At 41.4% G+C, this 72,089-nt stretch overlaps 3 protein-coding genes across 4 annotated transcripts in view; 1 reads left to right on the forward strand and 2 right to left on the reverse strand.

Annotated features, from left to right (window-relative positions):
* Positions 1 to 5,128, forward strand: part of cdc42ep4b (CDC42 effector protein (Rho GTPase binding) 4b) — a 26,550-nt gene extending 21,422 nt beyond the window's left edge. Inside the window, exon 2 of the mRNA XM_029765052.1 lies at positions 390 to 5,128. Coding sequence (XP_029620912.1) covers positions 622 to 1,638 — 1,017 coding nt within the window. The 5' untranslated portion in view covers positions 390 to 621 and the 3' untranslated portion in view covers positions 1,639 to 5,128. The remainder of the gene's footprint in view (positions 1 to 389) is intronic.
* Positions 5,129 to 25,743: 20,615 nt separating this feature from the next.
* Positions 25,744 to 47,477, reverse strand: LOC115201435 (zinc finger BED domain-containing protein 4). Its single transcript, XM_029765053.1, has 4 exons — positions 47,082 to 47,477; positions 46,886 to 46,932; positions 34,826 to 34,927; positions 25,744 to 28,072 (listed from the first exon to the last, which is right to left on the reverse strand). Exons 1-4 carry the CDS (start codon positions 47,270 to 47,272, stop codon positions 26,628 to 26,630), a joined length of 1,785 nt encoding a protein of 594 aa, XP_029620913.1. The 5' UTR covers positions 47,273 to 47,477; the 3' UTR covers positions 25,744 to 26,627.
* A 23,120-nt stretch (positions 47,478 to 70,597) lies between these two features.
* Positions 70,598 to 72,089, reverse strand: part of pmp22b (peripheral myelin protein 22b) — a 9,320-nt gene continuing 7,828 nt past the window's right edge. For both annotated transcript variants that reach the window (XM_029765055.1, XM_029765054.1), the window contains exon 5: positions 70,598 to 72,089. This exon is cut by the window's right edge and continues 858 nt beyond it. The gene's annotated coding sequence lies outside the window, so the exon portion shown is untranslated.

Here is a 72,089-nt window from a genome sequence, read left to right on the forward strand (position 1 = left end):
TCAATGACTTGTGTGTTTCCCCTTTTTTTTAAACTTGGAAGGTTAACGACTTTCAGTTAAGTGAGAAAGAAATGAACCACTCAACTGGAGTTTTATTTCAAAGCCCCAACCTGGCAACAAAAGTTTCCACATTTGAGGAAAATCATGGCAGATTAAGAAAGTTGTCTTGATTCTGTGCCTCAGATGCAATCAGCAGCTATTGGAAATAGTTGCTGTTTACTGTAATTTCCAGTTGTTTGCTTCCAGTCCAAAGGAATAAAATGACATAGCCACTCTGTGTTAAGTTGTAGTTAGTTTCCATGTTCCCTGCCAACTTTGAGGATCTGAGTTGGTTTGCATAGGTCTTGCAATGTGGTTTTAATGTGTCCTCTCTTCTGTTTTTCCCTTAGGTTGATTTGTGTATTATCTGCACCAGACCTCAACATAGCTGTTTGACGGACCACAATGGCTGTGTACTCCAGACACCTGGATCTCTCCTTGCCTTGACAATACAGTTTACAATTAAACGTGAGAAAGACCCAAACATCTAATAATACTTAGCACCAACCAGGAGTTTCTTTGTTGAACTGTTTCTGTTCCTGTTGAGTGTTATATCACTGAGCGACTTCATCAGACATCACCATGCCTATCCTCAAGCAGCTAACCTCGAACCAGTCCAAGCGTCGCTCCCGAGCCGACCTGACTGCAGAGATGATCAGCGCCCCTCTCGGGGACTTCAGACACACCATGCATGTGGGTCGTGGCGGAGATGCCTTTGGGGACACCTCGTTCCTCAGTACACGGTCTGGGGAGCCCCCTAAAGAACCAGCTCCAGAGGTGCAGCAGAGCTCCCCTGGACCTGTCCCTAAACCAGGCCTGCTGTCCCGAACCTTCAGGAGCAGCAAGCGCTCCCAGTCGGTGAACCGCGGCGAGAACGTGTTGGCACCCCCTGGTGGCTCGCCAAACTTTGTGAAAAATGCCATTTCCCTGCCCTACCTCAACGACGAGGACAGGATGGGCAGTGGTCCCCCGATGCCCAAGAGCGTCTCCTCCAGCCCTCTGAAGAAGCTGCCCGAGGTTGAAGGAATCAGAAAACCGGTCAACGGTGCCGCGGCCATGGACCTGGAGTTCGATGAGCGGAACTTCGGCGAACTGACTGACCTGCCACCGTCCCATCTTCGAGGTGGTGGGATGAAGCATGCGGAGTCCATCATGTCGTTCCACATTGACCTGGGTCCCTCTATGCTGGGGGACATCCTCAGCGTCATGGAGAAGAAGGGCTGGGAGGAGGACGACCTGGGATACGAGGAGGGGAAGGGCAGCGAGGGCCGTGGGTCACCCCCCCTCAGTCCTCCCACCACGGAGGACAATGTTGACGACCAGGTGGATCTACAGCCGCCAGTCAGGCCCCCACGCAGCACCTATCCCCAACAGAAAATCATGGCAGACCCCCCCTACACCCCTCCCAGGAACTACCACAGCCACCTGGACAGCTGCTCTTTTTCCTCCTCCGGCTCCGCCGCTCTTGAGGAGAAACCACTCCACCACCTGCAGGAGGGGGACACGGACAGCGCCAAGTACAGCTCTCCGGGGGGTGGGGGGGAGGATGACAAAGACTTCTCCTTCATGGACGAGGACGAAGATGAAATCAGGGTGTGAAACAGAACAGGGCTGTAACACCACCGACACATAACGTGATTTATAAGGATACCAGAACATGGTTTGCGAGGACATGGATGGAGACGAGTATTCTTCATGAGTTTTGAAGTTAGTACAAGCCTGGGAGGGAAGGGTTGGTGCACCTACATTTTTACATATGGATCTATCCAGAGAATCTCTATGTGCACACCTTATTCTGCTATACTTCCTGTATTAGGATACAATCACTCACCATCTTTTACTGAGCCTTATTCACTCCAGTGTGTGTGTGTTCCACAGTTCATGGAAACAAAATGCCTGTCCTATGAGTCCTTTTACTCTAGCCATTACAGAATTACACACACACACACACACACACACACACACACACACACACACACACACACACACACACACACACACACACCAGTTATTGGTTTGAGGGTTTCCTTTTGTAGAAATACGATCTGTCATTATGATGATATAATCCCACAGTTCCAATATGTCATCAGTGTGTTTATGCTTTAAGGGGGCACATCTCAACGATCTCAACCATCATATCCACTTATATCCAACATGAACATATCCCACCCACACCCCCATTGTCTTTTCATCCAGAGGATTTCCCTTCCCTAACATTCCTTATAGCGCATTAACAAGGAAGGGAAAGCCAACCAACCAGCGGTCTTCACACTGATTGTCACATTCTTTAAAAGCAGAAGTATGGAGGTTGACCGAGGTCACTTTTGATCAAACGGCAGTCCTCCTCGAGGGAGGTGTGATGAGGAGGCCGGGTCATATGATGTCATGGCCTGAACGGTATGTTTCTCACACAGCTTTGGAGGAAGGAAGAGGGGGGAAAAAGAAGATAAAAGTATCCCAGGGTTTAGCTAGCGTAGCCGCATAGCCTTGGGGCCTTGAGTTAATTGTTCACTGAAGTGAGAATCGTGAGATGCAGTTAAAATATTGGTTTGTTAATGTTCAGAATTTTTTTTATTTTTTTTCCCCCCCTACGTTTATACATTGTATGCACATACATAATTGATAAGTTGGTCTTCTAGCAGGTTCTAAATCAATGTCACAACTTGGTTGTTCATTATTCCAACCATTAGTCAGCTTTAGTGTCAACTGTTCACTTAAAATGGACCAGTTTTCTGAACATGTTCTATACATCCAACACACTTTGAAGTCAGAAATGAGCCAACAGTTTCATTTGTTAGTAACTACTTACGATTTAGTATGATCTGTCCTTATTGGATGTGCCCTGTTTTAAGTCAACATCAGTTTGATTATAGGGAGCATTGTTAAAGTTAGGCTTGGATGAACTAAAGAAGATCTCCAAAATCCACCCTAAGGTACTATCCAACCCAGTGAGCCAATTTAGGCCTTAGCTTTGGAGTTGCTTGTTTGGCCATGAGTCCATGACACTTTGTTAGCTCAGATCAATGGACTCAGTAGAAACACACACAACAACACTGATCTCAGTCATATCTCCCCTGCTAGCAACGCCAAGGCATAGCAAGATGGCTCACTCCCTAAAACACCATTGTGCATAAAGAATCACTTTTGTTTTAATGTACATTTCTCTTTTTGTTTTGCTTTACTTATTATTAAGGACAAATGTACATTTTGCTAAGAAAATTTGCCTTTTTTGTTGCCGCTTTCATGTCCAGTAGCACTTTTATTGTACGTATGTTTTAGGAACCGATTTTAAAAGACATAACTTACAGGAGCAGAGAAAGTGGTTGTGAACAAGAGTGGTGACCGTACAGTAGTAGACTGTCATGTCTACAGATGTAGGATCTTAATTTGAGTCAGTTTGCTACAAATAATCCTGCAGCAACAGGCAATGTGAATTATGTGGATTATAATTAATCTACAGTTTTGTAGGGGTTGATACATTTTTCATAAGGGAAAATCAAGTCTGGCATTTCAAAGTGGAAATTAAACGTTTTAACCTTAAATACACTACAAGTTTTACATTTCCTGCATCACAGGAAAGTTCTGCAACAGGGTGATCTAATTAAGATACTATATCTGTATGTGGTCATCTCTTGCCCCACACACACCACAGGCTTGTAGGATCAGCAGGTTAGGAGCAAGAGGAGAGACGTCTGAAGGGAGGAGGATATAAGTAATAAGAGAACACAAGTGACTGTTACCCACCTCTCTCCATTGCGCCACGCAGTCCTGGGCTAACATAGGAGAAGATTGAATCAACACCATCTGGCTTCCCTCCATCCTCTCATTCAGAAACATATTTGGCTGATTGGTCGGTAACCGACCCAACAACTCATCCATTCATGAGTCACATGTCTGGGAAAGGACAGGTGCACCTGTTTAGTTTCTTCTACAGTATGTGCGTCCCAAATGGCACCCTATTCCCTATATAGAGCACTACTTTTGACCAAGATCCATATAGCAAATAGGGTGCCTTTTGAGATGCATGCAGTGTGACTAGGTTCCCCCCTCACTCACATTCATTAGTTTGGTCAGATTATGATCTCATCTGCTATGGTAAAGCAGGAAGTACCTGCTCAATCCTTCCTGGATCCCTGAGTAATCTATTGCCTTCATGCCTGTGAAAGTAAATTATATTTGTGACACTGGGGGAGCACTGTTTTTGTTTCCTGTTATGGCGTTGGTTGGGCGAGGGGGCACATTATCCTATGGTGTTAAGTGAGGGGAGGGACAATTCCAGGATGTGACATCACTTAGCCATGCGTTCATGCTATGTATGTCAGTGTTCCATGTATGTATTAAAGAGATCAGTACAGTTCATTGATTAAAATGACCAGGTGAAAATGTGCCAAGTATGTAATAGTCATCCTTTTGACATTGATATTGTTTCTTGATTTTTGAATGACACATTTACAGGCTACAGCAGTATAGGCTACTTACAATACGTCTTAGGCCTCTCGCACTGTTCAGTTGTAAATGGGTCAAATTTGGGATTGTTTTGTTATTTTAAACTCCGTTGCTTGTTCCATTTGTTGTAGAATTTGTCCATGGAAAGTGGGTTGAGCTGCTGTTATCCCTTACCAGGTTTTTACCCAAGATGAAAATATCCCCATATATCAACACACTCCTTCCTATTCACCACCATTTTATTTGCTGCTGAAGAGAAGTAGATAAATACTAATTGTATCATCTATGAAAAATGGTGACTATTGCTATGTTTTGTTATAGGCATTATGGCATAGTGACGCTAATGTAAGAGCCATCAGAAGGTAAAGTGGCTTTCAACTGCAAGCGGATTTCAGTGCCCTGGCCTGATGCCTGTGGTAAAAAGGGGAAAGGATTGTTCTTTTTCACAGTCTCAGCTGTAGAATGTTACATTTTGTTTTCCTTCTGTGGCTATAGTTTTTATGCCAAGTATGTGCTATTTTTTTCTTCTACTTTCTCTCGTTCTACTGTATATTAATATATATTTACCTCCCTCACTCTTCCTCTTCTGAAATAACAGCTATATTTTTCAATAAAAAGAGAAAGCTGGTAATCTTTACCAGGAGCAGTGTTGTGGCTTATTTCACATTCTATGTTGTCTGTCACTATAGGAGCTTTTTCAGTGGGAAAATACTTATGAGTCAGTTCACGTTTTATTTACCCAATTTAAGAAGATTTCCACGCATAAGGAGCCTGAGGCGACTTGTTAGACACTGGTTTTCACACAAAGCAGCGTTGTTAGAGATGCTCCTCTCCAAAAATTCCACACAGTTAAGCATAAAAAGACAGCCGATCAGTTTTTTTCCCAAGTTAATATCACGTGCACATGTACAATGAAATGCCTTTCTTGCAAGCTCTAAACACAATACAGTAATCAATAACGTAATACTAAAAATAACAGTGCATTTGGAAAGTATTCAGTATCCTTGACTTTTCCCACATTTTGTTACGTTACAGCCTTATTTTAAAATGGCTTTTTTCCCTATCAATCTACATACAATACCCCATAATGACAAAGCAAAAACTGGTTTTTAGATTTTTTTTGCCAGCTACAAACTTGGCACACCTGTATTTGGGGAGTTTTTCCCATTCTTCTCTGAAGATCCTCTCAAGCTCTCAGGTTGGATGGGGAGCGTCGCTGCACAGCTATTTTCACGTCTCTCCAAAGATTTTCGATCGTGTTCAAGTCCAGGCTCTTGCTGGGTCACTCAAGGACATTGAGACCTGTCACAAAACTACTCCACCACTGTCTTGGCTGTGTTCTTAGGGTTGTTGTCCTGTTGGAAGGTGAAACTTCACCCCATTTTGAGGCCCTGAGTGCTCTGGAGCAGGTTTTCTTCAAGGATCTCTCTGTACTTTGCTCCGTTCATCTTTCCCTCAATCCTGACTAGTCTCCCAGTCCCTGCCTCTCAAAAACATCCCCACAGCATGATGCTGCCACCACCATGCTTCACCGTAGGGATGGTGCTAGGTTTCCTCCAGATGTGACGCTTGGCATTCAGACAAAAGAGTTCAATCTTGGTTTCCCATGGTCAGAGTCCTTTAGATTATTTTTGGCAAACTCCAAGCGGACTGTCATGCCTTTTACTGAAGAGTGGCTTCCATCTGGCCACTCTACGATAAAGGCCTGATTGGTAGAGTGCTGCAGTGATGGTTGTCCTTCTGGAAGGTTCTCATCTCCACAGAGGAACTCTGGAGCTCTGTCAGAGTGACGATCGGCTTCTTGGTCACCTCCCTGACCCGGGCCCTTCTCCCCCGATTGCTCAGTTTGTCCGGGCGGCCAGCTCTAGGAAAGTCTTGGTGGCTCAAAACTTGTTAACATTTAAGAATGATGAAGGCCAGTGTGTTCTTGGGGACCTTCAATGCTGCAGAAATGTTTTAGTACTATTCTCCAAATCTGTGCCTCGACACAATTCTGTCTCAGAGCTCTATGGACAATTCCTTCGACTTCATGGCTTGGTTTTTGTTCTGACATGCACTGTCAACTGTGGGACCTTATATAGACAGACAGGTGTGTGCCTTTCAAAATCATGTCCAATCAATTGCATTTACCACAGGTGGACTCCAATCAAGTTGTAGAAACATCTCAAGGATGATCAATAGAAACAGGATGCACCTGAGCTCAATTTCGAGTCTCATCGTAAAGGGTCTTTCTCAAAACCTGTTTTTACTTTGTCATGGGGTATTGTGTGTAGATTGCTTAGATTTTTTAAAATCCTTTCAAAATAAGGCTGTAACGTAACAAAATGTGGAAAAAGAGAAGGGGCCTGAATACTTTCCAAATGCACTGTAAGGTAGAAAAAGAACATAAGAAAAGAAAACACGAGAAAGTAAGCATACTATATACAGGGTCAGTCAGTTCCAGTACCATATTTACAATGTGCAGGGATACTGGAGTGATAGAGATAAATACAGTATGTATAGGTGTAAGGTGACTAGGCATCGGAATATATGATAAATAGAGTAGCAGCGGCGTGTATGCGAGTGCGTTTGTTTAGAGTCTGTATAATTGTGCAGTTGAAGTCGGAAGTTTACATACACCTTAGTCAAATACATTTAAACTCAGTTTTTCACAATTCCTGGCATTTAATCAGAGTAAAAATTCCCAGTCTTAGGTCAGTTAGGATCACCAATTTATTTTAAGAATGTGAAATGTCAGAATAATAGTAAAGTGAATTATTTATTTCAGCTTTTATTTATTTCATCACATTCCCAGTGGGTCAGAAGTTTACATCCACTCAATTAGTATTTGGTAGCATTGCCTTTAAATTGTTTAACTTGGGTCAAACGTTTCGGGTAGCCTTCCACAAGCTTCCCACAATAAGTTGGGTGAATTTTTGCCCATTCCTCCTGACAGAGCTGGTGTAACTGAGTCAGGTTTGTAGGCCTCCTTGTTCGCACACACTTTTTCAGTTCTGCCCACAAATTTTCTATAGGATTGAGGTCAGGGCTTTGTGATGGCCACTCCAATACCTTGACTTTGTTGTCCTTAAGCCATTTTGCCACAACTTTGTAAGTATGCTTGGGGTCATTGTCCATTTGGAAGACCCATTTGCGATCAAGCTTTAACTTCCTGACTGATGTCTTGAGATGTTGCTTCAATATATCCACATAATTTAACTCCCTCATGATGCCATCTATTTTGTTAAGTGCACCAGTCCCTCCTGCAGCAAAGCACCCCCACAACATGACACTGCCACCCCCATGCTTCACGGTTGGGATGGTGTTCTTTGGCTTGCAAGCATCCCTCTTTTTCCTCCAAACATAATGAGGGTCATTATGGCCAAACAGTTCTATTTTTGTTTCATCAGACCAGAGGACATTTCTCCAAAAAGTACGAACTTTGTCCCCAAGTGCAGTTGCAAACCGTAGTCTGGCTTTTTTATGCCGGTTTTGGAGCAGTGGCTTCTTCCTTGCTGAGCGACCTTTCAGGTTATGTCGATATAGGACTCGTTTTACTGTGGATATAGATACTTTTGTACCTGTTTCCTCCAGCATCTTCACAAGGTCCTTAGCTGTTGTTCTGGAATTGATTTGCACTTTTCGCACCAAAGTACGTTCATCTCTAGGAGACAGAACGCGTCTCCTTCCTGAGTGGTATGACGGCTGCGTGGTCCCATGGTATTTATACTTGCATACTATTGTTTGTACAGATGAACATGGTACCGTCAGGCGTTTGGAAATTGCTCCCAAGGATGAACCAGACTTGTGGAGGTCTACAATTTCTTTTCTGAGATCTTGGCTGATTTCTTTTGATTTTCCCATGATGTCAAGCAAAGAGGCACTGAGTTTGAAGATAGGCCTTGAAATACATCCACAGGTACACCTCCAATTGACTCAAATGATGTCAATTAGCCTATCAGAAGCCTCTAAAGCCATGACATCATTTTCTGTAATTTTCCAAGCTGTTTAAAGGCACAGTCAACTTAGAGTATGTAAACTTCTGACCTACTGGAATTGTGATACAGTGAATTATAAGTGAAATAATCTGTCTGTAAACAATTGTTGGAAAAATTACGAGTCATGCACAAAGTACATGTCCTAACCGACTTGCCAAAACTACTGTTTGTTAACAAGAAATTTGTGGAGTGGTTGAAAAACCAGTTTTAATGACGCCAGCCTCAGAGTATGTAAACTTCCGACTTCAACTGTTTATGCATATTATGTGTGTTTGTGCAAATTATGAAGTGAGTGTTTGTGTATTTGTAGCAGCTACCGTAAATTCCGGACCATAAGCCGCAACTTTTTTCCCAGGCTTTGAACCTCGCGGCTTAAACAATGACGCGGATAATATATGGATTTTCCCCGCTTTTTTTTCTTCCAAAAAAACACATTCTGTGACGTGCTCAGTTTTTTGGCGGCATGAAGCTTTCATTAGACCAATGAAATTGCCGAACGGGTTAAGGTCAAACTAATTTTTTGTTTACTGTTTAGATTAAATCGAGTGCTCTCAAACTTCCCATCATTCTGATTACGGTAGTCGTTTTGTCACCCTCATCATGGCAAAGACACGGAGAAATGCATATGATGCAGCTTTCAAGTTGAAGGCGATTGATCTGGCTGTTGGAAAAGGAAATAGAGCTGCTGCACGGGAGCTTGGTCTTAATGAGTCGATGATAAGACGTTGGAAACAGCAGCGTGAGGAATTGACTCAATGCAAAAAGACAACTAAAGCTTACTGCAAATTTTTTCTTTTTTGTTACAAGCCGTGTTTCGTTAAAGCCTATTTATTTTTGTTACAAGCCGTGTTTCGTTAAAGCCTGTGTAAAGTTGATTTGTTTCAATGTACCGGTAGGCCCCTGCGGCTTATAGACGTGCGGCTTATTTATGTTCAAAATAAAAAATAAATAAATTCAGTGGGTGCGGCTTATATTCAGGTGCGCTTAATAGTCCGGAAATTACGGTACTCTTCCTGGGGTCCAGCAAAATTAAGGCATATATACACATTCAAAACAGATTTCACAACACACCAAGTGTGTGCCCTCTGGCCCCTACTCCACTACCACATATCTACAACACAAAATCCATGTGTACGTGTGTATAGTGCGTAGTTATCGTGTGTGTATGCATGTGTCTGTTCCTGTGCTTGTGTTGCTTCACAGTAAAGTTGATTTACTGTAACATAAGGTGTATTTTTATCTATTATTTAAATCAAATTTTACTGCTTCCATGAGTTACTTGATGTGGAATAGAGTTCCATCTAGTCATGGCTCTATGTAGTACTGTGCGCTTCCCATAGTCTGTTCTGGACTTGGAGACTGTGAAGTGACGTCTTGTGGGGTATGTATGGGTGTTTTGGCTGTGTGCCAGTAGTTAAAACAGACAGATCGGTGCATTCAACATATCAATGCCTCTCACAAGTACAAGTACTGTAGTGATGAAGTCAATCTCTCCTCTACTTTGAGCCAGGAGAGATTGACATGCATACATGACGTACTGGGTTGTCAACACCACCCTCTATAGCCTACCCTCACCACCTGGGGTCAGCCCGTCGGGAAGTCAAGGATCCAGTTGCAGAGGGAGGTGTTCAGTCCCAGGGTCCTAAGCTTAGTGGCGAGTTTGGAGAATACAATGGTGTTGAACTGTAGCTGTAGTCAATGAAAAGCATTCTCACATAGATATTCCTCTTGACTAGGTGGGTGAGGGCAGTCCGGAGCACAGTTGAGATTGCATTGTCAATGGATCTGTGTGCAAATTGGAGTGGGTCTGGGATGATGGAGTTGATATGTGCCATAACCAGCCTCTCAAAGCACTTCATGATTACAGATGTGAGTGCTACAGGGCAGTAGTCATTGTGGCATGACGCCTTAGAGTTCTTGAGTAAAGGAATGATGGTGGTAATTTTAAAACGTGGGGATTACAGACTGGGACAAGAAGACGTTGAAAATGACCGTGAATATGCCTGCTAGATGTTTTGCACATGCTCTGAGAATGCCCACTGGAATACCGTCAGGCCCTGCGGGTGATGACCTGATTAAAGACCTTACTCGTGTTGGCCTCGGAGAGCGAGATCATCCAGTCCTCTGGGTCGGTGACGGCCCTCACACCCGGTATGATGTTGATATTGTCAGAGCGTGCATAAAATGCATTAAGTTCGTCTGGTAGAGAGATATCGTTGAGAAGATCACGACTGGGTATTCCTTTCCATAATAGACTGCAGCCACTGCCGCATGCGGCGGGCGGCGGAGCCTGCGTAATATGATTCCACCTTAATCCTATATTGTTCTTTGACTCGTTAGATGGCTCTGTTTTCTTACCAAATCAACCTCATACTGTACAATGCACTCCATACCAATACAGCTATTCTAGCTTGTCTATGCTTACAGGATGCCATTATTAATTATCTGTATAGTTGTTAGTTTAAAGAATATGTCTAATGTATTGTGTTGGCTTTGTCAGACAGATACAGTAGGGTACAGATCATTAATTCCAGAGAATTGTCAAGCTTACTTTTCCTTGCTGACAAGGAAAAATATGAGGCACCTACACAGTCAGAATGGGATTGGGTTCATAAGCATTGTACTTTCTATATTTAGCAACTCTGATTTAGGTCTACATGTCATCCATTAGGCTGAATGAAGGGCACAGAATAATTGCGACAAAAGGCCTACATGAAGCCTGTTGCATAAATCACAAATTTCTGCTTTTGGATCATAGCAATGGACTGGATTATATAACATTCATTTTTAATGTAAGTAAGTATTAACTAGAAGACTACTGCTGAATTCAAGTGCATAGGCTACTGTTAGATTTGGATGCAGTCTGCTGCTATTGAAATTACTGAACGTTTATTAAGAAGTGATCTCATTCCCTGTGTGATCCCATGGCGTGATTGAACCCAAGAGTTGTTCAAGTGTGGCAATGCCAATCAGCCCAGCCCCAGTCACACAATGGCTGCTTTGTGGCAGTGGAGTGCCCAGTCCAGAACTATTCTGCTGAGAGAGTATGGCATAATATGAGTGTACTTATTAGGAAGAGGAGGAAGCATGAGTTTATAGAGAGAGAGTATAGCATAATTACAATGGAGTTCAAGACTGAAGTTGCATGGGTCTTGGTGACAATGACAACATGATTGTGTTAATAAATACAGTATCAAACATCATATTTCCTCCACAACATAAGTGAATACAGTTGTATTTCTTTGAATGAAAGGCATAAACTCAGGGAAGCTGAATGTCTATAGGATTGAATGCACACAAACTACAAGAGTTAGATAGGCTACTGATGAGACTCACCTACCTTATTTGCTCTATAGGGAATTAAAATCGTGCTGCATCCCTGTCTGTGTTGTTTGCACCTCCTTGCCGGTCCAAATAAAATATTGAAATATTTATTCTTTTTTGGACAGAGGCGCACGTCAACAGAAAGACGCATCAATCTCAGAACAGTATTCAGTTGGTAAGAGACAGACATTCAGTCAATACTAGGAATAGGTTGTCTACCATCTAAACTACCATCTATCCCTTTTTCAGGACCCTGTCTTTCAAAGATAATTCATAAAAATCCAAATAACTTCACAGATCTTCATCATAAAGGGTTTAACGGTTTCCCATGCTTGTTCAATGAACCTTAAACAATTAATGAACATGCCAGACACCATCAGGTACATGGGTTACATCTCGCTCACTCAGATGCTTTCTCCGGCGAGAGTGTTTTGTGCAAGATTTGTGACCTGTTGCCACAAGAAAAGGGCAGCCAGGGAAGAACAAACAGCATTGTAAATACAACCCATATTTATGTTTATTTATTTTCCCTTTTGAACTTTAACTATTTGCACATAATATGACATTTGAAATGTCTTTATTCTTTTGGAACGTTTGTGAGTGTAATATTTGCTCTTGTCCCGTCCTGACCATAGAAAGCTGTTATTTTCTATGGTAGAGTAGGTCAGGGCGTGACAGGAGGTTTTTCTAGTTTAGATTTTCTATGTTGTTATGTTCTAGTTTTTGTATTTCTATGTTGTTTTTTGGGATGATCTCCAATTAGAGGCAGCTGGTCATCGTTGTCTCTAATTGGAGATCATACTTAAGTAGTTGTTTTTCCCAACTGGTTTTGTGGGAGATTGTTTTTGAGTTAGTGTATGTTGCACCTCTTCGTCACGGTTTGCTGTGTTTGTTCTTTCGTTTATTTGTATATCTTGCATAGTTTCACAGTGAAAATAAAATGTGGAACGATACACACACACTGCGCTTTGGTCCCATTCTTCAGACAGCCGTGACAGCTCTTAATTTTTGTTATTTTTTATTTCACTTTTGTTTATCTATTTCACTTGCTTTGGCAATGTAAACATATGTTTCCCATGCCAATAAAGCCCTTAAATTGACATTGAAATGAGTTTCAGCAGAGAGAAAGAGGTGAAGCAAGAAGGCTCACTTTTGCCAAAACCTGTCCAGAATAAGCCCAATGCGTTTCTATGGGCATAATATGCAGACCTAAGCTTGTTGCCTGCCTTCCCGCCTTTGGGACGACTCCCATTGTTAGGGCGGAGACAACCATCTCGTCATTATATACAGATCTCTGGTTTCAGCCTCTTGCGAATTGGAATGTTGGTGGGTGCACAGTGCACTGTTAGGATGCTGGCTTCCCCTAAAATAAAATTATGTTTTGTCAAAATTATAGAATTACTCCTGTCTAAATAAAAACATTCACAATACTTCACCAGAGAGCATGACTTAGCCACAGAGGATCATTAGCTTATTTTCTTTTTAAAAGATAGCTGTGGATTGCTACAAATCATAGGTGCCTTATGCCTATGCCTATTTGGGAATCCCACAGCGCAACAAGAAGGGGAGGGGTGTGTCCAGTTGCGATTTTAGCATGTAAATCTTGGTGGGGCAAACTCAAAAATAATGTTTTAGATGCCAGCAAAGACACTGCACAACACAAAACAATACATGAATTGGACTCTAATGGTGCCCACAAACTGTTAGGGCCTAGTGACAAATAGTGCCCACAAACTGTTAGGGCCTACATAAAGCTGTCCCAACAGAGTCCCAACAGCAGTTCCAACACATTACCACTGTTACACCTGGCTATCAGCAGAGCCTTGTCTGGCAGTGAAACAGTTCAATCAGCATCATTTACTGCCTTTTAAAAAAACATAGCTGATATGGCTGACTTGCTTAAACAAATGTGGTTTGTACTGACAATTGAAATGTACAAACTATGGCATAAGGGGACGACGAGCGGATAAGAGACAATCCTTAACTCACTGAAGTCTGAGATTTCCCAGTTCCGAGTTTCCAGTTGTTTTGTAAGCAGGAGAAGTCATGCTTGGCCAATGTTGAATGTTTATCCTTTTAAGCTAGGAAAAGAGACCCTTAAACCCAGACTTGGACCACACATCCACTCCACTGAATAGCAGGCTAGTGATTGCTTTGCAATGCTTGCAGTTAGCCACTGATTCCTTCCAAACCATTAATTGTTAAAATTGCAATTTCTAACATGTTGTGTAATGTTTATGTCCAATGGCCGATGAGCACCAATACCTTCTCTAAATTCTCTTCTTCTAAATTCTCTTCATAATTGTTCTTCATATGACAAGGATTGAAAAGGATTTGCCAGTAGATTGTCGACTTGATTCATGATGATAACTGCTAGCTTGCTAGCTAAGATTTTGAAAGTGTGATGTTGACATGATCAGTCCAATCAAAGCTACTGTCGATATAATGTGATTTGACGTCATTTTATCTGTGGCCAATGACCTTGAGCCTTCTTGCATGGGCACTTCTAAAGTAACTCTATAGCAGCACCCAAGGGGCTTGAATTTCCGAGCTCTCCCCGTAGATTTCGCAGTGATGTAGTGTCCCCATGAGTGACAAAACACTGAGGCAATCACGGCGCAACTAGAGAACATTACCAACCTCTACGCTCCGTATATTCTACTTGTAACTCTCTCACCAGGCTCGAATATGACTCTCACAATATTAACTTATGCAGAGTATCTCAGCAGCATGGGATGTTAGGTGAGAAGGACATCTCCAATAAGAATTCCTATTGTAAACTATCTAGGGTTATGACAATAGGGTATTAACTTCAGATGAAAATGATTATAGGTTTCTGCTATTGAATCAGGATAAACCATCCCATGCATTAAATGAAATTGAAACAATCAATGACTCCACCAAGGCAATATACATAACGTTCCATATGTGTATTAAAACATTTTCAAACAAATACATTTTCAGACACATCAAAATAAATATAAAATAATAAACCCCCATGAGTCCAAATTATTTCAAGCTTGCTTAAATAAACCGTTGGCGCACGTTGGAGCGCAAAAAAAATGATGACACCCAAAAATATCCTGAAGCACCTCACGTTGTGGTTACTCACTCACTAACTATTTTATAAAATAAAATATGTATTTCCCTTCATGTCTTAGTAGGTATGGGTTTTGTTCTAGTTCTGTCGTCTTCTTTTATAATTTTTCTTTACCAACCATCCATTTTTCTTTACGTCCATCCTTTTTTCAACGTCTTTTCCCTCTCTTTTTTCCCAGGCCTCCCGTTAACCAGGTCAACTCCCATTGGCCACAACTTAACGAGCGACCTTATTGGTCAGAACTTAAACTTCAAAGTAAAACAAACTATTCACTTATACATTAAATAAATATTTCTTCAAAAAGCATAATGCATTAACAACATTAGTTTAGGAGCAATTCAATCATCTTTTAAATATAATACCAATTAATTCTAACAAATAAACTCAATACCTGGTTCAAACAAGGGTATTTGATACTGGCTGCCCCACCACCACAGAAAGCACTGAGCTAGGCTGAAACTCCTGCATTTTGGAGCTGCCTTAGTCAAGAAAGCAAAAAAGAGACCATGTTTGTATGCGGCTTTATTATCTCAATTATTTTTTTTAAACATTGTTTGCAAACTGATATGTGACACGTATTAATACTAAAATAACACACAAAACAGGCAGAGTCCCACCTACCCTGAATGAGGCTCACCACTGGGCGTCTTCTCCAGAATGCATGCACTCTGCTCTCCAGAATGCGCGCAGCTGTCTCCCGCCAATTATTTCCCATTCATTGTTTCATTGTGTGAATTGTTTGCCCTTTGATGGCATTTAAAAAAAAAAAATCAGTTCCCCATTGCATGTGTCACCAGTAGGCCTAGTAGATGTACCGTTAATCACTTTTCATTTGGTTACATATATTTCTGTTAATGCATATATTAATTAGGCTACAGTCATTTACTGTTCTCATTCTCGGAGTGGAAACGTTGTTTGCAGAGTTCACAACCATTAAGAGCTTTGTCAATCTTTCATTGTCTTTTGTTTGGAGTCCTCCGTGAGCAATGATCATGTGTCTGGGTTCTCTGACCTGATATCGTCGAGGGAGCGTGCGTGCGTGCCTAAGCACACGTAGAAGTAGCCCTACCTGGCCTGCTGCATGCAAACGTAGGAAAGTGCCCATTTGGCCATGCCTGATTTCTTAGTGTCTTAACTCACCACGTCCACCATTAATCGGTATTTTTTTCTTTACCTCACACGTTGTAAATGAAGTCAGTTTTTTAAACATCCATTGCAAATGATAGTCCCTCAGTATTTTAAAAATCTTTCCAACACTCCCGGCCTCGATAATCACCAAGCCTCCGTGTGAAAGATGATGAGCCCATATATCCAGTGGAGCCGTCATAAAAAAACATCTGTCTGTCCAGAGATCGCCGAGGGCCCGGAATAGTCTAGTTGATACAATGTTGCAAGTTCGCTTGCAATAGCTCAAGTTAAGACAGATAGAAAGGGAGGCAGACAGGCGGAGTCGAGAGTTGAATGTGTTTGAAAGAACCAGAATTTTGATCAGGATATTTTAGACGTTTTTTGTTGTTGTCGGCTTTAGGCTTATGTATTTTACTTAGCTGAAGATGGAAGTTATAGGCCTACTGCTGCATTGGCCTATAGGCTATCTCTGAGTTTTATCACTCACTCAATTAATCAATCAATCAAAATGTATTTAGCTAATTGTTATGGATGTATCCAAATAAATGTCACTAGAATACAACTTAAACAAATGCAAATGCAGCTACTTTGCTGTTATTCTGGCTGCACTTTTTGACATGACTGTAAGTTAGCCGTTGGCTAGCTAGCAAGCAAGGGATAAGAACGTTTCCAGTATGGTAATAGAACATTTGGAACGAACGACTGGGTCGCGTCTCTAGCAACCCTAGATGTGTGTCGGGACTATATATTGTGGAAGGAGAAAATGGTATGAATAAATTAATCCAAATAACGTTTTTAATGAAAATATGACAATCATTATTTGAATATGTTGGTAACCCTTTGTCTAAAAGTGATAATGCCCTGGAAGCCGGTCTCGGGCCTAACAACACCCTTGCCTAAATATCCTCTAAACACCAGCTTCTCGGGCATTATCACTTAAATGGACCACAGTGTATCAATGTGTCCATATGACAGAGGCTGGTGTTCTAGCCGTAGCTGATTTTTTTTCACATTTTACTTCAGATTTGTATGATTAACCACGTGACAGTGATTTTGAGATATGAAAATCTTATTATTGAAATGAAACTGTTCCACGAAAATGCACTTATAACAACAATCATAACTTTCACGCAGATGGTAGGATAAATTGTAAACTTCCCCAAACTTGAAACTCAAAAGCTGCCTATGGTCTTTACCATAACACCCAAGCGCCTGCACACATAGGAGGTCCCGTGAAAAAAACGTGCCCCCGTCCAACTGATTCGTTCTGACGCCGACCCTGTTATCCGTGCATGAGTCTCCGAGTCAGCGCTAACTGGTATTAGTAACTACTGCTCCCTAGCGACAAGTAGAGTGTTTGACATTGAGTACACTGATACAACACTCACGGCAGTCAGTCAGTCGATTCTATGTACCTTTCACTAGGTTGTATTCGAACGAAGAAGCTAAAACTGTTCGTTATGTTGAATCTTCGAAATGATAAGTAAGAACGTCATAACTTATGTTATTGAAATGAAACATAGGCTTAGGCTACACAACCTGAAAGACAATGAAGAGTTCAATTATGTTTCAACTGGCTCACTTTGTGATGGCTGCTTGTTGACTAGGCTAGCCTAGGCAAACGTTACGTAACTGATATCGAAAAAAGCTACACTTGAAATACTCGAATGATGAACCACTTGAAGCCTAAAACCGTTAAGGTAGCCTATTAAGTCATATATAAATGATGACTATTAATTGATTTAGTAAAATGCCTAATTTCCCTTATTTCAGATCCCCTTTCTCCAAGCTGCCACAGTGACAGAGATAGGAGGGACAGGCAGGGTCGGGGAGTAAAATATAAAGGATTACAAAAAAAACGGTAACTGTAATCCGTTACATTACCAGCAAAAATACTGTAATCAGATTACCTATACTTTTTAAAGACAAGATGATTACTTCGAGGGTTACTTTTAAATTCAGAAAGGATGTTTGCGGAAAAAAATCTTTACGACTTCTCAGTTTTCTCAATGACATTCAAATCAGCATAGAAAAAATGCGCAAATAAAAATTTGTTCCACCTGAGCGAGTCTGACCACAAATCAGAGACCACTATGATGGCACAGCAAATGTGTTTGATGGATCGCGGGAAAGAGCAGGAATAGGCTTTTGTAGGCTACAGTCCAAGCTATATCTTCCAATGGTGCGACTGCTGTCGGCATCCAAAGATTATCCAATTTAAATAAACGCTTGGAGGTAAGGATGACAGTAGTGTTGTAACGTTAGTCTACGGCGATATGGATGTCACTTATTATTGATATCTACATTAGAGGTCGACCGATTAATCGGAATGGCCGATTAATTAGGGCCAATTTCAAGTTTTCATATATACTTTTTTTTATATATATATATATATATATATATATATAATTTTTTTGTTTACATTTTTTTGACTAGGCAAGTCAGATTAAGAACACATTCTTATTTTCAATGACGGCCTAGGAACGGGGGTTAACTGCCTTGTTCAGGGGAGATTTGGGGATTCGTTTGTGCAACCTTCTGGTTACTAGTCCAACGCACTAACCACCTACCTTACATTGCACTCCACGAGGAGCCTTTATGGCAGGCTGACTACCTGTTACGCGAGGGCAGCAAGAAGCCAAGGTAAGTTGCTAGCTAGCATTAAACTTATCTTATACAAAACTATCAATCTTAACATAATCACTAGTAAACTACACATGGTTGATGATATTACTAGTTTATCTAACGTGTCCTGCGTTGCATATAATCGATGCGGTGCCTGTTAATTTATCATTTGAATCATAGCCTACTTCGCCAAACGGGTGTTGATTTAACAAGCGCATTTACGAAAGAAGCACTGTCGTTGCACCAATGTACCTAACCATAAACATCAATGCCTTTCTTTAAAATCAATAAACAAGTATATATTTTTAAACCTGCATATTTAGTTAATATTGCCTGCTAACATGAAATTGTGTCACATCTCTAGCGTTCATTGCACGCAGAGTCAGGGTATATGCAACAGTTTGGGCCGCCTGGCTCGTTGCGAAGTAATTTGCCAGAATTTTACGTAATTATGACATAACATTGAAGGTTGTGCAATGTAACAGAAATATTTAGACTTAGGGATGCCACCCGATAGATAAAATACGGAACGGTTCTGTATTTCACTGAAAGAAAAAAAACTTTTGTTTTTCGAGATGATAGTTTCCGGATTCGACCATATTAATGACCTAAGGCTCGTATTTCTGTGTGTTTATTATATTATAATTAAGTCTATGATTTGATAGAGCAGTCTGACTGAGCGGTGGTAGGCACCAGCAGGCTCGTAAGCATTCATTCAGACAGCACTTTCGTGCGTTTTGCCAGCAGCTCTTCGCTGTGTTTCAAGCTGTTTATGACTTCAAGCCGGGTGGGTATAGTTTGTGGAACTTCCAACAGGAATCTATTCCAAAAACTTTGTAAGTAAAAAGGTTGCCAAAAAACAACGCATACAAAGTTGTATAGCGGCAGAATAAGATACTGGGTAGTGAGTGGTCTATTTCATTGCGTTTTTCACTCATCACGTTTATTCCGAAAAATGTCTGTCCTCACTCTGGTTGCCTATGGACAAACGTTAAGAATAAGCTACTGTGGTGAGTTGATGCCTATTCGGCAGCTAGTTAGCTAGGTTTGTATGCGTTGCTACTTTGTATGCGTTGTTGGTTGGCAACCTTTTACTTTACTTTTTTTGGAACAGATTCCAGTTGGAAAGTTCCACAAATTATACCCACCCCTTCAAGCCTATCAACTCCCAAGATGAGGCTGGTGTAACCGATGTGAAATGGCTAGCTAGTTAGCGGGGTGCGCGCTAATAGCGTTTCAAACATCACTTGCTCTGAGACTTGGAGTGGTTGTTCCCCTTGCTCTACATGGGTAACGCTGCTTCGAGGGTGGCTGTTGTCGATGTGTTCCTGGTTCGAGCCCAGGTAGGAGCGAGGAGAGTGACAGAAGCTATACTGTTACAATGGCAATACTAAAGTGCCTATAAGAACATCCAATAGTCAAAGGTATATGAAATACAAATCGTATAGAGAGAAATAGTCCTATAATTCTTATAATAACTACAACCTAAAACTTACCTGGGAATATTGAAGACTTATGTTAAAAGGAACCACCAGCTTTCATATGTTCCCATGTTCTGAGCAAGGAACTTAAACCTTAGCTTTTTTACATGGCACATATTGCACTTTTACTTTCTTCTCCAACACTTTGTTTTGCATTATTTAAACAAAATTGAACATGTTTCATTATTTATTTGAGGCTAAATTGATTTTATTGATGTATTATATTAAGTTAAAATAAGTGTTCATTCAGTATTGTTGTAATTGTCATTATTACAAATAAATAAACCCCCCCCAAAAATTGGCCGATTAATCGGTATCGGCTTTTGGGGTCCTCCAATAATCGGTATCGGCGTTGAAAAATCATAATCGGTCGACCTCTAATCTACATAATGTTAGCGAATTGATGTGAATCACACTGCTGCTCTCCCATTTAGCTATTTTCGCCATTGTGGTTGTTGTGGCTGGCTGTTCACAAATCTAAATGTGTATTTGAACCCAATCATGGTTGAATTCAAGAAGTTTAAACTGCCTATCAATCATTGTTTTTGAAACCAGTGGACAGGACAGCCAGTGAAAAATGCGCTCTTGCAACAGCTGCATAGTGAGGATCCAAGCAATGGAATAAAAGTGTTGTTTATTTGCTCAATCTAATTCATGCTGATGAAAAAAATAAATAATCCTTAGGCCTAATGGACACATCCAGAAACTTGTACACTTTTGATAGACTTAATGGGGCAATCTGTAGTTGCTTCATCTATTTTTTGACTTATTAATGATAAACTCAGCAAAAAAAGAAACTTCTCTTTTTCAGGATCCTGTCTTTTTAATTCGTAAAAATCCAAATAACTTCACAGGTCTTCATTGTAAAGGGTTTTAACACTGTTTCCCATGCTTGTTCAATGAACCGCAAACAATTAATGAACATGCACCTGTGGAATGGTCATTGAGACACTAACATCTTACAGACAGTAGGCAATTAAGGTCACAGTTATGAAAACGTAGGACACCAAAGAGGCCTTTCTACTGACTCTGAAAAACACCAAAAGAAAGATGCCCAGGGTCCCTGCTCATCTGCGTGAACGTGCCTTAGGCATGCTGCAAGGAGACATGAGGACTGCAGATGTGGCCAGGGCAATAAATTGCAATGTCCGTACTGTGAGACGCCTAAGACAGCGTTACAGGGAGACAGGACGGACAGTTGATCGTTCTCGCAGTGGCAGACCACGTGTAACAACTGCTGCACAGGATCGGTACATCCAAACATCACACCTATGGGACAGGTACAGGATGGCAACAACAACTGCCCGAGTTACATCAGGAACGCACAATCCCTCCGTCAGTGCTCAGACTGTCCGCAATAGGCTGAGAGAGGCTGGACTGAGGGCTTGTAGGCCTGTTGTAAGGCAGGTCCTCACCAGACATCACCGGCAACAACGTCGCCTATGGGCACAAATCCACCGTCGCTGGACCAGACAGGACTGGCAAAAAGTGCTCTTCACTGACGAGTTGCGGTTTTGTCTCACCACGAGTGATGGTCGGATTCGTGTTTATCGACGAAGGAATGAGCGTTACACCGAGGCCTGTACTCTGGAGCGGGATCGATTTGGAGGTGGAGGGTCCGTCTGGGGCGGTGTATTACAGCATCATCGGACTTAGCTTGTTGTTGTTGTCATTGCAGGCAATCTCAACGCTGTGCGTTACAGGGAAGCCATCCTCCTCCCTCATGTGGTACCCTTCCTGCAGGCTCATCCTGACATGACCCTCCAGCATGACAATGCCACCAGCCACACTACTCGTTCTGTGCGTGATTTCCTGCAAGACAGGAATGTCAGTGTTCTGCCATAGCCAGCGACGAGCCTGGATCTCAATCCCATTGAGCACATCTGGGACCTGTTGGATCGGAGGGTGAGGGCTAGGGCCATTCCCCCCAGAAATGTCCGGGAACTTGCAGGTCCCTTGGTAGAAGAGTGGGGTAACATCTCACAGCAAGAAATGGCAAATCTGGTGCAGTCCATGAGGAGGAGATGCAATGCAGTACTTAATGTAGCTGGTGGCCACACCAGATACTGACTGTTACTTTTGATTTTGACCCCCCCCCCCCCCCCCCTTTTGTTCAAGGACTCATTATTCAATTTCTGTTAGTCATATGTCTGTGGAACTTGTTCAGTTTACGTCTCAGTTGTTGAATCTTGTTATGTTCATACACATATTTAGTTTATATACAGTACCAGTCAAAAGTTTGGACACACCCACTCATTCAAGGGTTTTTCTTTATTTTTCTTATTTTCTACATTGTCGAATAATATTGAAGACATCAACACTATGAAATAACACATATGGAATCATGTAGTAACCAAAAAAGTGTTAAACAAATCAAAATATATGTTAGATTTTCTTTTTTTCAAAGTAACCACCTTAATGCCTTAATGAAAGCTTTGCACACTCTTGGCAAAGCATTCCATGAGCGCAGCATTTATTTTTCAACTCAAATCAATGAGCCCAATCAGTCCTCTATGACAACAAAATCATAAACAACGGAGGAGGGCTGGCTAATAAATCCTTAGTTTTGGGGTCATGCTCAGGTAAAACAATTTGGCTAATCTATACTTCCATATTTCCAAGTCCTATTCTTGAAGATCAAGGGGTATAACATTTATTGGAATGACTGGGATTCTGATAGACTTTGGTTTTTAATGTAAATGTAAAATTTAATTGTATTATTATATGTAGTAGAAAGTGATGGGTAAGAAGAAGCCTGCATAACCAACCCATAAACTACTTTTTAGCATCCATATATGGCCAGCTATGTAAACTTTAACATTGATTTATCCTGCAAATGTCTTTCAATTGGTAACATACATTTTTTTGTCTTCTTCTAATGCCTTTTAAGGGGGAAGTCATCAAAAAGTAACGGAATGTAATCAGATTCCGTTACTGAGTTTGGGTAATCCAAAAGTTACATTACTGATTACAATTTTGGACAGGTAACTTGTAACTGTAACGGATTACATTTAGAAAGTAACCTACCCAACCCTGTGTGCAGGTTCTGGATACGCAGACTGTGCAGGAATGGCAACACATGCAGGTTCCTCCATGGGCACATGAGAGATTCAAGGTTGTCCAACAAGTGCAACTATGATCCTTTTTCCACTAGGTTTCTACCCCCCTTTGGAATGAGATTTCACGGTATGGTATAACTATGAGGCGTGATAGGGGTCACATTGAATAGAATCATACACTGTAAAGGGGTTGCCCTGAAATTGTCAGTAATTTACAGGTAGCTCATTGGCAAGTAAGTTACTGTATTTGATATTGCAGTACAGCTACTGTAATCCTAATACAGTCTCAAAGCAAGTAACTGTGTAATGACATAATACAATACTGTAAAATTAACTGTATTGTACTGTAAAAAAATAGTTTAGGCTGCTGTATTTGCATTGAATGAATAGATGAATGAAATTAATTGAGGGGAGATGGGGTTTGTATTTTACTGTAATTACAAGGGATTGGTGCTTTTAGGTTGGCTGCTAGGTAATGTGTTTACACGTGTGTTTGCACATTACGGCATATCAATTAATATTTTGTGTTTTACATCAGTTGCGTTTAAGGCCTTAACAAAGGCTACCAAACTGGCAGCAACTACAAGGTAAAACAGACCAATAGGACATGGCAAAATCCTCAACCATGAAGGTTAAATAGTTGCTGCTACTCCAATCTGTCCCCTGTACATTTTAAATTGATGGTACGCTACTACCACATATCAGTTAAATTGGTACAGCACTCTCAGTAAAGGGTGCAAGAAATGTAGCCACTTACAAAGCATGCCTCAAATATGTTAATAAGCCAGAACCACAATACCATGCATCCACTAGTGGACACAAGGTTTTTGTCGCTCCACAAATACAGTAAGGTGCTGTATTCTGTGGGATGGAGTTACAGTACCATTTGAAATACAGAAATTCTTTCCCCGCCCACAATATTTTACCACAATGCACCATAATTTACAGTTGCTGCAGTAAAACATTTGACCATATTTTTCTGTTAATAATACCCCAAATTACCAATATAAATTATAGTTTTCCATTACAGTGTGGGGCAATTAGAGTATGGACGTTGACTAGTGAAAGTAGTAATCTTTTTTGTCTTTGTCCAATCAATCAGTGGACTACAATGACTGGGAGTACCCCCTGGAGTACCCTGTTCATTGGATCACCCCCCAGAAGACTTCAAGTCTGCCCATTCTACAACAGGGGATTTTGCATCCGTGGTGAGAATGGAAGCATCACTTTGCCTGCTGGGTGATGTAGTTTTCAGTGGGACTGGTCTAAAGTTGAACAGGATGGGTGTACAAGGGAAACATTGAATTGTTCTTCATAACACAGTAGTGAAGTAGATGCTGGCACAGAGTTACTGTACATGTCCAATGGCTTTAGTTTTGTGAAATGCTTCCTCTGAGATGTCATGCTCCATATAGGCCCTAAGTGCAGACGTCCCCATATCCCTGGGTTGATGATGTGTCCCAGGCACCTGATTGGCTTCTATCCATATGGAGCAGACTGCAGTTTCAGTCAGTAAGATGCCCCTTCTTCTCATGAGATGATGTGCATTTTTAACTAGTCAACTTTAAGACCCTGTTGGGCTATAATTTGAAATACTTGCTATACTAGAAGCTAATGGTTATATGTATGAGGAATGTATATGGTGGGGTCAATGGAGGTTGGATAAGAGCCATGGGCCTGGAAAGTTACTAAGTAAGGGAAAAGGCAATTACATGGCTGCGGTCACTGATAATGGTGGATAGCTGTGGATTAGTGAGGAATGTGGGCTGAGGTGAGGTCAGGTCGCATTAAGGGTAGAAGGAACAGTTTATTACACACATCACTTAAGTTCCTGCCTAGCAACAGAGATGTATTGGCTGTCTAGATGTGCAAGGATTTGACTCTGCTCAGTAGAGGGTATAAATATATGTATTTGTGGAAACATGTCTTTGTCTTGGCAGCTGTTTGACTCAGTGGGTAAATAAACTTAGTTTGAGCTTTTCCTAGTCGTCCGTTTATTTAGAACCTAAAAACCCCAAATTGATTTTATTCCTGTTTACTTGATTGCTTTGTTTTTATTTTTTTAATCTTCAGCCCAAAATGGCAGATGATACCCAGGATCTACAACACTGATCACTCAAAGGTTGGTGCCACTGAGGTCAAGCCTAACATACACTAGCTTACTGTAGTAGATGTAACACATTACTATCTATCTATACACAAATCTATCAAACTCTATTTCTTTATGATGTTTGTCTTTACTTCCCTCAAAAGCACAGAGAACATCAACCATCAGATTAGACACCAGCATGAAACCTACTCCAGGCAACACCACTCTAGCCCAACCTACTTCAGCCACCACAACTCAGACTCCCTATGGTAACCTGCTACAAGGTAAGACTTGCTCATCTAGACACCATTAGATATGTGTTGGTCTTGATTCTTGTCCTGTGCAAAATGTATTTCTTCTACTGGTTGACAAGACTTGCATATTGTGGATATTCAGCCTATAGTTGGCATTTAGTTAAATAAGTTCAAACAGTCCTTTCAACTGTCCTATACTGGAATAAAGACAGAGGAATGCATTGAGATAAATGTAACATGTACATTTATTGATGAAAATGTAAAAATGTACACGTTTTCATATAGCTTAGCAGACAGTATATTTGTTAAATGTAAACAAACATCACTTCATATTTATTCTTGGTACAAACAATATGACTATATAATATGATTATATGACATAATTATTTTGAGTCAAGATTTACTCAACCCAAAGGTAACAATCAGATTTTCAATGCAGGAAGCTCAAGGTAAAACTGAAAAGAGCTGTGTTAAACTACCTCTTGTGACTGTCATCTTATCCCCCCAAAAATCTGGTGAAGTTATTTTGTGTATCATTTTGTTCTCATACAGTATCATACTGAAAGATAATGTATCTTGCCTGTTGCACACAAAAAAGTGTTATCTTTTCCACCAGGTGGCAATCGTAATCTGTGTTTTCAGTGTTATTGTTTTTTTCTCTCCATTAAAGGTTGATCAGGTTCTAATGTTTGTTGTAATGTTTAAAAAAAAATCACTGTTAGGTAATTGACAGTTATGTTTACTTTGTAGTTTATATAAACACATGATCATCACATATTTGTACAGTATTTTATATATATATAAAATAGTACTTTTGTCATTGGTGTGTTCCAACTGGGCACAGACGTCAATTCAAGGTCTTGTTTTGATTTACATTTAGTTGAGTTGTCAACTAAAGTGAATTCAACGTGAAATCAACAAACACATTCACCATGTCATTGGATTAAGGTTAAAAATTGGGTGAAAAAATATAAAATGACACGTCGATTACTTTTTGCAAATCCAATCAGTTTTCCACTTTGATTCAACGTCATCACATTGATTTTTTGGGTTGAAATGACATGGAGACAACGTTGATTCAACTCATTTTTTCCCCAGTGGGTTGCTACATTGTTGTAGAGCAGTTGCTGTTTAGAAATAGTACCATATTGACATTTTCCGTCTCTAAGCAGCTTCGCCTGTTACAGAAGACATCGCTCTCTTCTTTGGCGAAAACTCTCTCCAGTGGTATTGCTGTGCAAACAATGCCAAGGTATTTACATGCAATCCTTCTTAGATCCACTAAGTCTTTGTTGACCCTCCACCATTTCAGGGGGCTCTGAAACATTGTGATGGGTCTCTCTTTGACATACCTCATAAAGTCACAATCAAAGTGTGATTGTTTGCCAGAACCAACTGGAGCAGACACTACACTTGTGCTGATGTCATCCATTGCTTTGAGGATTTGTCCTCTGGATAACTGGACATTGTTATCATCAGAGAGTAGGAGCTTCTTGAATCTTGGGTCCAGGACTGTGCTAACTGTAAGCCAGCGGTTGAACTTGACATTGCAAAAATGCCATTCACATATTTTGGCCAGACCGAATGCTACCTCGTTACCGTTTCGTGCCAACTTTTCGATGTCTCTCTGACATCTGGTCACAAGTGGAATGATACATGATATGGATTCATATCCCGCTCTTGACATTTCTCTTGTTGCCTTTTTGAAAGGCTGAAGTGCGGCTATGACATCTTTGATTGTCTTTATGTCTTCATCTGCAAGCCATAGGTTGTACTCAAGCCTCTGAAGGAGAACAGCTGTAATGGCCTGGTGCTGTTCTACAAATCGCTCCAGCATACTGAGTGAAGAGAGCCAACCGTTACCAACAGACTGGATCAGTCCACTTTCAGGCAAATTTAGCTTCAGTTGATACTCCTTGAGTTTTTGTTCTGCTTTGATGTCACAGTGAAAGAACCTCACAACATTCTGGGACTTTTTCAGCAGAGTTTTAAGTCCAGGATATTTTTCTAGGACGTCTTTGAACGCCAAATCCAAAGTATAAGCAAGACAAGAGATGTGTGTCCATCCAGCTTTTGAGACTTCGTCCTTCATGGTTGTTCCTCCTTCCATGACAACGGTATGGATTTTGTCTTTAATGCCCCATGCTTTTGCTGTCTTCAGCAACTGGTCCACTATGTTTTTTGGCGTATGTTCATCAGGTAAATTGGCTGTTTCCAACACATGGGACTTCAGATGCCAGTCTTTGCCTAGATAGTGACAGGTCACCGTCACAAAAGATACTTCAGCTCTTGAAACCCACAATTCTGATGTCAACGAAATGTCATCTGATGAAGCCAATTCTTTTTTCACCATCTCTTTAGTCTCTTTATACATTTGAAGAAGTTGTAAGCGTAGGTCTTTGGATGTCAGTCGTGAAATTTTCAGTGTGGGCTCAATGGCCCTCATAACAGCGCAGATACCTTTGTCTTCAACAATGGACAATGGTTGTAGGTCATTCACAATCATCTTTAACAAACAGCTTGGGATTTTGTGTGCTGTTGAAGTGTCACCTATGTCAAATGAATATAATTATTTTGTATGATATTGTGGAAGCTACATTATAAAATGTTTAACAAAATACAGTACCAGTCAAAAGTTTGGACCCACCTACTCATTCAAGGTTTTTTTTTCTTCCTATTTTCTACATTGAAAATAATAGTTAAGACATCAAAACTATGAAATAACACATATGGAATCATGTAGCAACCAAAAAAGTGTTAAACAAATCAAAATATATTTGAGATTCTTCAAAGTAGCCACCCTTTGCCTTGATGACAGCTTTGCACTCTTGGCATTCTCTCAACCAGCTTCACCTGGAATGCTTTCCCAACAGTCTTGAAGGACTTCCCACATATGCTGAGCACTTGTTGGATGCTTTTCCTTTCCTCTATGGTCCAACTCATCCCAAACCATCTCAATTGGGTTGAGGTCGGGTGATTGTAAAGGCCAGGTCATCTGATGCAGCACTCCATCACGCTCCTTCTTGGTCAAATAGCCCTTACACAGCCTGGAGGTCATTGTCATGTTGAAAAACAAATGATAGTGGGATGGCGTATCAGATGGGATGGCGTATCGCTGCAAAATGCTGTGGTAGCCATGCTGGTTAAGTGTGTCTTGAATTCTAAATACATCCTTGACAGTATCACCAGCAAAGCATCCCCACACCATCACACCTCCTCCTCCATGCTTCACTGTGGGAACCACACATGCGGAGATCATCCATTCACCTACTCTGCGTCTCACAAAGACACGGCGGTTGGAACCAAAAATCTCAAATTTGGACTCATCAGACCAAACGACAGAATTCCATCGGCCTAATGTCCATTGCATGTGTTTCTTGGTACAAGCAAGTCTCTTCTTCTTATTGGAGTCCTTTAGTAGTGGTTTCTTTGCAGCAATTTGACCATGAAGGCCTGATTCACGCAGTCTCCTCTGAGCAGTTGATGTTGAGATTAAACATTTATTTGGGCTGCAATCTGAGGTGCAGTTAACTCTAATGAACTTATCTTCTGCAGCAGAGGTAACTCTGGGTCTTCCTTTCCTGTGGTGGTCCACCCCTTCCTTGTCCCAACACAATTGATTGGCTCAAACGCATTAAGAAGGAAAGTAATTCCACAAATTAACTTTTAGCAAGGCACAACTGTTAATTAAAATGCATTCAAATCAAATCAAATCAAATCAAATCAAATTTATTTATATAGCCCTTCGTACATCAGCTGAAATCTCAAAGTGCTGTACAGAAACCCAGCCTAAAACCCCAAACAGCAAGCAATGCATGTGAAAGAAGCACGGTGGCTGGGAAAAACTCCCTAGGAAAAACTCCTGAGAAAGGCCAAAAACCTAGGAAGAAACCTAGAGAGGAACCAGGCTATGAGGGGTGGCCAGTCCTCTTCTGGCTGTGCCGGGTGGATATTATAACAGAACATGGTCAAGATGTTAAAATGTTCGTAAATGACCAGCATGGTCAAATAATAATAATCATAGTAATTGTCGAGGGTGCAACAAGCACGTCCGGTGAACAGGTCAGGGTTCCGTAGCCGCAGGCAGAACAGTTGAAACTGGAGCAGCAGCATGGCCAGGTGGACTGGGGACAGCAAGGAGTCATCATGCCAGGTAGTCCTAGGGCTCAGGTCCTCCGAGAGAAAGAAAGAAAGAAAGAAAGAGAGAATTAGAGAGAGCATATTTACATTCACACAGGACACCGGATAAGACAAGAGAATACTCCAGATGTAACAGACTGACCCTAGCCCCCCGACACATAAACTACTGCAGCATAAATACTGGAGGCTGAGACAGGAGGGATCAGAAGACACTGTGGCCCCATCCGATGATACCCCCGGACAGGGCCAAACAGGCAGGATATAACCCCACCCACTTTGCCAAAGCACAGCCCCCACACCACTAGAGGGATATCTACAACCACCAACTTACCGTCCGAAGACAAGGCCGAGTATAGCCCACAAAGATGTCCGCCACGGCACAACCCAAGGGGGGGCGCCAACCCAGACAGGAAGACCACGTCAGTGGCTCAACCTACTCAAGTGACGCACCCCTCCCATGGACGGCATGGAAGAACACCAGTAAGTCAGTGACTCAGCCCCTGTAAAAGGGTTAGAGGCAGAGAATCCCAGTGGGAAGAGGGGAACCGACAAGGCAGAGACAGCAAGGGCGGTTCGTTGCTCCAGCCTTTCCGTTCACCTTCACACTCCTGGGCCAGACTATACTTAATCATAGGACCTACTGAAGAGATAAGTCTTCAGTAAAGACTTAAAGGTTGAGACTGAGTCTGCGTCTCTCACATGGGTAGGCAGACCATTCCATAAAAATGGAGCTCTATAGGAGAAAGCCCTACCTCCAGCCGTTTGCTTAGAAATTCTAGGGACAATTAGGAGGCCTGCGTCTTGTGACCGTAGCGTACGTGTAGGTATGTACGGCAGGACCAAATCGGAAAGATAGGTAGGAGCAAGCCCATGTAATGCTTTGTAGGTTAGCAGTAAAACCTTGAAATCAGCCCTTGCCTTAACAGGAAGCCAGTGTAGGGAAGCTAGCACTGGAGTAATATGATCAAATTTTTTGGTTCTAGTCAGGATTCTAGCAGCCGTATTTAGCACTAACTGAAGTTTGTTTAGTGCTTTATCCGGGTAGCCGGAAAGTAGAGCATTGCAGTAGTCGAGCCTAGAAGTAACAAAAGCATGGATTAATTTTTCTGCGTCATTTTTGGACAGAAAGTTTCTGATTTTTGCAATGTTACGTAGATGGAAAAAAGCTGTCCTTGAAGCAGTCTTGATATGTTCTTCAAAAGAGAGATCAGGGTCCAGAGTAACGCCGAGGTCCTTTACAGTTTTATTTGAGACGACTGTACAACCATCCAGATTAATTGTCAGATTCAACAGAAGATCTCTTTGTTTCTTGGGACCTAGGACAAGCATCTCTGTTTTGTCCGAGTTTAAAAGTAGAAAATTTGCAGCCATCCACTTCCTTATGTCTGAAACACAGGCTTCTAGCGAGAGCAATTTTGGGGCTTCACCATGTTTCATTGAAATGTACAGCTGTGTGTCGTCCGCATAGCAGTGAAATTTAACATTATGTTTTCGAATGACATCCCCAAGAGGTAAAATATATAGTGAAAACAATAGTGGTCCTAGAACGGAACCTTGAGGAACACCGAAATTTACAATTGATTTGTCAGAGGACGAACCATTCACAGAGACAAACTGATATCTTTCCGACAGATAAGATCTAAACCAGGCCAGAACTTGTCCATGTAGACCAATTTGGGTTTCCAATCTCTCCAAAAGAATGTGGTGATCGATGGTATCAAAAGCGGCACTAAGATCTAGGAGCATGAGGACAGATGCAGAGCCTCGGTCTGACGTCATTAAAAGGTCATTTACCACCTTCACAAGTGCAGTCTCAGTGCTATGATGGGGTCTAAAACCAGACTGAAGCGTTTCGTATACATTGTTTGTCTTCAGGAAGGCAGTGAGTTGCTGCGCAACAACTTTTTCTAAAATTTTTGAGAGGAATGGAAGATTCGATATAGGCCGATAGTTTTTTATAATTTCTGGGTCAAGATTCGGCTTTTTCAAGAGAGGCTTTATTACTGCCACTTTTAGTGAGCTTGGTACACATCCGGTGGATAGAGAGCCGTTTATTATGTTCAACATAGGAGGGCCAAGCACAGGAAGCAGCTCTTTCAGTAGTTTAGTTGGAATAGGGTCCAGTATGCAGCTTGAGGGTTTGGAGGCCATGATTATTTTCATCATTGTGTCAAGAGATATAGTACTAAAACACTTTAGTATCTCCCTTGAGCCAAGGTCCTGGCAGAGTTGTGCAGACTCTGGACAATGAAGCCCTGGAGGAATACCCAGATTTAAAGAGGAGTCCGTAATTTGCTTTCTAATGATCATGATCTTTTCCTCAAAAAAGTTCATACATTTATTACTGCTGAAGTGAAAGCCATCCTCCATTTGCGAATGCTGCTTTTTAGTTAGCTTTGCGACAGTGTCAAAAAGAAATTTTGGATTGTTCTTATTTTCCTCAATTAAGTTGGAAAAATAGGATGATCGTGCAGCAGTGAGGGCTCTTCGATACTGCACGGTACTGTCTTTCCAAGCTAGTCGGAAGACTTCCAGTTTAGTGTGGCGCCATTTCCGTTCCAATTTTCTGGAAGCTTGCTTCAGAGCTCGTGTATTTTCTGTATACCAGGGAGCTAGTTTCTTATGACAGATGTTTTTAATTTTTAGGGGTGCAACTGCATCTAGGGTATTGCGCAAGGTTGAATTGAGTTCCTCGGTTAGGTGGTTAACTGATTCTTGTCCTCTGACGTCCTTGGGTAGGCAGAGGGAGTCTGGAAGGGCATCAAGGAATCTTTGGGTTGTCTGAGAATTTATAGCACGACTTTTAATCTTCCTTGGTTGGGGTCTGAGCAGATTATTTGTCGCAATTGTAAACGCAATAAAATGGTGGTCCGATAATCCAGGATTATGAGGAAAAACATTAAGATCCACAACATTTATTCCATGGGACAAAACTAGGTCCAGAGTATGACTGTGGCAGTGAGTAGGTCCAGAGACATGTTGGACAAAACCCACTGAGTCGATGATGGCTCCGAAAGCCTTTTGGAGTGGGTCTGTGGACTTTTCCATGTGAATGTTAAAGTCACCAAAAATTAGAATATTATCTGCTATGACTACAAGATCCGATAGGAATTCAGGGAACTCAGTAAGGAACACTGCATATGGCCCAGGAGGCCTGTAAACAGTAGCTATAAAAAGTGATTGAGTAGGCTGCATAGATTTCATGACTAGAAGCTCAAAAGACGAAAACGTCATTGTTTTTTTTTTTGTAAATTGAAATTTGCTATCGTAAATGTTAGCAACACCTCCGCCTTTGCCGGATGCACGGGGGGTTTGGTCACTAGTGTAACCAGGGGGTGAGGCCTCATTTAACACAGTAAATTCATCAGGCTTAAGCCATGTTTCAGTCAGGCCAATCACATCAAGATTATGATCAGTGATTAGTTCATTGACTATAACTGCCTTGGAAGTGAGGGATCTAACATTAAGTAACCCAATTTTGAGATGTGAAGTATCACAATCTCTTTCAACAATGGCAGGAATGGAGGAGGTCTTTATACTAGTAAGATTACTGAAGCGAACACCGCCATTTTTAATTTTGCCCAACCAAGATCGAGGCACAGACACGGTCTCAATGGGGAAAGCTGAGCTGACTACGCTAACTGTGCTCGTGGCAGACTCCACTAAGCTGGCAGGCTGGCTAACAGCCTGTTGCCTGGCCTGCACCCTATTTCATTGTGGAGCTAGAGGAGTTAGAGCCCTGTCTATGTTCGTAGATAAGATGAGAGCACCCCTCCAGCTAGGATGGAGTCCGTCACTCCTCAGCAGGCCAGGCTTGGTCCTGTTTGTGGGTGAATCCCAGAAAGAGGGCCAGTTATCTACAAATTCTATCTTTTGGGAGGGGCAGAAAACAGTTTTCATCCAGCGATTGAGTTGTGAGACTCTGCTGTAGAGCTCATCACTCCCCCTAACTGGGAGGGGGCCAGAGACAATTACTCGATGCCGACACATCTTTCTAGCTGATTTACACGCTGAAGCTATATTGCGCTTGGTGACCTCTGACTGTTTCATCCTAACATCGTTGGTGCCGACGTGGATAACAATATCTCTATACTCTCTACACTCGCCAGTTTTAGCTTTAGCCAGCACCGTCTTTAGATTAGCCTTAACGTCGGTAGCCCTGCCCCCTGGTAAACAGTGTATGATCGCTGGATGATTAGTTTTAAGTCTAATACTGCGGGTAATGGAGTCGCCAATGACTAGGGTTTTCAATTTGTCAGAGCTAATGGTGGGAGCCGTCGGCGTCTCAGACCCCACAACGGGAGGAGCAGAGACCAGAGAAGTCTCGGCCTCCGACTCCGACTCGCTTAACGGGGAGAACCGGTTGAAAGTTTCTGTCGGCTGAATAAGCGACACCGGTTGAGCATTCCTACAGCGTTTCCCTCCAGAAGCCATGAGAAAGTTGTCCGGCTGCGGGGACCGTGCGAGGGGGTTTATACTAACGTTACTATCTGTACTTGCTGGTGGCACAGACGCTGTTTCATCCTTTCCTACACTGAAATGACCCTTGCCTAACGATTGCGTCTGAAGCTGGGCTTGCAGCACAGCTATCCTTGCCGTAAGGCGATCGTTCTCCTGTATATTATGAGTACAACGACTGCAATTAGAAGGCATCATGTTAATGTTACTTAGCTTCGGCTGTTTGAAGTCCTGACGAACCATGTCCAGATAAAACCTCCGGGGTAGGAAAGTTGAATGAAAAAAAAAGTTGAGTGAGGGAAAAAGTAAAAATATACGGTAATGAAAAAGTAAAAACCGTCAGGTAGCAAAGTAAAAACGGCAACAAAAACGCACAACAGCGTAAACAAGTCTGCAAGTTGTGACCGCATTCCAGGTGACTAACTCATGAAGCTGGTTGAGAGAATGCCAAGAGTGTGCAAAGCTGTCATCAAGGCAAAGGGTTGCTACTTTGAAGAATCTCAATTATATAAAATCAATTTTGATTTGTTTAACACTTTTTTGGTTACTACATGATTCCATATGTGCTATTTCATAGTTTTGATGTCTTCACTATTATTCTACAATGTAGAAAATAGAAAAAAATTGAAAAACCCTTGAATGAGTAGGTGTGTCCAAACTTTTGACTGGTACTGTATATTGTGCGACAAATCTTTACTGTCTCACCTTGTGTAGTTCTGCAACTTGTGTCATACAGAGCAGATGTATTCCTTTCTTTTCCCCTTTGTATGGTGTATTCTAATGAAGCCCTCCTGGAACCATTCCTCCCTGCATTAAAGGTGTTTTTCAGGTACATTAAAATCTCAGGTTAGCATATTTCCCAACCCCACTCTTGTACCATTACTTCCTGCATTTTTAGGTACACTTTACAATATCAAAACTGCTTATGATGCAGTTCTTCAAATACATTGCCTTCAGAAAGTATTTACACCCCTTGATGTTACAAAGTGGGATTGAAATGGATTTAATTATAAAAAAATGAAAATAAATTATAAGATTTAAGCTTAAAAAATTCTAAGCTACCTGGGGCGGCAGGTACCTTAGTGGTTAGAACATTGGGCTAGTAATCGAAAGGTTGCTAGATTGAATCCCTGAGCTGACAAGGTAAAAATCTTGTTCTGCCCCTGAACAAGGTAGTTAACCCACTGTTCCTAGGTTGTCTTTGTAATTAAGAATTTGTTCTTAACTGACTTGCCTAGTTAAATCAAGGTTACATTTTTTAAAAACTCTGTAATGTCAAGGTGGAAGAAAAAGTCTAACATTTGTCAAATATATTATGAAAAATTAAACACTAACATATCTTGATTAGATAAATATTCAACCTCTTGAGTCAATACATAGTAGAATCACCTTTGGCAGCGATTGTATCTGTGAGTCTTTCTGGGTAAGTCTGTAAGAGCTTTCCACACATGGATTGTGCAACATTTCCCCATTATTCTTTTCAAAATTCTTCAAGCTCTGTCAAATTGGTTGATCATTGCTAGACAACCTTTTTCAGGTCTTTTTTTGTTGTTGTAATTTTTACCCCCAATTTCGTGATTGTCTCATCGCAGCAACTCCCCAACAGCTCGGGAGAGGCAAAGGTTGAGTCATGCGTCCTCCGAAACATGAACCGCCAAACCACGCTTCTTAACACCCGCTCTCTTAACTCAGAAACCAGCTGCACCAATGTGTCGTAGGAAACAACGTTCAACTTGACCAAAGTCAGCCTGCAGGCACCCGGCCTGCCACAAGGAGTTGCTAGAGTGCGATGAGCCAAGTAAAGCCCCCTCCCGGTCAAACCCTCCCCTAACCCAGAAGACGTTGGGCCAATTGTGTGCCGCTTATGGGACTCCCAGTCACGGATAGTAATGACACAGCCTGGGATCAAACCCCAGGCTGTAGTTATGATGCAACACTGCGATGCAGTGCCTTAGACCGCTGCCCATTTTCAGGTCTTGCCATAGATTCTGAAACAAAATTCAGTCAAACTGTTACTCGGCCCTTCATGAACATTTGCTGTCTTCTTGGTAAGGAACTCGTGTATATTTGGCCTTGCATGTTAGGTTATTGTCTTGCTGAAAGGTGAATTCATCTCGCAGTGTCTTGTGGAAAGCAGACTGAACCAGGTTTTCCAATAGGATTTTGCCTGTGCTTAGCTCTATTACGTTTCTTTTTTTATCCTGAAAAACTCACCAGTCCTTAACGATCACAAGCATACCCATAACATGATGTAGCCACCACTATGCTTGAAAATATGAGGATTGGTACTCAGTAATGTGTTGTATTGCATTTGTCCCAAACAAAATACTTTGTATTCAGGACAAAAAATTAATTGTTCTCCTCCTGCTGACGATTAGCAGAGCGAATGTCTTTCGAGAATCGGTAAATTATTTTTGACAAATAGTTCAATATAGCAGGCAGGAGTGAGTACACAATCATTTAATTAAATTTTTGTATTGGGTGTATCTACCGACAGCCTGAATAGGTCCTGAAAGATACATCAGTTTTGTTAATTTTGTTTTACTCTGCTTGCAAATCTGCTGGATCTGGTTTGACCAGATACAATGCTATTTCACAGTAAACAAATTGACAACAGACTTTTAGCACGGTTATAGGGAAGGACAATCAGCAAGCAGAGCACTTACACAAATGACTGATGATTGGCTGAGAGAAATTGATGATAAAATGAATGCATATGCATACACATACATTGTGATATTGTTGTATGGTGATATTGAACATTTTGTATTGTAAACTCAGCAAAAAAAGAAACGTCCTCTCACTGTCAACTGCGTTTATTTTCAGCAAACTTAACATGCGTAAATATTTGTGTGAACATAACAAGATTTAACAACTGAGACATAAACTGAACAAGTTCCACAGACATGTGACTAATAGAAATTGAATAATGTGTCCCTGAACAAAGGGGGGGGGTCAAAATCAAAAGTAACAGTCAGTATCTGGTGTGGCCACCAGCTGCATTAATTACTGCATTGCATCTCCTCCTCATGGACTGCACCAGATTTGCCAGTTCTTGCTGTGAGATGTTACCCCACTCTTCCACCAAGGCACCTGCAAGTTCCCGGACATTTCTGGGGGGGAATGGCCCTAGCCCTCACCCTTCGATCCAACAGGTCCCAGATGTGCTCAATGGAATTAAGATCCGGGCTTTTCGCTGGCCATGGCAGAACACTGACATTCCTGTCTTGTAGGAAATCACACACAGCACGAGCAGTATGGCTGGTGGCATTGTCATTCTGGAGGGTCATGTCAGGATGAGCCTGCAGGAAGGGTACCACATGAGGAAGGAGAATGTCTTCTCTGTAACGCACAGCATTGAGATTGCCTGCAATGACAACAAGCTCAGTCCGATGATGCTGTGACACACCGCCCCAGACCATGACGGACCCTCCACCTCCAAATCGATCCTGCTCCAGAGTACAGGCTTCGGTGTAACGCTCATTCCTTCGACGATAAACGCGAATCCGATCATCACCCCTTGTGAGACAAAACCGTGACTCGTCAGTGAAGAGCACTTTTTGTCTGTCCTAACTGGTCCAGTCACGGGGATTTTGTGCCCATAGGCGATGTTGTTGCCTGTGATGTCTGGTGAGGACCTGCCTTACAACAGGCCTACAAGCCCTCAGTCCAGCCTCTCTCAGCCTATTGCGGACAGTCTGAGCACTGATGGAGGGATTATGCGTTCCTGGTGTAACTCGGGTAGTTGTTAATTTGTAAGTCGCTCTGGATAAGAGCGCCTGCTAAATGACGTAAATGTAAATGTTTCTTTTGGTGTTTTTCAGAGTCAGTAGAAAGGCCTCTTTAGTGTCCTAAGTTTTCATAACTGTGACCTTAATTGCCTACCGTCTATAAGCTGTTAGTGTCTTAACGACCGTGCCACAGGTGCATGTTCATTAATTGTTTGCGGTTCATTGAACAAGCATTGGAAACAGTGTTTAAACCCTTTACATTGAAGATCTGTGAAGTTATTTGGATTTTTACGAATTATGTTTGAAAGACAGGGTCCTGAAATAGGGACATTTCTTTTTTTGCTGAGTTTAGATATGTAGTGGCGTAATAATGTTATGTACTGTTTTATATTTTGTTTTATATTTAATGTAAATGCTTTAATATGTTTGGATCCCAGGAAGAGCAGCAGCTAATGGGGATCCCTAATAAGTACAAAAAAATATAATAATAATAATAATAATAATATCTTGGATATACTACGAGAGGACATCAATGCATTATGTGCCAGTCTAGAATTCCCGCCAAAGTGTTGCCTGAACCAATGAGTCTCCTTGGTGATGGATAAACTTTACATCAACGGGCAATTGTATCAGGACTCTAGAGTAAATCCTTGGCTATTTTAATGCAATGTTCAAATCTGAGTTTGTGTGTTGTAATGCATGACAGCTTCAACTATAACGAATACATGCTCTATTGATCTTCACAGGACAAGGAAAGGGCTGCATATAGCTCAGGTTAAAACCTCTTGACGCACGCCAAGGATAGGGGGCGCTACAACGATTTTTGAAAAAAATACGTGCCCATTTTAAACGGCCTCCTACTCAAACTCAGAAGCTAGGATATGCATATAATTAGTAGATGTGGATAGAAAACACCCTAAAGTTTCTAAAACTGTTTGAATGGTGTCTGTGAGTATAACAGAACTCATATGGCAGTCAAAACCCCGAGACAGATCCTAACAGGAGGTGGAAATCTGATTTGTGGACTCAACTTCAGCACTTTGCCTATAAAACACACCGTGAGTTAGGATTCATTGAGCACTTCCTATGGCTTCCACTAGATGTCCCCAGTCTTTACAAAGTGGGTTGAGTCTTCTACGGTACAAACTGACTGAATGAGAGGCTGTGGAACTTGGTCATAGGGGGAGGGCCATTACCATTATGATGCGGGCGCCCCTGGCTACCCTCCCCTTTCGAAACGTTTAGAAAGACAATGCAATCGTCCCCCTTGAATATTATTGAAGCTCTGGTTGAAAAAGGCCCTAAAGATTTATGTTATACAATGTTTGACATGTTTGAACGAACTTACTTTTTTTTTTTGCACATTCGTGACGAGAAGTCCCGCGCACTACGGTACATTTTGAGTAGCCTTCGGAACGCGCTAACAAGAAGAAGCTATTGGGACATAAATGATTAACTTTTTCGAACAAAACTACATTTGTTGTGGACCTGGTATTCCTGGAAGTGCCTTCTGATGAAGATAATCAAAGGTAAGGGAATATTTACAATAGTATACAAGAATAGATTTGATATTCGATTGTTCCAAGATGGCGCTGACCTGTATCGCTAGCCTATTTTTCTGAGTATATTATCCCCTTTTATTGCAAAGTGTGATTTCCCAGTAAAGTTATTTTTAAATCTGGCAATGCGGGTGCTTTCACAAGATGTTAATCTATAATTCTTTGAATGACAATATTACATTTTAAAAATGTTTTCGAATAGTAATTTAGGTAAATTGTGGCGCTGATTCACCGGATGCATTTGAGAGAAAATATTTTCTCAACATCACGCGCCGATGTAAAATGTTGTTTTTATATATAAATATGAACTTTATCGAACAAAAGAATGCATGTATTGTGTAACATGATGTCCTAGGAGTGTCATCTGATGAAGATTGTCAAAGGTTAGTGCTGCATTTAGCTGTTTTTTGGTTATTTGTGATGCATGTGGTTTATCGGAAAATGGCGATGTGGCTACTTTGACGATATACTCCTTTAACATAATCTAATGTTTTGCTTTTGCTGTAAAGCCTTTTTGAAATCGGACAACGTGGTTCGATTCAGGAGAGGTGTATCTATAAAACGATATAAAATAGTCCTATATTTGAGAAAAAAAATTATTACATTTTGCTATGGTTCGGTTATGAATATGGCGATATGATTTTTCGCTGGATGTTGATCCCGCATGCGGGACGAGCGCTTCAAGAGGTTTTAATGTATGTATCCTTCCTAACAAAATACATGAGATTTTTAACTTAGTAAACATAAATAATCTTCACATTTTAGCTTTAACCGAAACACATCTGTTAATGATGGGCAAATTAACATTCATGGATATAGTCTACTTAGAAGGGATAGGAATAGGAATGGTGGTGGTGTAGCATTGTACATTCAGAATCATATACCCTTTAAGAGGAGGGATGATCTTAATGTATTTCAAGTAGAGGTATTATGGACTCAAGTACATCTGCCTCACCAGGCACACATATTGGTAGGATGAGTGACCTTTGCACTAGGTTTGACCAGGCCACAGATAGTAACAGATGTATTCATTTTGGGTGATATTAATATAAATTGGAAGGATCATAATAATTCAAATAGAACTAAATGATTGAGTAATGCCAAGAGCTGTGGTTTGAAATTGTGAACGAGACACTATTGGAGTGTGTACAGCCTGCGCAAAAAACAAAGCAGAGCTCATGCCTCATCATGCATCCTTACAATGTATTAAAAATCTAAACATATTGCCCAGCATTTGTAGAACAACTAAAGTTACATGAATAACTCTAAATTAAGCATATAGGAGTACCTATTACTTTGTTAACCACTCAACACAGAATAGCCGCATGTGCACACTCCCTCAAATTGTTTGGAGAAAATATTGATATTTTATTCAGCTTTGTTCAATTGTATTCTTCATACTGTAAAATAATATAAAATAATACCACAAAATTATAAGCAAATCTTGTCTGCTAAATGTACTAGTGTAGCCCACAATTATTTGCCATAGCCACATCAGGACCTAACATAAGGACAACTCAGAGTATGCTATTCTTTTCTTCTGAAATAGACTACATCATCAAGATAAAGGGTGGATATTTTTAATAATCACAAATCTAAAATATATTTAGGTTTGTTTAACACTTTTTCGGTCTACAATGTAGAAAATAGTAAACATAAAAAATGAGTAGGTGTGTCCAAACTTTTGATTGGTAATGTATCTATCATGCCCATCTAGTGTGGAGGTTGACAGGAGAACAATAACAAAACCAGCTGATATGGCCAATCATTTTGCAGATTTTGTTTACAAAGAAAACTAATTTACTGAGAGATAATGTAAACGCCCATTCTTACAAACAAGCTATTGTCCAATGGATTGATGATCATATTATGAGCAGAAAACCCAATGGTAAATCTACAGGTTATGATCTTATGGACCATTTTTTACTTCGCTATTCTGCTCCCCAGATTGCAGCTCGACTGAAATACATATTTAATTGGTCACTGGAAAAGGGGAAATTTCCAAATGTATGGAAGCATGCTAAACTGTGTCCAATCCCAAAGACAGCAAAGAACCCATTACACCTGCTAATAGTCGACCAATCAATCTACTCCCTTCACTCAGTAAGACATTGGAGGGTATTGTGAGTAGACAAATATGGGAGTATATGGAAAAGAACAATCTGATCGCAGCCAATCAGCATGCTTCTCGCAAAAACCATTCCACTGCATTGGTTGACATGACTGACCAGTGGCTCAATGCTATGGATAATGGCAGGTGTGTGGGTGTACAATTTTTTTTATTCCAGTGCAGCATTTGATTTAGTGGAACATTGAAATAATTTTGACAAAATTATTGCATTATGGGTTTAAGGAGACAGCATTGAATTGGGTACAGTCATATCTAACGGACAAGAAACAGTCCGCCTATATAAAAGGGTAATTTTCTTCCCCTCATGCTTTAAACAGGGGAATACCGCAGGGCAGCTGCCTTGGGCCACTTCTTTCCTTAATTTATACCAACGACCTTATTTATGCCTTATCTGGAACTCAAGCTACTATATTTGCAGATTATACTACAATTTATACAGCAAGACAATCGGTTCAACAGGTACAGCAAGCTCTACAAGTAGAGATCCAAATAAAATAAATTGCTTTGCCACATTTTTTGCCATTTTACTTTAGTGCCTTGTTGCAAACAGGATGCATGTTTTGGAATATTTTTTATTCTGTACAGCCTTCCTTCTTTTCAGTCTGTCAATTAGGTTAGTATTGTGGGGTAACTACAATGTTGTTGATCCATCCTCAATTTTCTCTGATCATAGCTTTTAAACTCTGTAATGCATGGTGAAATCCCTGAGCGGTTTCCTTCCTCTCCGGCAACTGAGTTAGGAAGGATGTCTTTATAGTGACTGGATGTATTGATGCACCATCCAAAGTGTAATTAATAACTTCACCATGCTCAAAGGGATATTCAGTTATTTTATTTTTACCCATCTACCAATAGGTGGCCTTCTTGGTCTTTGTGGTTTAATCTATAATGCTCGACTGAGGGACCTTACAATTATCTGTATGTGCAGTGATGAAGTAATCATTCAAAAATCATGTTAAACACTATTATCCTCTTTGGGGTAGGGGGCAGTATTTTGACATCTGGATGAAAAGCATGCCCAACGTAAACTGCCTGTCCCTCAGGTCCAGAAGCTAGGATATGCATATAATTGGTAGATTTGGATAGAAAACACTCTAAAGTTTCTAAAACTGTTAAAATAATGTCTGTGAGTATAACAGACCTGAGTTGGCAGGCGAAACCCCAAGGACAAACCATCCAGGGGAAGAAAACAATTGAGGTCATAGGATTTTCCAAAGAATTTCTATGGGACTCCCTTTTTATTAGGAACCTGGTTGCAGTTCCTATGGCTTCCACTAGATGTCAACAGTCTTTAGAAATTGTTCAATGTTTTTCTTTTGAGAAATGAAGAAGTAGTGCTATTCATTGTAAGTGTCACTCCAGATGGACTCTACTGTTTTGGTGCGAGTGAACTGGAATGCGCTTCACGTTTTTATCCGGTATTAGAAACTGTTTATTCCGTCTTAAATTTGATCGATTTTATTTACATTTTAGGGTACCTGAGGTTGGATTAGGAACGTTGTTTGAAATGTTTGGACCAAGTTTACAGGTAACTTATTAGCTACTTTATAGGCATGTTGGGCGAGTTGAAACCGGTGTATTTCTTTCATTTTTGGGACATAAAGAAGGACATTATTGAAGAAAAGGACCATTTGTGATGTTTCTGGGACATTTTGGAGTGCCAAAAGAAGATCTTACATTTTTACATTTTAGTCATTTAGCAGACGCTCTTATCCAGAGCGACTTACAGTAGTGAATGCATACATTTCATACCATGCATTTTTTTTCTTCTACTGGCCCCCCGTGGGAATCAAACCCACAACCCGGGCATTGCACACACCATGCTGGTGTTGCAAACACCATGCTCTACCAACTGAGCCACGGTTGGTTGGTTGGTTGATCATTTATTATATCGCTATTTCTGACTTTTGTGGCGCACCTGTCTGGTTGAAATATGATTTTCATGTGTTTGTATGTGGGGCGCTGTCCTCAGATAATCACATGGTTCGCCATAAAGCCTTTTTGAAATCTGACACGGCGGCTGGATTAACAAGAAGTTAAGCTTTATTTTGATGTATAACACATATATTTTCAAGAATGTTAAATATTTGAATTTAGTATTTTTGAATTTCGTGCTCTGCAATTTCACCGGATGTTGGCCAGCGTCCCACCTACCCTGGAGAGGTTATGCACACAGAGTGGGTCCATGTAACTTATTATGTGACTTGTTAAACAAATCTTTACTCCTGAACTGATTTATGCTTCAATGCCTGTAAAAAAGGCCGTCCTCACCTCTCCTCTCTATCCAACTTCCCCTCACAGTCCCTTAAGTTTCCCTTCAGTCCCGTTAGTTTGGCTGCTCAGCCTACTTAAGTTATCAATCACCCATCATAGCCCTGCCATTCCCAACCAATCAGAGTGCTTGGTAATGCACATCTGGACACCGCCTGTCCACTCAGGTCGGAGTGTCATCGTCGTCCAAAGGGAGAAGACGCACATGCTGTGTAGTAATAGATAATTACCACTAATTACTTCATGTTACTTTGATAAGTTTCAGCCATATGTTCTACTGTATTGCTGCTTCGCGTATTGCTTATCATACAGTTGAAGTCGGAAGTTTACATACACTTAAGTTGGAGTCATTAAATCTTGTTTTTAAACCACTCCACAAATTAAATCTTGTTTTTAAACCACTCCACAGATTATTTCACTTATAATTCACTGTATCCACATAATTCCAGTGGGTCAGAAGTTTACATACACGAAGTTGACTGTGCCTTTAAACAGCTTGGAAAATTGCTGAAAATTATGTCATGGCTTTAGAAGCTTCAGATAGGCTACTTGACATCATTTGAGTCAATTGGAGGTCTACCTGTGGATGTATTTCAAGGCCTACCTTCAAACACAGTGCCTCCTTGCTTGACATCATGGGAAAATCAAAATAAATCAGCCAAGTCTGGTTCATCGTTGGGAGCAATTTCCAAATGCCTGAAGTTACCACGTTCATCTGTACAAACAAAAGTATGCAAGTATAAACACCATGGGACCACGCAGCCGTCATACCGCTCAGGAAGGAGACGCGTTCTGTCTCCTAGAGATGAATGTACTTTGGTGCGAAAAGTGCAAATCAATCCCAGAAGAACAGCAAAGGACCTTGTGAAGATGCTGGAGGAAACGGGTACAGAAGTATCTATATCCACAGTAAAGTGAGTCCTATATTGTCATAACCTGAAAGGCCGCTCAGCAAGGAAGAAGCCACTGCCCAAAACCACCATAAAAAAGCCAGACTATGGTTTGCAACTGCACATGGGGACAAAGATCGTATTTTTTGGAGAAATGTCCTCTGGTCTGATGAAACAAAAATAGAACTGCTTGGCCATAATGACCATTGTTATGTTTGGAGGGAAAAGGGGGAGGCTTGCAAGCTGAAGAACACCATCCCAACCGTGAAGCACGGGGGTGGCAGCATCATGTGTAGGGGTGCTTTGCTGCAGGAGGGACTGGTGCACTTCACAAAATAGATGCCATCATGAGGGAGGAACATTATGTGGATATATTGAAGCAACATCTCAAGACATCAGTCAGGGAATTAAAGCTTGGTCGCAAATGGGTCTTCCAAATGGACAATGACCCCAAGCATACTTCCAAAGTTATGGCAAAATGGCTTAAGGACAACAAAGTCAAGGTATTGGAGTGGCCATCACAAAGCCCTGACCTCAATCCTATAGAAAATGTGCAGATCTGAAAAAGCGTGTGCGAGCAAGGGGGCCTACAAACCTGACTCAGTTACACCATCTCTGTCAGGAGGAATGGGCCAAAATTCCCCCAACTTATTGTGGGAAGCTTGTGGAAGGCTACCCGAAACGTTTGACCCAAGTTAAACAAATTAAAGGCAATGCTACCAAATATTAATTGAGTGTATGTAAACTTCTGACCCACTGGGAATGTGATGAAAGAAATAAAAGCTGAAATAAATCATTCTCTCTACTATTATTCTGACATTTCACATTCTTAAAATGTGAAATGTGACCTAAGACAGGGAATTATAACTAGGATTAAATGTCAGGAATTGTGAAAAACTGAGTTTAAATGTATTTAGCTAAGGTGTATGTAAACTTCCGACTACAACTGTATGTAATTCTGTACTGCCATAAGTGTTATTATTGCATTGGTTGCAATAATTTAGCAGAAGTTGTTTAATTGTTGTATTGGTGAACATTGTCTTTTGCATCCACACACTTCCACAGCGTTTTCCATAGTGGCCTTTATTAAGGTGTTTTATCGTGCTGCCATGGGTGAGCTTCTAGAGTCATCCCAGACAGTTCTTGGAGCTTGCTCATGCGCAGAGTAATTTATGACCCTGTTGCGCCAGGGCAGATCTGATAACATTCTCACACAAGGCTGGAGAGAGAGGGTGTCATAAATCTTGACCCTTTGTCAATCCAAGTAATTTGTTTCTCTCTCCAAGAGGTGAATGTTTAAATTGATGTTTATAGTGATGCTGTGTTTATAGCCCTTTATAGACAAGTGTAATGCCATTTGCTATTTATTCATGTACAGATATGTAAATTGCATAGTCATACCCTTTAACTAATACTGTTTACATGTATGCATATCTTTGTTTTATAGAACCACAACAATAAGATTCCAAGTCATTCGGATGACCAAAATCCAATAAACATCTTCAAATGGAAACGTGTGTGTGTGTGTGTGTGTGTGTGTGTGTGTGTGTGTGTGTGTGTGTGTGTGTGTGTGTGGTAGTGACTATCAAGAGTATAGTGATGGGCCTCAACATCATCTTCTAACCGGACAGCACTATAGAGGACTGAACCAATCAGAACCAATCAGTTATAAGTATATAGCGGGTGAGGGCATTCACAGCCGACCACTCAGACTGGTGAGAGCATACCACCAGCCAACCGTTTTTACGTGGTCCTTTTAGTCTGATTTTTACATGGTCCGTCATTTCTCCGGATTTAGCGAACCAATAGTTTTTACAATACCTTTTGACTCAAGACATTTCAGCTTTTCATTTTTAATTAATTTGTAACATTTTCTAAAAACATACTACCAATTTGACGTTATGGGGTATTGTTTGTAGGCCAGTTACAAAGAAATCTGAATTTAATCAATTTTAAATCCAGGCTGTAACACAACAAAAGTTGGAAAAAGTCAATGGGTGTGAACACTTTCTGAAGGCACTGCATAATCTATATTATGGTCGGTTTTCAGATAAATGTTTTAGATTGTATGTCCTTTAATGGATTTGCTGTTGCATCCTTTACAAAACAAATAAACAGTGTACATGGGGTTTGTGCAAAAGATTTCTCAATGATTTGGTAATAGATTTTAAATGTTGTCTTACGAGAATAAGGTCTTTTCTGGAACGTCTTGGAACCCCCATTCCACTTCCTGTTGGAGTATGATAATGGAATTATGTTTTAGTCTTTTTTAGTAAGATTATAAAAGTTAGATCAGTATTCTCCTTCAGTTATACATTCAAAAGTATAATCTTGGTCAACAACAGAATGACAACCCAATAATTGTCCTTGTTGACTCACCTGTTTCTCACATTTGGGGTTCTCTCTGTGCTCACTGAGCGAGTATAGGAATCTGGCTGTTGGAAGTATGTACGCGTTGTGATCTGGTAGTCGTTTCCATATCCTCGTTCCAATCCTGAATCGTTAGAGTTCGTCATCCTGGCCATCATCCTACATTTAACTACTTCGTCTGGACTATAATTAGCATACATTTTTGACTGCTTGTGCTTGACTTGATTGACAAGTTCAGAGCCTTTTAATAACCAGAGTAGGGAATAACCTTAATGTGATGGCTTCCTAGAACACAGGTCTTTATATGTCCCGTGTCTAAGATTCTGTTTCTGTTCTAGTAAAATGAAAGTCACCTCCTTGCCACGTCAAACTTCTACCTATGAATAATGAGAGACTAGAATAGTGAAAGGAAATGAATATGGTTTCCTGGATCTGTTATGACTCATTTGAACGTCACCTGTGCAAACCTCTTAAGAGTTTATTTTTGCACCGGTGCGTCAATCTAAGTAACATAATACAAAAAATCACCATCAAAATCCATCAGTTTAAGCTAGAGATATCTCTGCCTATGACTGCCCTTCGCATCTGCGGTGGAAGGGAGCCGAGCTACAGCAGTGTTTGTCAGACCATGAGACATACTGAAAATCGGTCTTCTCGTGAAAACGTCTCTAGCCGTGTCTGCATTGTTTGGCATACAAACTAATATGACCACCTTATGGAAAGATGAGACTATCACGAACACGATGGTTGTCTCCGTTTTGCCCTAAGGGACTCATCTGAAGCCGGTACCGTCGATGTGCCAACTTCTGTTTGCATCATCCGAACCGTTTAGGTTACAAACAAATGTTTTTACTTCCACTGTGATTGGATGACAGATGTAAGCAGTTCAGTTTCTTGTCATATTAGGCTCCTTGATTTGGGTCTACTGTGTAACCTCTCCTCTGTTGCCTGAGGTGTACATATGTTCTGCATGTGAAACTGGTGTAGCCTGTTCGGCCCGCCTTTTCCTGTAGTCCACGATCAACTCCTTTGTCTTGTTGACATTGGTGGAGAGGTTGTTGGCCTGGCCCCACAGTGTCAGGTCTCCGACCTCCTCCCTATAGGCTGTCTCATTGTTGTCGGTAATCATGCCTACCACTGTTGTGTCATCAGCAAACTTAATGATGGTGTTGGAATCGTGTTTGGCCACATAGTCGTGGGTGAAAAGGGAGTACAGGAGGGAACTAAGCACGCACCCCTGAGAGGCCCCAGTGTTGAGGATCAGCGTGTTAGACGTGTTGTTGCCTACCTTTACCACCTGGGGGTGGCCCGTCATGAAGTCTAGGATCCAGTTGCAGAGGGAGGTGTCCCAGGGTACTTAGTTTAGTGATGAGCTTTGTGGGCACTATGGTGATGAACGCTGAGCTGTAGACAATGAACAGCATTCTCACATAGGTGTTCCTTTTGTCCAGGTGGGAGAGGGCAGTGTGGAGTTCGATTGAGATTGTGTCATCTGTGGATCTGTTGGGGTGGTATGCGAATTGGAGTGGTTCTAGTTTATCCGGGATGATGGTGTTGATGTGAGCCATAACCAGCCTTTCAAAGCACTTCATGGCTACTGAAGTGAGTGCTACGGGCGGTAATCTTCTCTTCCTTGGTTACCTTCTCTTCCTTGGGCACAGGGACTATGGTGGTTTGCTTGAAACATGTAGGTCAGGGAGAGGTTGAAAATGTCAGTGAAGACACTTGCCAGTTGGTCTGCGCATGCTTTGAGTACACGTCCTGGTAATCCGTCTGGAGCGTCGCCAGGGGAACTGAAACAGACCACATGTACTTAACACTATAGAAAGTCGACACCCCCGTGAACTTTTTTTTCACATTTTGCTGCTTTAAAATCTAAAAAGGGATTCAATTATATTTATTTCCTACAGATCTACACAACCTACTCTACATTTTCGAAGTAAAAGAAAGTTATAGAACATTTTACAAATTAAGAATGAAATATTCTGAAATATCATAATTGAAATTGGTCACATACACATATTTAGCAGATGTTATTGCGGGTGTAGCGAAATGGTGGATAAGTCTCCACCCTCCACCCCCTGAGTTAATACTTGGTGGAAGCACCTTTGGCAGCCATTACAGCTGTGAATCAGTTGGAATAAGATTCTACCAACTTTGCACAATGTATATCCATTGTTTTTGTCAACATTTGGTTGGCAATCATTGATGGACAGCAATATTCAAACCTTAAACAGATTTAAGTCAGGACTGAGACTCGACCCCTCAGGAACACTCAACACCTCTTGGAAAGCCATTCTGGTGTGTCTTTGGCATAAACAAATGTATAAAACCTTATCCCAGGGTTAGGTTTCTGAAGACGGGTGAGTTTTCCTCTAACTTTTTACCTGATCTTTGCTCCTTTTGTATTTCTTTAGATCCTAACAAACTCCCCAGTCATTGACGGTGACATTACATTCACTCCATATTACTGGCCTGTATGACAAAGTGAAAAGAGAGATGCCTGTGTTAAAAAAAGATCGCCACAAGCCCCACAGGACTCATCTGAAGTTGGTACCGTTGATATGCCAACTTGTGTTTGTAGCATCCAAACAGTTTGGGCTACAAATGAATGTGACCCCACTAATGTGACCCACACAAGTGTCACGGGACTCATCTGAAGGTAACCGGTACCGGTTCAAAAATACATGGAAGTATGGAGGCAGTTTTGTGCTACCTAAAAAAGGGGTTAAATATGTGTAACAAATATATATATATCTATTTCCTGAGCTTTCTTGTATCTTCTAGATATAGGGCAGACACTTCAAAACCTTATTCCTTATGATTTTGTTTTACTGTCTTTTTTTGCCATTTATGCGTGTGTTATTCAAAAGGCCAAACTCAATATTGTATCAAACATTTGTATTGTATTTTTCTTTTATACCTAACGGGGTCCTAAAATTCTAAATTAAATAGCTAAATCATTCATGGTATGACCATATTAAAACAAGTCCATACGTCAGCTTAGAACCCCCGCAATTACTAACTTGTAAACCTACCAAGCAATCAAAATGACAAACCCAAATAATAATGCTGCATTACATGTCTTGGGAGAGGAATTGAAACAACACTGTGTACATGTGCTTGTTGATGTGTTGTACTGTACTGTACTGTATATTATGCATTTCACTTGTCTCTCACTTTTAGTGATCAAACAACCAGAGGATGCTTTTGGTTTGGCACTGACTCTTGTTATGTGAAGAAATCCTGCTCATTCTGTGGGTTTTCCATATTCTATGATTCTGACAGTAGAGGGAGCCTGTGGTTTGCAGTAGAGTTGAATGGATTTAGTGTCCTTGGCTTAGGGAAATAATTTATGTAGAGATAGTGTAACACTGACAACAACCTGGAAGATATTCAACATCTTAACAATTGATAAGTATTAGTGTGTACATGGGAGTGAACACAGTCCAGCCCAACCACTTAACTACCCCATCTTTCTTCTCAGACCCTGTCATTGACTAAAAACACTCTAGCTCTGTATGGCTCTAAGCATCATGCAACCAGCGACTTCAGCCTTTGCTTGCTAGTGTAGAATTATTTTATTTGAATAGATTCCTTTTTCCATCTCCTGTAGAAAACCCAGCTTGTTATTCTTGGAGCTCACAGGCATGCTGCCAGACAAATCCAAGGTTTTCATGTGATTCTGCTTTATTGTTTCAACAATTACTCTACTTCTAGTATTAGATCATCACTGGCAGCTGTGTTGTAACGGCCTCTTGAACCATTCCAGTAGACATACAAATGAATATATGTCTGCAGAAGGTTTCTCTGTCTGGATTGTAACAAATCAATGACTAACGACTATTGCCTCTTAGGCCATCACCCATCAAAATTGTTAAATGGTGTTTTGTTTGCGATGCACTTCTCCTTTCCTCCTTTTGGCTCAGCGGTACCTGTTACTCTGAGTAAATTGCATGTCACTTTGCTGAGGATAAAAAGCCTGTGGTTCTCTTACTCTCCAGCTGATTGTGTGTATATTTGTTTAAGTGAATGAAAGGCCATATATTCTGCATGTGAAACATGGTTGTAGCAAAGCAAAGTCCACTTACTTCCTACCATCCTGCATGGTCCAGTCCAGAGCAACACGTTCACGTGTTTGGGTGATGAGACACACACACAACACACATGCACACAAATACACACACAGCCAAGGAGTCATCGTGGGATTAAGACGTGGGCCGATAAAAACGAACACAGGCTGGGCATGGAGCGTCACCAGGGGAACTGAAACAGACCGCATGTACCTAACACTTACAGTGCCTATAGAAAGTCGACACCCCTTGAACCTTTTTCACATTTTAAAAGTGAAAGAAAGTTATAGAACGTAAAAATTTAAAAAAAATAAATAATTGGATAAATCTACTCGCCTGAGTTAATACTTGGTGGAAGCACCTGTGGGAGCCATTAAAGCTGTGAATTATTTGGAAAAAGATTCTACCAGCTTTGCACAGCTCTTAGAGCAACATATATCAATTGTTTTTGTCAAAATTGCTCAAGGTCATTAAATTTGGTTGGGAATCATTGATGGACAGCAATATTCAAACTGTGTCTCTGATTTATTTTAAGCAGATTTAAGTCATGACAGACTAGACCACTCAGGAACACTAAACACCTCTTGGAAAGCCATTCTGGTGTGTCTTTGGCATAAACATTTTTTTATCGTCCTACTGAAAGATATAACCTCATCCCAGGGTTAGGTTTTCTGAAGACTGGAGTGAGTTTTCCTCTAACTTTTTACATTTACATTTTACATTTAAGTCATTTAGCAAACGCTCTTATCCAGAGAGACTTACAAATTGGTGCATTCACCTTATGATATCCAGTGGAACAACCACATTACAATAGTGCATCTAAATCTTTTAGGGGGGGGGGTTAGAAGGATTACTTTATCCTATCCTAGGTATTCCTTAAAGAGGTGGGGTTTCAGGTGTCTCCGGAAGGTGGTGATTGACTCCGCTGTCCTGGCATCGTGAGGGAGCTTGTTCCACCATAGGGGTGCCAGAGCAGCGAACAGTTTTGACTGGGCTGAGCGGGAACTGTGCTTCCTCAGAGGTAGGGGGGCCAGCAGGCCAGAGGTGGATGATGCTCCTTTCATATTTATTTAGATCCTAACAAACTCCCCAGTCCTGCCAGTGACAAGCATGTCTTTGGCATAAAAATGTGTGTTAGTGTTCCGCTGAGCAAGGTGAAACGCAAAACAATTAATTCCAACGATTAGTCACAGTTTCAGATTTAGACCACAACTGAAACAATAGTTCTGTGAAATGCTTGCCTTTAAAAAAACACTCCGGTTATAAAAGATTTTAACGTCATGTCAGGCCCAGCAAGGAAAACATGTAACCAAAGATGACTTGCCATCAATGTATAAAAAAATCAGTTATGAGCCCCGTCTAAAATAACTTAATTTTTCAATACTTTCTTTGTCTCCATCTTCTGGGCTCTTGACATAAATTGTTTGAAATTAATCTGGCAGGTGTTCTGGTTCTTAGCTGCCAGTCATATCCAGTCATTTTCAGCTGAACGAGCACATTTGAATGAAAGGATAACATCCACACATTAATGGTTTTCAATGGAGCACTTTGAAAAAAAGCAGTTCTAAAACATACCCCTGAGGTACGCCAAGAACAATGTATGTGAAAACACCAGCCGTGGCGGACATTTTTTTTGTTTCGTTTTTTTGTGAGAGTGCAGAGCTCTATTGTCAGAAATCCCAGTGCTGATGTGTGCAGCAGGTGAGAGATGTCGATTTATGAATGGGAGACGTTCTGCAGGGGGAAATTGTAATCCATGGTGTAGTTGGGGGAGGGTCACGTGCTGGAAACTGGATAGAAACACAGAGAGGGAAGCCTTACTGTGAATTAATAAAAAATGAAACAAAAGATGAAAAGCCATCCTTTTTTCATTATTCCTTTTGTTTTGTCTTGTTCCCCACACACCTGGTTTACATTCCCTAATCACACTGGATATATATATTCCTCTGTTCCCCCCATGTCTTTGTGTGGAATTGTTTTTGTTTTGTGTTTGTTGTATCGCGCTAGTCTGGTTTTTTCACCCTGGGCATTGTCTGTACCCCATGTGGGGAATTATTGGTGAACCTTATTATTCTATTATTGACGGTATTTTGCGCTTGTCACTTTTGCTGGTTGGCTTGAGTTGTAGCTGTTTGCGCCCGTCTGTTTGTTGCTTGGCTAATAAAGACGCCTGATCACCTATTCTCTGATCTCCTGCACTTGACTTTAATGACCAGCAGCGAAAACCCTGACAACAGCGATTACTCAACTTGAACTGGACGAAGATGTTTTCTTTAATGAGTCCGACTCGTAGGATATACAGGTTTCTGGAGAACAGGCCCAAATCGGCCGCCATTAGCGTGAAGAAAAGGCGGCGGTACCGAGGGAGAAGGTTGGGGTGCCTTGTTAGGATTCATAGGCGAGTGAGTAAATCGCCATTACCGTTGGTTTTAGTGGTCAACGTGCAATCACTGGAAAACAAACTTGATGCTCTACGGTTGAGACTGTCCTACAAACGGGACATTAAAACTGTAATATCTTATGTTTCACTGAGTCGTGGCTGAACAACGACACTGATAATATAGAGCTGGCTGGGTTTTCCGTGCATCGGCAGGACAGAGCAGCTACGTCTGGTAAGGCGAGGTGTGTTGGTGTGTGTCTATTTGTCAATAACTGCTGGTGCGCGACGTCGAATATTAAAGAAGTCTCTAGGTATTCTCTAGGTATTGCTCGCCTGAGGTAGAATACCTCATGATAAGCTGTAGACCACACTATCTACCAAGAGAGTTTTCATTTATGTAATTCGTAGCTGTCTATTTACCACCACAAACCGATGATTGCACTAAGACTGCACTCAACAAACTATATATGGCCATAAGCAAACAAGAAAATTCTCATCCAGAAGTGGCGATCCTAATGGCTGGGGACTTTAATGCAGGCACACTTAAATCCATTTTACCTCATTTCTACCAGCATGTCAAAATCAAATCAAACTTTGTCACATGTGCCGAATACAACAAGTGTAGACCTTACCGTGAAATGCTTACTTACAAGCCAACAATGCAGTTCAAGAAAGAGTTAAGAAAATATTTACCAAATAAACTAAAGTATGGTGCTGCAGAGATGGTCGTCCTTCTGGAAGTTTCTACCATCTCCACAGAGGAACTCTAGAGCTCTGTCAGAGTGACCATTGGTTTCTTGGTCACCTCCCTGACCAAGACCCTTCTCCCCCCGATTGCTGTTTGGCCAGGGCGGCCAGCTCTAGGAAGAGTCTTGTTGGTTCCAAAGTTATTCCATTTAAGAATGATGGAGGCCAGTGTGTTCTTGGGGACCTTCAATGCTGCAGAAATGTTTTGGGACCCCTCCCCAGATCTGTGCCTCGACATAATCCTGTCATGGAGCTCTACAAACAATTCCTTTGACATCATGGCTTGGTTTTTGCTCTGACATGCAATGTCAACTGTGGGACCTTAAACAGTGGCTTGCAAAAGTATTCACCACCCTTGGCATTTTTCCTATTTTGTTGCCTTACAACCTGGAATTCAAATGGATTTTTGGGGGGTTTGTATCATTTGATTTACACAACACTTTGAAGATGCAAAATATTTTTTCTTGTGAAACAAACAAGAAAGAAGACCAAAAAACTTGAGCGTGCATAACTATTCACCCCCCCAAGTCAATACTTTGTAGAGCCACCTTTTGAAGCAATTACAGCTGCAAGTTTCTTGGGGTATGTCTCTATAAGCTTGGCACATCTGGCCACTGGTATTTTTGCCCATTCTTCAAGGCTAAACTGCTCCAGCTCCTTCAAGTTGGATGGGTTCCACTGGTGTACAGCAATCTTTAAGTCATACCATAGATACCACAAATCCATTTAAATTACAGGTTGTAATGCAACAAAATAGGAAAAATGCCAAGGGGGTGAAAACTTTTGCAGTGTATATTCAGGTGTGTGCCTTTCCAAATCATGGACAATCAATAGAAATTACCACAGGCGGAATCCAATCAAGTTCTAAAAACATCTCAAGGTTGATCAATGGAAACAGGATGCCCCTGAGCTCAAATTCGAGTCTCATAGCAAAGTGTCTGAATACTTATGTAAATAAGGTATTTCTGTTTTTTATTTTTAGTAATTTTGCAAACATTTCTAAAAACCTGTTTTTACTTTGTCATTATGGGGTATTGTGTGTAGATTGCTGAGTTTTATTTTTTTAATCAATTTTAGAATATGGCTGTAACGTAACAAAATGTGGAAAAAGTCAAGAGGTCTGAATACTTTCTGTCGGCACTGTATATGACAGACAGTTGTTGGTCAGGATTATCATCCTTATCCTTTTATCCCCTTCATTGTTCAAAATGGGGTCGGAAGAAATGGAAGCAGTTTTACGGGCGCCCAACCAATTGTGCTATTATGTGGGGGGTTTTCGCGTTATTTGTAACTTATTTTGTACATAATGTTTCTGCAACTGTATCTTACGGCAAAAAAGAGCTTCTGGATATCAGGACAGCGATCACTCACCTCGGATTAGACAACAACAAAAAATTCTACAACAAGGAGGACGCACAAGACATTCTCCAAACACCCCACAGGGCTGACATCCCCGTTATTTGCAAGAGGAAGCGACACAGGTACAGAGGACAAAGAGCCGGATGCCTGGTCAGGACCTGGATAAGGCAGAACTGTTACCGTCAATACTACTCGCCAACGTGCAATCATTGGACAATAAATTAGATGAGGTACGATCACGAATATCCTACCAACAGGACATCAAAAACTGTAATATCCTATGTTTTACGGACTCGTGGCTGAATGACGACATGGATATTCAGCTAGCGGGATATACGCTGCACCGGCAGGATAGAACAGCACACTCCGGTAAGACGGGGGGGGGGGGTCTGTGCATATTTGTGAACAACAGCTGGTGCACGAAATCTAAGAAAGTCTCTAGATTTTGCTCGCCAGAAGTAGAGTATATTGTGATAAATTGCAGGCCACACTACTTGCCTAGAGAGTTTTCAACTATACTTTCGTGGCTGTTTATTTACCACCACAGACAGATGCTGGCACTAAGACCGCACTCAGTCAGCTGTATAAGGACATAAGCAAACAGGAAACCACTCACCCAGAGGCGACGATCCTAATGGCCGGAGACTTTAATGCAGGGAAACTTAAATCAGTTCTACCAAAATTCTATCAACATGGTAAATGTGCAACCAGAGGGGAAAAAAAATCTAGATCACCTGAACTCCACACACAGAGATGCGTACAAAGCTCTCCCTCGCACTCCATTTGGTAAATGCGACCACAACTCTATCCTCCTGATTCCTGCTTACAAGCAAAAATTAAAGCAGGAAGCACCAGTGACTCGGTTTATAAAAAAGTGGTCAGATGAAGCAGATGCTAAACTACAGGACTGTTTTACTATCACAGACTGGAACATGTTCCGGGATTCTTCCGATGGCATTGAGGAATACACCACATCAGTCACTGGCTTTATCAATAAGTGCATCGAGGACGTCATCCCCACTGTGACTACGTACATACCCCAACCAGAAACCATGGATTACAGGCAACATTCGCACTGAGCTAAAGGGTACAGCTGCCGCTTTCAAAGTGCGGGACTCTAACCCAGAAGCTTACAAGAAATCCTGCTATGCCCTGCAATGAACCATCAAACAGGCAAAGCGTCAATACAGGGCTAAGATTGAATCATACTACACCGGCTCCGATGCTCGTATTATGTGGCAGGGCTTGCAAACTATTACAGACTACAAAGGGAAGCACAGCTGCGAGCTGCCCAGTGACACGAGCCTACCAGACGAGCTAAATCACTTCTATGCTCGCTTCGAGGCAAGCAACACTGAGGCATGCATGAGAGCATCAGCTGTTCCGGACGACTGTGTGATCACGCTCTCTGTAGCCGATGTGAGTAAGACCTTTAAACAGGTCAACATACACAAGGCTGCGGGGGCCAGGCAGATTACCAGGACATGTGCTCCGGGCATGTGCTGACCAACTGGCAGGTGTCTTCACTGACATTTTAAACATGTCCCTGATTGAGTCTTTAATACCAACATGTTTCAAGCAGACCACCATAATCCCTGTGCCCAAGAACGGCCTTCCCTGTGGCTCAGTTGGTAGAGCGTGGTGTTTGCAACGCCAGGGTTGTGGGTTTGATTCCCTCGGGGGGTCAGTAGGGGGGGAAAAAATGTATGAAATGTATGCATTCACTACTGTAAGTCGCTCTGGATAAGAGCGTCTGCTAAATGACTAAAATGTAAATGTAAAACACAAAGGCAACCTGCCTATATGACTACAGACCCATAGCACTCATGTCTGTAGCCATGAAGTGCTTTGAAAGGTTGGTAATGGCTCCCATCAACACCATTATCCCAGAAACCCTAGAGCCACTCTAATTTGCATACCGCACCAACAGATCCACAGATGATGCAATCTCTATTGCACTCCACACTGCCCTTTTCCACTTGGACAAAAGGAACACTTATGTCAGAATGCTATTCATTGACTACAGCTCAGCGTTCAACACCATAGTACCCTCAAAGCTCATCACTAAGCTAAGAATCCTGGGACTAAACACCTCCCTCTGCAACTGGATCCTGGACTTTCTGACAGGCCACCCCCAGGTGGTGAGGGTAGGTAGCAACACATCTGCCACGCTGATCCTCAACACTGGAGCTCCCCAGGGGTGTGTGCTCAGTCCCCTCCTGTACTCCCTGTTCACCCACGACTGCATGGCCAGGCACGACTCCAACACCATCATTAAGTTTGCAGACGACACAACAGTGGTAGGCCTGATCACCGACAACGACGAGACAGCCTATAGGGAGGAGGTCAGTGACCTGGCTGGGTGGTGCCAGAATAACAACCTATTCCTCAATGTAACCAAGACTAAGGAGATGATTGCGGACTACAGGAAAAGGAGGACCAAGCACGCCCCCATTTTCATCGACGGGCCTGTAGTGGAGCAGGTTGAGAGCTTCAAGTTCCTTGGTGTCCACATCACCAACGAACTAGAATGGTCCAAACACACCAAGACAGTCGTGAAGAGGGCACGACAAAGCCTATTCCCCCTCAGGAAACTAAAAAGATTTGGCATGGGTCCTGAGATCCTCAAAAGGTTCTACAGCTGCAACATCGAGAGCATCTTGACTGGTTGCATCACTGCCTGGTACGGCAATTGCTCGTCCTCTGACCGCAAGGCACTACAGAGGGTAGTGCGTACGACCCAGTACATCACTGGGGCTAAGCTGCCTGCCATCCACGACCTCTACACCAGGCGGTGTCAGAGGAAAGCCCTGAAAATTGTCAAAGACCCCAGCCACCCCAGTCATAGACTGTTCTCTCTACTACCGTATGGCAAGCGGTACCGGAGTGCCAAGTCTAGGACAAAAAGGCTTCCCAACAGTTTTTACCCCCAAGCCATAAGACTCTTGAACAGGTAATCAAATTGCTACCCGACTATTTGCATTGTGTGCCCCCCCAACTCCTCTTTTTACGCTGCTACTCTCTGTTTATCATATATGCATAGTCACTTTAACTATACATTCATGTACATACTACCTCAATTGGGCCGACCAACCAGTGCTCCCGCACATTGGTTAACCGGGCTATCTGCATTGTGTCCCGCCACCCGCCACCCACCACCCACCAACCCCTCTTTTACGCTACTGCTACTCTCTGTTCATCATATATGCATAGTCACTTTAACCATATCTACATGTACGTACTACCTCAATCAGCCTGACTAACCGGTGTCTGTATGTAGCCTCGCTACTTTTATAGCCTCGCTACTGTATATAGCCTATCTTTTTACTGTTCTTTTATTTCTTTACTTACCTATTGTTCACCTAATGCCTTTTTTGCACTATTGGTTAGAGCCTGTAAGTAAGCATTTCACTGTAAAGTCTACACCTGTTGTATTCAGCACACGTGACAAATAAACTTTGATTTGATTGAAAGCGGCAGCTCTGGCCTTTAGCTCAGTGCGGGTGTTGCCTGTAATCTATGGCTTCTGGTTGAGATATGTACGCACGGTCACTGTGCGGACAACGTCTTCGAGACGCTTATTAATGCATGCAGTAAACTCCTCAATGCCAGCCGATGAATCCTGGAACATATTCCAGTCTGTGCTAGCAAAACAGCCCTATAGCTTGGCATCTGCTTCCTCTGTATTGTGGCCGTAACTGGGACTTCCTGTTTCAGTTTTTGCTTGTAAACAGGAATTAGGAGGATAAAGTTATGGTCAAATTTGCCAAAAGAAGGGCGAGGGAGAGCTTTATATGTGTCTCTGTGTGTGGAATAAAGGTGATCTAGAGTTTTTTTCACCTCTAGTTGTAGAGGTGACGTGCTGGTAAAGTTTTTGTAAAATTCATTTCAGTTTTCCTGCATTAAAGTCACTGGGCACTACGAGCGCGACCTCTGGGTAATACTTTTCTTGATTGTTTAATGCCCTTATCGTTGAGTGTGTTCTTAGTGCAAACATCGTTTTTTGGTGGTAAATAGATAGCTACGAAGAAAATATAGATTCAGACTCTCTTGGTAAATGGTGTGGTCTACAGCTTATCATGAGGTATTCTAACTCAGGCGAGCAGAACCTCGAGACTTCCTTAGTATTAGAGATCGTGCACCAGTTTTAGTTAACAAAGTGACACGCACCCACTCCCCTGAGCTTAACCGACGCAGCCGCTCTGTCCTGCCGATGTGTAGAAAAACAGCTAGATATATATTTACCATGTCCTTGTTCCGTCACGTCTCTGAGGAATGTAGGATATTACAGTTCTTCAGATCACATTGATAGGATAGTCTCGAACGGAGCTCATCCAGTTTATTTTCCAGTGATTGCACTTTCACCAATAGAACGGAGGGTAGAGGCAATTTATCCAATCTCCAACGAAGTCTTGTCAGGTATCCCACATGTCTTTCCTCCTTCTCCTCCTTCTTCTTGAGTGTCGGGGATTTGGGCGTAGTCCGCGATAATCAATATGTCAATATGTTCAGCTCTAGCCGCTAGCTTTCTGTCAGATAGTGCTATAATAGCCATTTCATTTTGCTATCTTAAAGCTGTTGTGTGTATGGAAATGTTTTGTCCCTTTTCAACAGAAGTAAATTAACTTGGCTAGCTTTCGCTAGTTGATGTAACTTTTGTGGGAGAGCTAGCCAAATGTTAGTTAACGTTAGCTAGTTAGCTATCTCTCTAACGTTAGCTATTATTTTTGCCTCCATCACACTAGATCTGAATCAAACAATGAAACCAGCGGCAAAACAATTGAAGACTGATATTCTTAATTTTTTTCAGTGCAATGTGTCATTTTATTAGTTGTGCAACGTTATTGATCTGTCAGTGAGCTAACTGCCTACTTTTCACAATGACACGGTAATAAACAGCTCTACAGGCTTCACTGTTGTGGTGCACAGTTAGTACACAACACTATGCTCATCATGGGTTAGCAGGATCAGATGGTGGAAGGTGTCCCAACAGTGTCAGACAGCCAGGGAAGACCAGTCTATGGAGCTCAGGTGAATTTAGTATATTATTAACAATATCAGTGAATGGATACAATGTTTCTTCTTGAGTTGATGGGTAGGCCTACAGAAGCTACATGGCAACAGCTTAATTATCCTCTTAGATGTAAAGTCCCTTGTTTTGGGGAACTGCGTGGCTCTGATACTGATTCCGGCCGACATTTTTGCTTTAAATTGATCCATGGACACCATCGCATTGAGCGGTAGACCCCGATTCTCAGGGTACGTCTCTTTTGCCTGTGTGAAGCAGGATGTGAATACTGACACCACTTGATTCTGACACTAGTATTGTGGTGGATATTTTAAATGACCAGTAATGAGGAGAGACGAGGTCAATCACCAATCAGGATAATAACTTTATTAAAAACGTATTGATTAGGGGGATGGTCACAATACAAACACAAAAGTGAATAGAGTGCCCCATGATTCTGAGTTGGGGCTTGCCTTGTATTGCCCAACCTTGTTCCATTTTCTTAATCCACCACAACTGTCTCAATTTGTTGAACCAACCGATGGTCTTCTGTGTTCTCGTACTAAGAACTGTTTGTTCTTAAAAAATAGGATAAGGAGAGACTTGTTCGGAACAGAGATACCTCTTTCCGAACATGCAAGTTTCAGACTTACAGGGGTTGGGGGTAAGAACACGAGATGTGCACAGCCATTGTGGATTTAGAGACAGAGTTAGGTGACAACAGCATCTTACACAACCAGAGAAACAGGATTGTACATACATATCATTTAAAGTATTACTAATCCCCCCCCACACCCGGGAGGCAGCATTACTAGTTATTGTTTATGGTCCTCTCCTAATAAATTATGACTTTTATTACATATAGTTACATTTAATTTAGCTTAAAGCTACAGTCTGGTATCTGGGAATAATGGTAATTTAAATTATTGAACTATTGATTCTATTCTTGGATAATATAATGTATAAATGTACACTGAGTGAATTATTTGTTAAGCCTCATTTTAGCAGGATCAGATGGTGGACGGGGTCAGGAAGTCAAGGGTGAACCAGTCTTTGACAAAGCTGAGGTGAATTTTTGCAGATACACCACTTTATTCTCTCTGTGCAGCAAACACTGGACAAAAAGATTGAAACTACAGTAGAGATGGCTAGAATGGCAATGGGTCAATAGGTTGTGTAGAAATTCAATGAACTTGAGATGAACTTGAGATGCCCCCCAAAAATCTGGGGGAAGACCACCACAGCCCCCGCCAGGTTATGAAATTAATACTTGAAGACATTGTAACCATTCTTTGCATAACGCTCAGCCGTGCTACAGTAGTTCACGAAACCTCAGAGTATGTTGTCCATTGAAGTTGTTGTCTCTGGCTCTTTTGATATCAGATTCAGAATTAATAAAACAAGATTGTGGTAGTTTGAAAGAGTTTGATCCACCTTAGGCCAGGAGTGTTTCCAATTCACATGATAAGAAAAACGTTAGCCCTAGTCATAGCACGGATGAAAAGGGAAGCTATCTGTAATAACAATATTTTGTCATAGCCTACGAATAGGACCCAGAGTTTTAACTGATCAGGAAAAACTCCAGGCCCCAGTAAAGAGACATACATTTTTTCCACACTACTTTTGAACCTGTGGTGCCTTCTCTTTTTTTTATTAATTGTAGAATCCTACTTATAAGTGGTCAGCAGGAGAATGAATAGCTTACTGTTTTTAGCTCACGCTGACATACATGCTGGGCTATTTGATCTTTGACTTGGGTTAACGAGGGTTTTCTTCCATCCTTTTCCTTCTTCAATATCACAGTTTTGAATGCCCAGATCTGCTTTTAGTGAACCTTTTTTAAACCCTCCCACATCCTGGCATATGGAGAGAGGAGGACCCTTGGATCAGGCTCACATTTTGGGTAGGAAACCTGGGGTCTGGAGGGGCTGCTTGGGCCCATCTTGCTGAGTGTTCAGAGGAAGCGGGATGAGGGGTTGTCACAGAATTTGTCAGGCTCCCGTTGCCCCAGACCTTACGGTTGGCACTGTGCCTCCTGTTTTAGAAAGCGGTTGTCACGCCCTGACCTTAGAGAGCCTTTTTTATTCTCTATTTTGTTAGGTCAGGGTGTGACTTGGGTGGGCATATCTATGTTTCTATTTCTTTGTTGGCCTAGTATGGTTCCCAGTCAGAGGCAGCTGTTTATCGTTGTCTCTGATTGGGGATCATACTTAGGCAGCCCTTTTTCCCACCTGTGATTGTGGGATCTTGTTTTTGTATAGCTGCTGTGAAGCCTGCAGAACGTTACGTTTGTTTTGTATTTTCTTTGTTTTGTCGCTGTTCATCTAATGAAAGAAAGATGTACGCTTACCATGCTGCACCTTGATCTCATTCCAACAATGAGCGTAACAGCTGTAGTTCAAATGCAGAGTAAACAGCCCTCGGCCCTTAAACCCTCAGCCCTTGAATGACGTTTTATATCGTCACATCCGAGTGTACCTTAAATATCACTTGCCCAAGCAGGGAAGGTGATGTTCGGAGAGGCAATGTCCTTGGTGGAAATCTTAAAGTTGAGCTTAAAAACAACCAACCTAACGTAGCTAGCTAGCACTACTTTCAGGTAGCTAGCTACAATTACCCATAGCCGGCTAGCTAGTTTTATAGTTTGGTCATTTATTCCAATTAATTTACGAATTCCCCAAAATATGTTTATGAAACTAGCTACGTTTAATAGGCTCCTCACTACGAGACCAAGCCAATGTGAGCGCCATTCCTATTTAACAACGCTAAAACCAATGTCATCTATATATATATTGTTTGTCATAATTTTGTGTGATTGGCTGGACCATTAGCCCAAACAGTTGAGAAGGCTGCTGCTCACGTTCAGAGGAGAAAGGACTGGAGACAGCAGCAGACAAGTTGTGAGCTTAAATACTTTCAGTTACGAGAAACCTTAGATACTGAAGTTATACTTTAAGTTCCTTATTCTTGAGCATTTCTGTTTGTAAAAAGATGTAATCAAGCCTAGGGAATTAAGCCGTTTACTCTGCCTCACTGAGCCTCTGTACCCTGAGACCCCTCATAGCTCTGGTCTGTGGCGGTGGCCTCTCCCAAGGCTCTGCCACAAATGGCGGAGAATGCGTGCACCAGCACCACCTGCTGGCCCGGAGGACCATGAGCTACATTGTGTAGTGTCAGTACATCACTCCCTGGAGGTAGAGGGCAGTTCATTTAAAGTTAAAGAAACGCTCAAGAAAAATCAGCTCTGAAGGTGAACAGCAGCCTTCTCAACTGTTTGGGTAATTGTCCAGTCAATCACACACTTGATTAACTAATGAACCTCAGCTGGGCTCTATTAGCCTCCTAACTGGGAAGGTGTTGGAAGGAGCTGGGAAGGCGCTGGAATGGTGTGGTAAGAGGGTTTGCCTTTATAAACATCACCTTGTTCTAGGGAGATTTACATGGCTATGAAAACAACACGCCAGGGTAAGCCTACACGAAATCCAGCCCTTATTTTAAGTGTTTCTAAAATCCTCTGTGGGAAAAATTAGTGTTGGGAAAACTTTTGGAACCATTTTCCTGTTTGACCGCTAGGTTTTGTGGGTATTATGACTCATACTGTGGCACTCTATAGCACCACAAGACAACATCCAGGTATGATCAGCCATGGAATATGGTGTAATTGCAGACTGCAATTTGGGGAATTTCTTGATGTAGGTGTCCCCTGATATCAGGAAATGTCCATTGATACCTGCCATTGGTCTGTTTTAGAAATTACATTTGTTTGGTTTAGGAAATGATCCCCATAAAACCATAGAACCTGATCTAGTGTTAGAAATGGAAAAGGTTTGTCCTCCCGAGTGGCGCTGCAGTCTAAGGCACTGTATCACAGTGCTAGAGGTGTGACTAGAGACACGGGTTCAATCCCGGGCTGTATCACAACCGGCCGTGATCGGGAGTCCCATAGGGCGGCACACAATTGTCCCAGCCTGGCACTCACCATGTGGTTTAAGAGAACAAGGAAACATTTAGAGGGCTAGTACTGTAGATTTCCAGTCATCTCCACCCAAAATAGATGGGCTACCCTAAATTAAACAATTGGAGGCAGTGAGAGAACAGAGACAATTCTGAATACAACAAAACAAACATGGTACGGAGAGAGCCATCGATTGGATTTCATCCAATTAAAGTGAGTAGGAACAGACAGTTAGTTCTTTGTTAGAATGTGAGTCAATCAGGGGCTATTATCATGTAAACAGGGCTGTGAAATCCTCTGACCCCCACTATTCATCATTAGTCGTAATAAAGGCAGGAGGCTATATTGGTCCACAAAGGCCAGTGAACTAATGCAGACCTCATGTGATAAATATAGGATCAACTAATAATGGCTGTGTTGAAGTCTTTTTGACTACTGGCCATGCTTTACAGGGGTTTTTCAAAAATGCCAAACTGCCACATCTTATTGTATTTCAAAACTACAATGTAATGTCTTCTGAGTCTTTTCTCTCTGTATATTCTGTCATCTAGAATGTGTTACAGCTGAAGAAATGTGGCATACCGCCCCGACATTATTGCTGCACCATCGAGAGCGTCCTGACCGGTTGCATCACGGCCTGGTAAGGGAATTTGCTCCGCCCACGACCGCAAGGCCCTCCAGCGGGTGGTGAAGACGGCCCAGTACATTACAATGGTGTCTGAGGAAGGCACGCAGCTTCATCAAGGACCCCACACACCCCAGCCACGAGCTGTTCTCTCCCTTACTGTCGGGCAGACGGTATCGCAGCATGAGATCTCATACCAACAGGCTCAGAGACAGTTTCTATCTACAGTACAAGTCATCAGACTGCTGACCACCTGCTCTGATTCTCCGCATCTTAGTACACATGCAGTCACTCATGCACACACCTACACAGACATACACACATACCTTTAGAAAGTATTGACACCCAGTACTTTTTTCCACATTTTGTTGTGTTACAGATTTTGTGTCACTGGCCTACACACAATAACCCATAATGTCAAAGTGGAATTATGTTTTTAGGATTTTCAACCCCTTTGTAATGGCAAGACTAAATATTTCAGGAGTAAAATTTAGCTTAACAAGTCATATAATAAGTTGAATGGACACAATATGTGCAATAATAGTGTTTAAGATGATTTTTGAATGAATAACTCATCTCTGTCCCCCACACATACATCAAAGAAGGGCACCTATTGGTAGATGGGTAAAAATGTAAAAAAGCAGACATTGAATATCCCTTTGCGCATGGTAAAGTTATTAATTACACTTTGGATGGTGTATCAATACACCCAGTCACTACAAAGATACAGGCGTCCTTCCTAACTCAGTTGCCAGAGAGGAAGGAAACTTCTCAGGGATTTAGCATGAGGCCAATGGAGACTTTAAAACAGTTAGTTTAATGGCTGTGATAGGAGAACTGAGGATGGATCAACAACATCGTAGTTACTCCACAATACTAACCTAAATGACAGAGTGAAAAAAGGAAGCCTGTACAGAATACAAATATTCCAAAGCATGCATTCTGTTTGCAATAAGGCACTAGTAAAACTGCAAAAATGTCCTGAATACAAAGTACCGCTCTTCATATTTTCCTCTTCAAGGACTAGGGTGTTTTTATAGGCTAAAAAGAAACAGAATAGAGCTAAGCACAGGTAGTCTGAGAGGAAAACCTGATTCATGTCTGCTTTCCAACAGACACTGGGAGACAAATTCCCCTTTCAGCAGGACAATAACCTAAAACACAAGGCCAAATCAACAGTGGAGTTGCTTACCAAGAAGACATTGAATGTTCCTGAGTGCGCTAGTTACAGTTTTGACTTAAATCGTCTTGAAAATCTATGGCAAGACTTGAAATTGGCTGTCTAGCAATGATCAACAACCAACTTGACATTGCTTGAAGTATTTTTTTAAGAATAATGTGCAAATAATTGTAAAATCAAGGTGTGCAAAGCTCGTAGAGACTTACCCAGAAACACTCACAGCTGTAATCACTGCTAAAGGTAATTCTAACAAGTATTGACTCAGGGGTGTGAATACTTATGTAAATTAGATATTTCTTTATTTCATTTTCAATACATCTGCAAAAATGTTTAAAAACATGTTTTCACTTTGTCGTTATGTGTAGATGGTTAAGAAATACAAATCTATGTAATCTATTTTGAATTCAGGCTGTAACAACAAAATGTGGAAATAGTCAAGGGGAATAATTTCTGAAGGCTTCAGAAATTGAGATTGAATAGACCCCTAAATTTGTTTCCTCTACTTCACTGGCAAGACATACTTTAATTGCATAATGTTTAGTGTTTAAAAGTACTCAAGCTGCCATGAAGTGCACAGGCATCATCATCTTCTTCTTCGCGAGTGTGTATAAAAAGAGATCTGGGTCGACAGGCAACAGGCAACAGCTTCTTGTGATGGATGCCAACACACAGTGAGACAGCCCAGTGTCCTTGTTTTACCCACAGCTATGTGAAGTATGAGGGGAGGCAGTGGGGCAGAGTGACCTCCCAGGCCTCCAGCAGGAATCCAAGATGTCTCCAGGTGTCCTCTTTCATGGTTGGAAACTCACCCGTCATCACTTCGCTTTCAAACATGACATAGATCTACAAAAGTGAGCTGGTTCTGAACTGACAATTTCATTCGTGAACGAGAAGTGCCTCTGTTCTAAAGATGGGATTGCAATACTGTATGTTTTAAGTAGGGTTGCAAAATTCTGGTAATTTAACCAATATCCCCAGGTTTTCCAGAAATCCGAGTTGGGGGGACTTCTGGAATTAGGAGGGAATAAGGAGTAAATCTAGGAATTTGTAGAAAGTTACCAGACATTTTGAAACCCTAGTTGGAAGTCTAGATACTCTAAAAAAAAAAAGGGACATTTTTTTACTCTATGCAGAAATATTTAGTCCACAAGGCTGCAAAAAGAGGTGGTGGTAAGAAACATCCTTTATTGATGAGTTTAGAATTAGTCATATCAAAAGTAATTTGAGTTTAGCTCAGAACATGGCAGACATAGATACATGAAGGTGCAGTCCTCATTAGAGAAACGTATCTTCTAACTGAACCCTTGTACAACAGTTAGCTAATGACCACATGAAATGACAGTGGTTTGGGCAGCTATACGGAATACAGACAGATGTAGGATCTTAAATTGACCAGTTTCTCACAGCAGGAAAATAATATTGCAGCAAGAAATTTGAATTATTGTGTGGATTATAATGAATAATGAATGTAGACGTTGACATTTTAAAGCCGAAACTACAAACTTTAGAAGCATTTGTAAACCTTGAATACACTACACATTTGCATTTCCTGCTGTGCAAGAAATTTCCTGCAACTAAAGGGTGAACAAATGAAGATCCTACATCTGTATCTGTTTAGATTTTATTTTACTCCTGACAACTCAGCTTGTTTCTCTCTCACAAGATTGTATGTTTTTGGCAGGACCATATGAAAGATTGTAGCTACATAGCTAATTCTCACCTACAGTTTAAGATGGACAAATTCTTGCCAACAGTGATCATACTGTATCTTATCTGAGTCCTCTTGTCTCTCTCACTGTGCTGATGACAGCGTTGTGTACTGGGCAGTTTGCTGACAGACAAACAAAAAGGTGTAATGGGTTCGCACTCAAAAGGATGTAGCATAATGCTTACTTCATTATTCACTTTTTAAAAATGATTTTCACTGCATCAGGGATAGCGTACACAGACATTTCGGCTTTACAGCCTTCTTCAGTGTGTAAAGCCAAAACGTCTGTGTACGCTATCCCTGATCCAGCAATATTTTTTATTTTTTTTAAACAATAATAATGAAGTAAGCTTTAATGTGATATCTTTTTGATTGCGAACCCGGTATACCTTTTTGTTTGTCTGAATTTGCAGGTTTTACACATCAGCCAAGCTTCTGGGAGAGCACGATGGTTCTCTTGACAGGTTGCTGACAGAGAAACACTAGCTGCATGCCAAGAAAGACTGCATCACCGGGTCGCCCATCATGCCTTAGTGCCACCATGTTAAACACTAGTCACATAGCTGCTGCTGCTGCAGTCACACGACCAGGTACCTTAAGTTACAATAGCCCACATGCTACAGACATACTGTCCCGGAATGGGCACAGGTGTGTTTAAACCAGTGACATGAAGCACATACTGTATGAAGCACATACTGTATGAAGCACATACTGTATGAAGCACATGTTAAATTAGGAGATGTACAGAAAATGTATGTCTGAGTTGGTGTATGTAGCGCAATATACAGTGCATTCAGAAAGTATTCAGGCCCTTGACTTTTTCCACATTTTGGTTATGTTACAGCCTTACATTTTTTACTCATCAATCTACACAAAATATGCCATTATGACGAAGTGAAACAGGTTTTTAGAAATGTTTGCAAAAAACTGAAATACCTTATTTACATATGTATTCAGACCCTTTGCTATGAGACTCTAAATTGAGCTCAGGTGCATCCTGTTTCCATTGATCAGCCTTGAGATGTTTCTACAACTTGATTGGAGTCCACCTGTGGTAAATTAAATGTATTGGACACGATTTGAAAAGGCACACACCTGTCTATATAAGGTCCCACAGTTGACAGTGCATGTCAGAGCAAAAACCAAGCCATGAAGTCGAAGGAATTGTCCGTAAAGCTCAGAGACAGGATTGTGTCGAGGCACAGATCTGGGGAAGGGTACCAAACAATTTCTGCAGCATTGGAGGTCCCCAAGAACACAGTGGCCAACATCATTCTTAAATGGAAGAAATTTGGAACCACCAAGACTCTTCCTAGAGCTGGCCGCCTGGCCAAACTGAGCAATCGGGGGAGAAGGGCCTTGGTCAGGGAGGTGACCAAGAACCCGATGGTCACTCTGACAGAGCTTCAGAGTTCCTCTGTGGAGATTGGAGAACCTTCCAGAAGCACAACCATCTCTCTCTGCAGCACTCCACAAATCAGGCCTTTATGGTAGTGGCCAGACGGAAGCCACTCCTCAGTAAAAGACACATGACAGCCTGCTTGGAATTTGCCAAAAAGCATCTAAAGTACTCTGACCATGAGAAACAAGATTCTCTGGTCTGATGAAACCAAGATTGAACTATTTGGTCTGAATGCCAAGTGTCACATCTGGAGGAAACCTAGCAACATCCCTACGGTGAAGCATGGTGGTGGCAGCATCATGCTGTGGGGATGTTTTTGAGAGGCAGGGACTAGAAGACAAGTCAGAATCGAGGGAAAGATGAACGGAGCAAAGTACAGAGAGATCCTTCATGAAAACCTGCTCCAGAGCTCTCAGGACCTCAGAGTGGGGCAAAGGTTCACCTTCCAACAGGACAACGACCCTAAGCACACAGCCAAGACAATGCAGGAGTGGCTTCAGGACAAGTCTCTGAATGTCCTTGAGTGTCTCAGCCAGAGCCTGGACTTGAATCCGATCGAACATCTCTGGAGAGACCTGAAAATAACTGTGCAGCGACACTCCCCATGCAACCTGACAGAGCTTGAGAGGATCTGCAGAGAAGAATGGGAGAAACTCCCCAAATACAGGTGTGTCAAGAAGACCCAAGAAGACTCGTGGCTGTAATCATTGGCAAAGGTGCTTCAACAAAGTACTGAGTAAAGGGTCTGAATACTTATGTAAATGTCATATTTCAGTTTTTGCTTTGTCATTATGGGGTATTGTGTGTAGATGGATGAAATATATTTTTCTCATCAATTTTAGAGTAAGGATGTAATGTAACAAAATGTGGAAAAAGTCAAGGGGTCTGAATAATTTCTGAATGCACTGCACATTTAAAGGCAATGTTCCCACACAGACTGCATTCACAGTAAATGCTGCATATGTTGGCTCAATAGGAAAGTACCTTTAAATTTAAAGTGCGCTATAGCGCTGGACTTCCGCAATACAGATTGAATCGAGCCCCTAGTGCAGGTATCATTACATCATGGCCACAGAGAGAGGGAGAACTCAGAATTTGCATTCTCTTTAATAGCACACAGTTATCTAAGACCAACCAGATACAGTTAACATTGGCAGGGATTCCACTTTACACTCATGTACTGCACCTTTCACTTCAGTAGTTTACCATAACTTCAAGGCAGACAATAGACTTAAACATAGCCATTAACATTGTATTTGGCTAAATAGTTATAGAGGTCAACATTATGCAGTGTATTGGATTTAGGTCTAATGGGGTTAGTGTTAGTTTTAGTCTGTGATGAGGAAGAATACACAACATACGGTATGAGTACTGAAATATATAGAAATCCCGTAGGTAGGAGCTGTTTTCAATTTGGTTGGTTTTATTGAATCAGTCTGCATACTAGATAGTCATAGATATATTATTAACAATGTTTTCCCCAAAAAGAAAGAAGTTGCGTTCTTCAGGGTGACAAGAGACTGCAGCTTGTCAAACTTCAAGTATGTGAAACAGAACATTTGTATGCAAACATAGCTGCAAACCTCACTGTCCATTTTCTCCCACATGACAAAGCTAATACTAAAAAGTAATGTCCTCTATTCTGCCTTGATAAGGTTTGAGTAGGCTGCCTTAGAACTTGACCTTTAATATCTCTAAAATGTTAGATATAAAAACTTAAATCTATTTGGATCTGGCTACAATGCCCTACTAGTTGTTACAGTACTTCGTCCAAGAGGAAGGTTGTGTGTTTACTGGTCGTACATATGCTATAAAACACAAACACAACAAATCAACATGGCATGGCCTTACAAAGAGAGAAAAGACAACACAGATCTTAGTCATTGCTAATGTCATTTAGCTCACATTCTCCATCCTTGAACTTGTCTAAAACAGTTTAAGTAATGCAAATGGAACATTGGCAGGATCTTCTAATACTGACATTCCAAATGGCATTCCAACAAAATAAATTAATGCTACATCACTCCAACACTCCTTGTAGCCAAACAATCAAAGCTGATTGTTTCAAAGCTTTTATTTAGACAAATCAAAATGGAATAGCCTTCTCTAGACATATAAGCAGTTAGGCACAAGGACATTTCAATGGAGTCTACTTCTCACCCTGATGTCCTAGTTACTTCATGGCATAAGTCAAGTCATTTGACTGTAAATGATTGCAAAATGGCTATCAGTAATAGGAATGGTAAATACATAGCACCATCTTTGTTGAAAATAAAAAATAGAAAAATAATGTTGAAACATTTTACAAACAAATAACCAAACCAACATTTTAATGGTTAAAGACATGCTCCGGACCTTTGGTAACTACTAAGTATTTTTTTTAAACCTCCCGCTTTGGGCTGGATGTGTCAATGTGTAGTTCAGAATCATTGTCTTACCTTAATTAGCCACGAAATCCCTAGTTTGAAAGCAACTTTTTCTTGAAGCTGTGCGTCGCCATTTTTCCTAGAATTTCTCCCATTTGAGCCAGCCCCTAGCAATTTGAGTTCAACCAATGAGCTTCAGCTCCTCACCATATTT

The sequence above is a fragment of the Salmo trutta genome, chromosome 10 (assembly GCF_901001165.1).
Source record: "Salmo trutta chromosome 10, fSalTru1.1, whole genome shotgun sequence".
Lineage (NCBI taxonomy): Eukaryota > Metazoa > Chordata > Actinopteri > Salmoniformes > Salmonidae > Salmo > Salmo trutta.

Coding starts and splice junctions, on each gene's coding strand:
- LOC115201435 (XM_029765053.1), bottom strand. CDS start 47,272: ATGTATGCTAATTATAGTCCAGACGAAGTAGTTAAATGTAGGATGATG. Junction 46,933..47,081: donor ACCCCAAATGTGAGAAACAG/GTGAGTCAACAA, acceptor ATACTCCAACAG/GAAGTGGAATGGGGGTTCCA. Junction 34,928..46,885: donor CCAGAAAAGACCTTATTCTC/GTAAGACAACAT, acceptor CCTTTAATGCAG/GGAGGAATGGTTCCAGGAGG.